The sequence below is a fragment of the Musca domestica genome, unplaced genomic scaffold (assembly GCF_030504385.1).
Source record: "Musca domestica strain aabys unplaced genomic scaffold, Musca_domestica.polishedcontigs.V.1.1 10, whole genome shotgun sequence".
Classification (NCBI taxonomy): domain Eukaryota; kingdom Metazoa; phylum Arthropoda; class Insecta; order Diptera; family Muscidae; genus Musca; species Musca domestica.
In genome coordinates this window covers 13,152,811-13,224,899 of record NW_026712115.1, presented here as the reverse complement: position 1 = coordinate 13,224,899, position 72,089 = coordinate 13,152,811, and the positions used below count along the sequence as shown (strand labels likewise).

The following is a 72,089-nucleotide window of genomic DNA, read 5'->3' as shown; positions in this document are numbered from 1 at the left end:
TATGTTTATAGCTTCTCCTGAATTTCCTCACGTGTTTCAGAGACAAAAAATAGCTTCCGACATCTTGGCCAAGCACTTTCAACTTCCAAGGGAGTTCTAGGTGTCAACTACCAAAGGAGCAGCGTTTTAACTGTTCGGTTGCGATGGAATTATAACGATATTCTTATCACTGTTTCGTTACCAAATGTTGTAAATCCCTATAAAATATCTAAAATTGAGGGTACAGTTACTCGGGGAATATACCAAACCATTGGGCAGTAGTTCACAATTCTAATAACATAGAACTTACATACAAAATGTGACAACACTGCCATTCACACGGTTTGCATTCTCTTCGAATTTTATGCCTAAATGATTATTTCAATGAGATACGAGGGCGGTTCGGAATCTTCTCAGGCTATCAACGAAAGAGAATAGTTAGATTTTTAAAAATATTTAAACCTTACAACACTATGTGTTGGGTGTATTATAAGTTTGATTGGGCCAAAAATTATGTAGCACCTCGAAATATTGGTTTCCCACATAGGAAAGTATATATGGATCTTTCTAGCTCGCCGAGCTGAGTCGATCTAGTCTAGAAGGACTTACCGTCCGTCTGTCCATGTTAATTTGTAATTACTCTACAGGTCGCAATTATGGCCCGATCTTCACGAAATTTAGAATGGAGGTGGGGCTAGGGGTTGAAATGGACCAAACACTGAAAAAATTCTTGATTTTGTAGTTGCTCTACAGGTCGCAATTATAGCGGAAGTTAGCATGGGGATAGAGCTTAGGGCTGGGCAGAAGTCTTCCAATTTTGATGGTCATCGGGTAATATTTTGTGGGTGAAATAGGCCACAATATCTGTGTTAAATAAAAGGCAAATTTTCTATTAAACCGCGAATATTTTTAATCCCGGCGAAATCACAAATAGGCGAACAGGTCAATTTTGACCGTTACGTAGATGCCGATAGTAAATATATCGGATATATATAGCGAAATATATTCAATGTGTATATACAAAGAAAGGGGATGTTAGTTAGAATGCTTATATCTCAAGAATGGCTGGACCGATTTTGACAAATTTTGTCAATTCAGAATGCCCGCAGAAAAATATGACAATAATGATGTTAATATAGATTTTGTAGTATTTTGTGACATTTTTTTATTTTTTCATATATTTTATCGCATGCGATTTTTTCAATTTGACTTATAATTTTTTTTTTAAATATTTTTTCACCTTACAACACAGGTTGTGATTATTATATAAGGATTGCAAATATCGTCCGATCCTCACGAAAATTTTCACAAGCGTATGGTTAGGCTCAGAAGGGCTATTCCTATTGTTTTCAAATATGTCCGCAATATATTAGGACATAAAGGTCACAAGTAGAAACCAGAGGACACGAAATCTCGCATAAAGTTAGAGTTCAGGACAGCGGGTACAATGGACCACTAATTTTGTGTGAAAAAAATACCAGCATTACTTACAGGCGATATCCGAAATACAAAAAAGGCGATTTCGTTAACAAATAGAGCCAAATATCGTAGACAAGCAAAACATATAGATGAGTCTAAATTTGGAGATACAGAGGTGCCTCTTGCTTTTGGAGATGATTGCAAAATGTTTAGGGGTTCAAGCTAACCAAAAACAGAAATGATTTTCTGATCACACAATTGAAGCCAATCGACACGCCTGAGAAGAGAGTTAAGGACAGAGAAGAATTCTAGCATTTTGGATGATTATGGATTATATTTAGCTGTAAAATGGACTACAACAACTAACAGCGCGACGGAGTGCATAAATATTGGGCAAATGTCTAGTCAAAATCCTTACTTATAATTCCAATATGGATTTGGACATAAGGGGGCTTCTAACATATTGTTGTGTTGTAGGGTATTACATAGTCGGCCCCGCACGACTATAGCCTTTGCTTACTTGTTTTATTTTTCAATATAATCTCCTGAAACATCAATACACTTAGTCCAACGCTTTTCTAGCACTTCTATCTCTTGATTAAAATAGCTTTCTTCAAGGTCTTAAAAGTAGGGCTTTACAACTGTAATTGCATCTTTATTTGATTGCCAGCAAGATTTTTTTAGATTTGGAAACAAGTAAAAGTCACCGCGAGCTAAATCAGCAGAAAAAGGTGGTTGGCCAAGCGACTCGTACTTTAATTCGTTGATTTTAGGCCTTGTTAAAATACTCTTGTGTGCTGGTGCGTTGTCGCAATGAAAAATTATATCTTTGCGTTTTACTCGAATTTGTACATTTAATTGATCCAAAAGGTTGCAATAGTACTCTGAATTTATTGTTTTACCCTTTTGCAGATAGTAAATCAATAAAAAAAACCTTTGACCTTTTTGACCAGCCGATTGGATTGTTTTTGTCTTCTTTGGGGTACATCCTCCAGCTTCAGTCTTTCTTTTGTCTCCAGAGTGGATACATGTCTCACCAAGAGTTATGAAGCGACGCTTAAAATACATTTTATTTCGCTTAAAACAATCCAAACAAGATTGAGAAATGTTCATTCTATTGCGTTTTTTTATCGACTGTTAACAAATGCGAACGGCATCTTGAGGAAAGCTTTTTCATCTGTAGTTCTTCATGCAAAATTAAATGGACTCGATCATTTGAGATGCCCACGATATAAGCAATTTCACGCACTTTTATTCGTCGATCTTTTAATACCATATCATGCACTTGCGCTACAATTTCTGTTGTTGTTGCTGTTTTTGGACGTCCACTACGTGGCATGGTAGAAAAATACAGGTAGTCGCATCGACACAGCTTCTGGGACAATGAACTGTCAACCCGATTTTGGAATTGAAAATGATGAATGAAAAATAATTGAAATTTGTAAAAATTGTTGAAAAATAGATATCAGAAAAATCTCCGATTTGCGTTGTATGAGAAAACATATAAAAAACTTCTTGTTTTTGACAGAACATTTTAAAAATTTTGACATATCAATGTACCCAAGAGTTGATGCATCTATCTATATTCTTTTAAATTAAATTAAATTAAATTAATAATTAAAGTTCGTAATAGATACTACGGCTTAAGACAGAGAAAAGGGCCATGTAGGTCTACGTCTTCGTATAACCCCCATGTAACGGTACCTCCCGATATTCGGTATTTTGATGATTTTAGCGACATTATTTACCGGAACTATTTCAAATTTGGTATTTGAAGTTCCTAACAGATACTACAGCAAAAAACAGAAAATGGGCCATGTAGGTCCACGTCTTCGTATGGCCCCAAATAACGGCACCCCCCAATATTCGGTATTTTGATGATTTTAGCGGCATTATTTACCGGAACTATTTCAAATTTGGTTCTTGGATTTCATAATTAATACTACAGCCTATGACAGAAAATTGTCTGTGCAGGTCCACGTCATCGTATAACCCCCATATAATGGTACCCCCCGATATTCGGTATTTTGATGATTTTAGCTAAATTATAAACAGATTTTTTTCAAGTTTCGCATTTGAATATTGTAATAGCATGCGACAAAAGTTGCCTATGCAGGTGCTTTTTTACTAGTTTACTGTTGCATATGAAGGATCCCTCCACATTCTCCATATCATTTTGAATTTCTTGGCCCGATAAACATTTTTATGTAAATATTTAATGACAGCACGCATTTCTAATTATTCCATTGTAAAACCAGTAAGGAAAGCGCAAAAGTCGGGCGGGGCCGACTATATGATACCCTACACCACTATGCATATTTAGTAGAGCTCTCGTAAAAAGGTTTATACAGGGCATTTCAGAGCTCTATGAGATATTTGGTACAAAATCAAAATCTATCTAATTCCATCGTGCATTTTACGAACTATAACTATCTGTGAACCGGGTTTCTCCAAATTTGACGTATTAGCTTCTAGACTGAATTCGGTCTTATGTACGAAAATTCAGGTAATTTGGGCTGATATTGACCATTTAGTGCACATTTAACCCGAAATCGGATGAAGATATATATGGGAGCTATGTCCAAATCTGAACCGATTTCGATAAAATTTAAAACAGCTATTCATGTGCTCCATCTAATACCTGGTACTAAAGGCCTGCACAAGACGAATTATATGAATTATGCTTTTTTCGACACACTGACTTTGTCTACTCAATCATGCGCTATGTATTTGAAAAGCAATGACAACCAACAACATCCCCCATTTTGATTCATGTGTGCCATTGTCTAAGGTTCGATCGTGGCATAGCTGACTCGAATATTTGCATGGTGTTCTCGAAAAATGCAGGGTGTCAACGATGACATCGAACCGTGTCATCGTCAAATTGTGTGTCATTTGTGTACGTGTGCTTAAATTGAGAGAGTGTGTGTGTGTTACTTTCGACGGTGAGGATGTGTTTTTGTGTGTGCTGTAATTTTGAAGTAACAAACACCGCGTAAACATAAAATAGAGTTCAATAACAAAATGTGCATAGACATCAACAAATGAATAGAAAAATTATATATATTATGAACAATTCCAATTTATTGGTGATTATCATAAAATGTTGGTCATAAAAAAGAGGTAAATATTGTTTGCCTATTTTCTATCTACATATAGTGTTCTTTTAAAATTAAAGTTTGTGGGCGGAGATTTGACTCTCATTCAATAACAGAATATGCACAGAATTGAACAATGGAAGTATATAGTGTTGTCATAGACAAATTAGGTATAGACTAAAAAGTTGTCTCATCTGTTATCTCTGAAAAAAGTGGTTCAATAGATGTCGTTCATGCTGTGAGAGAGGTTCAGTAGACACACTCAATTCTCTCAAAATACAATATATTAAATATTTTTATGATTCTTTATTATTTATCAATTAAAAACGAAACATCGACTTTGTTTATTTTTACATTATCAAAATATGTCGTGAAATATAAAAATATAGAACTTAAATAGCCGAAAAATGAATAAATTGTTTTCGAAGTCGAGTGACTTCACTAGCCCTGAGTGACTTAACTGGCCCAAGATCAACAATAGTGACATCTGCCGGAAGGGAAATTTTTAAAACTTTTTAGTCTATACCTTCATTTGTCTATGGTGTTGTTACGTGAATTACAGTAGCACTCATTCTCATTTACACCTCAATACCGGAGGCAAACATTTATGAAATTATAATCAAAATAAGAACATTTTTCAGGGGGTTATTGTTTTTTTTTTTAATAAGGATTAACAATAACCACGAAATGAAAATTTTGTGTAGACCAATTATTCGCCAAGAAATTCTTTATTGCAAAAAAAATATTTTTTCACATATCGGAAAAGCAGGTAGCGATTGCGCTTTGCATTCATCACGTGTGTGTCTTTTTCGTTGGCAATTGTTTCATAGTTGTTGTTGTTTTTTTGATAGAACATTTTTGCCTGACACACTATTCAACATTCTCTTTTATTGGTCATTACATGTTATGACGATGGGTTTGAGTGTGACCGACATGACGAGACATCGAGCATTTAGTTGGATGTCACGTACTGTTATGTGTTTGATCAAACAGGGCACAACATGACGAGCGTTTTTTCTCCATGGCATAAAGAGAGAAAATTGTCACATTTGCAGCCCTTTACCTGGTACCAAATATCACGGTTGTGGAGTGAATATTACGAATGTAAAGGTCTAAAACACTAAATCAGATGAAACATATATATGGTTGCTATATCTAAATCTGAACCGATTTTCACTAAATTTGATATACTTGCTTCTAGGCTGAATTTAGTCCGATGTACTAAAATTCAATCCATTTGGACTTATATCGGCCATTTGGTGCACAATTAACCCGAAATCGGATGAAGATATATATGGGAGCTATATCCAAATCTGAACCGATTTCGATAAAATTACAAACAGCTATTTCTGGGCTGTATCTTATATCTGGTACCAAATATCATTCTTGTGGAGTGCATATTACGAATGTGAGAGGCTTAAACACCAAATCGGATAAAACATATATATGGGAGCTATAGCTGTCTCTGAACCGATTTTCTCCAAATTTGTTGTATTTGCTTTAAGGCTAATCTCGGTCACATATGCCAAAATTCGGGCCATTTGGGCTGATATTGGCCATTTGGTGGTCAATTAACCCGAAATCGGATGAAGATATATATGGGAGCTATATCCAAATCTGAACCGATTTCGATAAAATTTAAAACAGCTATTTCTGTGCTCCATCTAATACCTGGTACCAAATATCACGGTTGTGGAGTGCTTGGGCCAAAAAAATATTGTTTGGAAAATTTCATCTCAATCGGATAATAAATGCGACCTGCATTTTGTTCACAAGAATACATGGACAGACGGACGGATGGACGGACGGACGGACGGACGGACAGACGGACTGACATGCATAAATCGACTCAGAAAGTGATTCTATGAAGGTTCTCAAAAGTAACTATGGGTCTATCTCGTTTCCTTCTCCATGTTAAAAACAAATGCACAAAGACATAATACCCTTACCACTATGTGGTGTAGGGTATAAAAATTGCGGACGCGTCTTCTTTGAACACCTGTTTTTATATGAAGGAGTTGCCAGATCGAAACAAAATTTAACATGTGTTCATAACAGAGATGAGAGTTTCCAAAACGCTTAACTTTTTTCTATTTATACCGCGCTTTTTGTGCTAGGCTAAGAAGTTTCCGAAATGTCCTCGTACAAACGAAATGACATTTTATAAAGCACTAATAAAGCAAAATGTGACTTATGTTAGACGTACGTAAAATTATTTTATAATTAAATAGAAGTACACGTACAAAATTATGTTAACAAATACCCAATAGGGCAAAGTAACACACTCATATATATATTAATTTGCATCCATCCATAGATATGTATGTTTTTGCTTTCCTCAACATTGCAGTATAGTTTTCACACAACGTCAGAACTGCCGACTTCCTTCAATTTCCAAAGAAAAGAAAAACAATAAATGTGAACAAAAAATAAAATAATTGTTATGTTTTCATCAAATGCAATAGCTCACCCCAGAAACATTGTTTCGCAAATTGAAGATATTATGCACTTCATGGAAAATAACATAAATCTCATAGTAATGACTTCCAATAAAGAACCACGGACGAAGGCATGACAATACCAACAGGCGTTACTTCAAAGCATTTGAAATGATTTCGCATTATTCCAGTGATCTTGAAACGCATAAAAAGTGTTAATAACTGTAGACTTGGCAGAACTCATCGCTTTGATTTATTCGACAAAAAATGAAGAGTCACAACGCAAGAAGGCAGCTGAGAAGAGAGGAAAGAGAGAATTTCTATCGAGGGATTTTCATATTAATCACAATTTTCACAGTGTTTTAAAATACACAATTTGCACTTTTAGTTGGAACTGTGAAAATCGTTTATCTATCTCTTAATGGAGTAAGGTAGTTAATACCGGGATCAGTTTTTCAATACTTTCGAAGCACTTTCTTGATGTGGACTATCAATTGTACGGCCTGCTTACATATAGACAAATCTATGAAACCATTTTATTCCTTCTGTTTTTTTTTTCAGTTCAATTCGTTTTCCACTCTCAATTTGTATTCCGAAACATTGATGACCGTACTGTAGTTGTGCTTAGTTCAACAGAAAATGTCGATTACATATTGTGGTTGCAGCAGCATGCATTGCGAAAATAAAGCGAGGAGGAGATTATAGAAAATATCAATATAAAAATGCATTCGTCGTCTGTCCCGCTTCAGCTATTTCTGTTCCACACTCCGCTACACACATTATCGCAAGTAGAACTCCAATGTCGAGGAGAGAATGTGCGTTCAGTGTGTTCATGCGTATGCATAAAAATGCATTCACCGAAAACGCATAAAATGTGATTTTTATATTTCTCGAACATAAAAGCTCTTTTTGAAGCGGCATCCCTTTTTGATATGAAACTGTGCAAAAAACAAAAATCAGCCGGCTCGAGTACCGAGATGGAATTCATCGCACACAAGGCCAATACAAATCTCAACTCAGGCAAACACATTCCGGCAACACCTTCGTATTAAATCTGTTAAAGCGTTTATGCACATTTAATAAATCTTTTATTCATGCAACACTACTTTATGCCTTCATGCCCATTTGCAGAGCGTAGTGTAAGAAGTGTTGAACTGAAAACATAATGAATTCTTGGTCTGCGGTTTTATGTTTTAATTTGGTTCGTTTCTTCTTGTGCCGCGGATAGTTGCCGAAGCAGCATTCAAAACAATGAAAAAATCCACTGATGACATACATATGGTTGTCAAGCTATGTTAGTGTAATGACACTTTTATACGAATTAGATAAAAAGGTTAGAAAGTAACGATGGATTGGCCACATGTGTGCATGTGTATAGGGGAAATATTGCCAACTATTTCATTTCTCGAATTTTGGTTAAGAAAGAACTCTTAATTTTGAAACCGCTCAAGCACCGAGTGCTAGATTTTTACACTCAAAAATTATGGCAACTTATTTCTACTTTTAAACAAATCGTTTTCAGACTCCAGTCACTTGAACAAAACTGTAAACATTTGATTGCTCACTTCAGTGTAGAAATACAATGTTAATGTCGCGGAGTGTTAAAAAAGTAAAGAATAGCCGATAGATGTATACCCTCAGCCATTGTTCGATTATTTAAATATATTTTGACTTGCGTCAGATTATTTAAATTGTTGACCCTCTATGGAGTAGATTCCGAAGCAATGGGCCAATATTGTCCATCTCGTATTGGTCCTAAATAAGAATGATATGAATATTGCGATGTGCCAGGTTTAGACTATATTTGTTACACTCTTCACTTGATATGAAATATGTGATAATTTGTAGAAAATGTTAAAATATGCGTGAGGTGAAAATATTGGTATGGGCAAAATTACAAGAAGATTGAACAGTTATATCCAATATAATGCGAAATCAAAAATTCCATATTTAAGTTGTAAAGAATCCCTGACTTGTTTCGCAAGTTATGATAGACAAAGGTATTGAAAAGTTTGGGTGAGGTACCAAAAGGTGTTCGCAGATATATGTCATTTTCAGGACAGTTCATGTGTTAGCAAAAATGTTTGTATGTGTGAATTTTGAAGAGAGTTGAATGCTTATTTCGCTTTTTTGAGTGTTTTGTTTTTCAAATCGTTAACTCTATGTGGGGGAGGTACCAGAAGAAATGGTCCGATCTTAACTATCTTTATAACAGATCTTATGTTGATGGAAATATTAAGATGTTCCAAGTTTGAATGGAATCGGATGTTAATTTCGGGTTTTATGAGCTTCATGGATATTCAAAATGTTGACCCTTTTGGGAGGAGTTAGCAGAAGGAGTAGACCGATATAAACCATCTTCACAGCAGATCTTATGTTAGTAGAAATAGTGGGATGTGTGAAATACAAAGGGGACAGGATGGTTTTTTGTTAATTCTAAAGTATGTTCCTTTGTGGGGGAGGTACTTAATGGAGTGGAACGATATTGTCTATTTTCTCATCTAACCTAGCACTGATGCAAAAACGGGTTATCCCTTCTTTTTCTGTGCAATAAAATATATATATATATATTTTTTTTTTGGAAATTTATGGGATGCTATCAAAAGGAGTGGACCGATATTGCCCATCTCCGAACTCGATCTATGTTTGATAATAATATTATGATGAACCAAGTTTGAACCAAATCGAGAGTTATCGTTCGCACCATCCAGACAGATAAACAAGGACGAGTATTAAATAGAATCGCTATGAATTTAAGATATTTTGTAAGTCTTGGTAACATGTTCCAACGGATTTTTATAACTAAGGAAACATAAACATTTTCGGTCTGGCGGAATATAATAGCTATTGTTTGCATCTTCCCGCCAATTTAGTTCGAAACGCATTACTTTCTTCGCCATACATTTTGAAAACATGTACAGGTTGAGATAGTTTTTTTTTAGTTTTTTTTTTTTCGAATCGGTTACCTTTGGCACGAATTATGGCCTTCAAACGGCTAATGAAACCATCACACACTGCCCGAATGTTGCTCTGCGGTATTTTGGCACATTCCCGGCGAAGCGCTTGCTTGAGGTGATCGGCACTTTGGTATTTTTCAGTGCCAACCTTGGAACGGATTGGTATTCGGAGATTTTGGTGGCCATTGTGCGCTGGAAATGAAGCGAGGAACCTCATTTTGTAACAGTGGCGCATGCTGAGTGCAATGATGCTGAGCCCTGTTGGAATGTCCAAGGTCTGCGGCCAAAATGTTTGGGTGTCCAAGGCTTTTATACACCCTCCAGATTATTTTCGTGATAATATTCTGAATTTATTCTGATGCCACGGTCGATTAATACGAGCGGAGAGCGATCATCGGCTGTTATGGCGGCCCACACCATACAAACTGCTGGACAACGAATGTTTTTTCATTGGAGAAAACTTATTCGGCAGTTCGCCAGCTCATGAGTCATTTTTCGGCCACTGCGACGCGAGTTTCGATCAAGTCGCTACTTTACTTTTCGAACCATTTCTGCTGATGTTGATGTTTCCTTCCGTCTACTTCCTTGACGTCGAACTACGCTACCAGTATCACGATAACGAGCGATGGTACGAGACTCAAAAGGTTTATTCACATTTAAATGCTGGAGAGCTCTAACGATAGCCACTTGTGGTTTTCCAGCCAAATATAAAGAAATCACACTATCACGCTTGAATTCCATCACGAATAACTTAGTTCTGGAAAATTCTCACCAAAATGCTTTTGTACGCTTGTAAACAATGTAATGAGCTGCCATTGGAATAATTTCAACATATGTCGGATGTGTGGCTTAGAAATGACAGCAGTCTGAAGTTGGTTGCAGTTTTTTTATCTCACCCTGTATATATTTTGCTTTAATTTCATGTGTCAATGCTAATTGATGTATATTTGTCTTGTTTATTCAACCTTTTAACTCATATCAAGGATTGCTGGATTACTCTCAAAACAATATTTGACCTCTGTGGTTCAATTCTTGTTCTATGAATATTTGAAATGAAAAATTTTATAAAGCTCCTGGATAATTGTTTAAACTTTGGCTCCCTCTTAGTCATGATTTTGCAAATTCTATTATAACGACTGACTCAACCATCAGCTGATACGTAACATCATATAAACAACGTTATTCCCATATGTTTTGATAACGTGTATCTCAAGTACTTTATGCCTTTTGGAAATTATTTTCCTAATAGTACTGAATGCCTTAGTTTATGACGCATGTGTCTGCTATATTTTGTTTTTTTTTTTTTTTTTTTCTACCCACCGCCACACTATAGATGGTAGATTAACTATGCCATTCTGTTTGTAACTCCTCTAAGTAGGTAGTAGGAATAAGAAATGCAAGGTTATAGACATTTCGGCTGTAGAATGAAGATTTGCTTAACGAAGCCACACAAAAACGTGACCTTAGTACCCATTAGGAACTTAAAATACTAAACAGTCCAGAATTCCTTTGAAAACATAAAGGATACCATCAAACTGGAATATCGAATCTCATTGAGGGTATATTAAGTTTATCATTCCGCTTGTATCACTTCGAAACATGCATTTTAGATCCCACAAAACATTTTTATTCTTGGTCAGCATAAAAATGAAAAATCATCCTTGGAAATCACAGCTTCCGAACGGATTAAAAATGGGCCACATAGATAGAGCTACCTCCAAATACTAGATATTTTTATGGTTTTATTTATGTGTTGCCTATGTAGTTTCTCGTTTTCGTGCACCTCCCATATAATGGTACCGCCCAAGGTATGGTATTTTAAAGACTTTTACTGCAATTTTCAACAGAATTCGCTTTTTAAGGGTATTATGTCTTTGTGCATTTGTTTGTAACATGGAGAAGGAAGCGAGTTACTGAGGGTCTTCATAGAATCACTTTCTGAGTCGAATTACGAATGTCAGTTCGTTTATCGGTCCGTCTGTCCATGTATTCTTGTGAGCAAAATGCCGATTTAGATGGAATTTTCCAAACAATATTTGTTTAGCCCAAGGACGAACTCTATTGAAATTGGTGGGAATCGGTTCAAAATTAGATAAAGCTCCGATTTGAGATTAATTGTGTACCAAATGGCCAATATAAGTCCAAATGATGTGAATTTCGATACATCCGAATGGTATTAATCTAGAAGCAAGTACATCAAATTTTGTTAAAATCGGTTCATTTATAGATATAGCTCCAATATATATATGTTTCATCAGATTTTCAACCCACAAGAATGATATTTGGTACCAGATATCAGACACAGCCCAGAAATACCTTTACCAAATGTTATCAAAATTGGTTCAGATTTGGATATAGCTCCCATATATATCTTTAACCTATTTCGCGTTAATTGTGCTCCAAATTACCTGAATTTTGGTACATCCAACCGAATTCAGCCTAAAAGCAAGTACTTGAAATTTTGGTGAAAATCGGTTCAGATATAGCTATAGATCCCATATATATGTGCTATCAGATTTGGTGTCTCAAATTTGGTATTTATAGTATATAGTTGGCTCGACAACTGGTATCAGAACATTGTCTTTATGGGTCTACGGTTTCCACATAACGGTACCCACCCATATGTTATGATGAACCGAGCCACATTTTTCCACGGAATTGTTTCTAATTTAATATTTTTATTCAATGTTTATCTTAAATAAATCACATTTCGCCGAAAAAAGTAATTTTTGGTTCGTTTAAACATTTAGTTGGTTGAGTTGCTGAGTCAAGTTAGTGACGTGAAAAAGAAAACCGTGCATTTAGTTGGTTGAGCTGCTGGCTCAAGTTAGTGACAACCGTACACGTCGCTCTAGAATATGTTAGAATAGAATATGTTAGAATATTTCTGGTGCAGCCCAAAGTATTGAAGGTTCCAATATAACTCTCAACTGTAATATCGAAGGAAATCACGAAAAAGAATTAAAAATCACTGAGTAATTTTCAAAATGCTGGTTTACGTAATGAGTGTAGAACATTATTTTTAATTCCATTATTTTTTGAAGATTCGATACCAGTCAGTTAAAATGTGAATCCGCTTAAAGCCAATTACGAAAAGCAATACAAATTCAATAAAAACAAGTAAAAAAGCAGATAAGCAGCAGTTTAATACCCTCCACCATTGAAAATAAACTTGTAGATTGTATAAAAATCCTTTGAAAAATACGCCTTTAATTTTAAAAGTTCCGAAAATCTGATGTTACTTTTATATGGGGCTATACGAAATCGTAGACTCATATAGCCAATTATCTGTCAGAGAAAACGGCGCCTATTACGAACTGTGAATACAATGTTTGAGATTCTGCTGAAAAAGTATGCTAAAATAATCAAAAAAACCGATTATTGTATATTCAATTTTTTGTCATAGGAGGTAGTACCCATTACGAACTCAAAATACCAAATTCCGGTGAAAACTGTGACACGATTCATCAAAATACCGAATATACACAAAAACGGGGACCTATATGTGCACTTCCCTGGAAGGATGTTTCCTATATACTGGAAACTCATACTCCCAATTTCCTAAACTAAAATTGGTAAATAAACATGTAAATAATTTTAGTTATAAGCATTCTATAAATAACATTTTCAAATACCACACATCCATTAGCACATTTTCCACTACTAATTATTATTCTTGAGATTTACCGTGATTAGAACATTAAAAGAACAAACAACATTTTTAAACATCACAACTGGAAATTGGTAAGTTGACTGCAGTGGTAATCCAACATTTTGTAGCAAAGTATTTTTTCAATTCTTACTTATATGGGCTAGACTAGCTGAAAACGGCGCGCTTCGCTGCCCCTTTTGATATTATATGCATTCAAAATTTTATATAGGAATATTTGTTTGTTTAAAAAAAAAAATAAAACAAATTCAAAAATTTAAAAAACCGTTACTATTGTAATACTCGTACTTTAATGCGCAAACAAACAAGTAGCTCGGTCTACCAACGCGAGAACATGCCAGGAACAGCTGACCATGAGAATAGCAGGGACATGCCAAATTTAGTCCGCATACACGAACGGGTTGTCCTTCGGATTTTTTAATTTCATAGCAAATGCCAAGTGTGCAGGAAACTGCAATCTTTTGAAGTTGAGTGGCATTTCTGTTGCAATTAGAGAATTCGACGTAGCAACATACTTCCCCGTAAGAATCGTTTTCTCAATTACATTGTTATATAATATCCCAATCTGAACCGATTTCAATATAATTTGACAAAATTCACTTTTACACCAAATTCCGTCACACCTTCCATATTTCATTCATGAGTCAAATATGGGAAATCGGCCGAGAATATTTATGGGAGCTATACGCAATTCTTAACCGATATCTAATTAATTTGTCAAATTTATTATTGTAAACAAATTCTGCCTATAACATAAAATAACAAATTCTGAGCTATATCCAAATCTGAACCGATTCGAATATAATTTGACAAAATATATATTTGTACTAAATTTAGTCACTCATGCCGAATTTCATTGGAACCGAATATACATATCGTGTTTGGTGCATCAAATACACGGAATTGGTCGAAAATATATATGGGAGCTATATCCAAGTCTGAAACGATTTCAATATAATTTCGAGAAATGTATGTTCGTTTTAAATTCCGTTACACATTACAAATTTCATTGAAATTTGAGATATATAGGGTGTTTGGTGCATCAAATACATGAAATCGGCCGAAAATATATATGGCAAATCTATATATATAAAAATCAATTGTTGTTCGTTGGTAATGGAATCAGTTGAAAACGGCTGGACCGATTTGCATAATTTTTTGTACAAACGTTCGTCATACCCCGAGTTAGGTTTTTAAAGAAAAAAATATTGACCACAACTCCTCTTACGCCCACTATTTCGATTTATCTAAAATCCTTATATTTCCCAAATAATGAAGATATCGGTTTAAAAATTATTACACGAGATACTGTGACTTTCCCTCCAACCCTAAGTATTTATTTGGGGGCTAAGGAACTGACCACGCCTACTTTTTAATCTATCTATACATCTATATATAGTGTGTATCTATTGTGTTAGTTACTACGCTTATAAGTAAAGAACCGCCGGTCCAATTTTAACGATTCACACAAATTCGGAGTTGTCTCTTGGCAGAAAAGGATAAAATCCAAACAAATCGCGGAAAATGTGAAATATGAACATTTTCATTTTGACTTTTAAAATGTACAATAGTAATGTTTTATATCCCATTCCTTTTTTTATTTTGACTTACTATTTTCGAATGTACATTTGTAGTGTTTTTTCTTTTCGATTTTTTTTTGTTTTTGAAAATTAGTATAGGTAGTATAAAGCGAAAACGGACAAAAATGCTATTTATAGATTTTAGGTATTCAGAAGGGGATACAAAATAAAGAATTATTTCCACCATATAAAAGAAAGTAATGTTAATTACTACGCTTAAAACACAAGAACGGCTTGACGGACTTTAACAATTCATACAATTTCAGAATAGTATCTTGCCAAAAAAAGAAATAATAATAATAATAAATCCCGTGAAAATTTGCCAATAAAAATGTGACTGGCGATCGCTAATGTATAAAAGTGGCATTTAGCTTTCAATTTCAGGACCTACATGGTGCTTCAGCTGGAAGATGTGAACATATTTTAACAAACAAAATTTACCGACAAAGCGTTATTGGACTCATTTCAAAACAAGGACCTACTTCTTTCACATGACAATAATCTGTTCAATGAGAACTCAAAATGCAAAATAATTGGGACTGCAATCAGTGAAATACGGAATATAAAGGATGCAAAATTTTAGAGCGGATTGGACATTTAGTCAGAAATGGATTTCTTCCTAAACTTTCAAGATACCTTAAATCGCTTTTGCAGGTCATCATATGGGTCATAACCCCCGCATAAGGGTACAACCCGATTTCAAGTATATATTCTTTATACTAATTTCGGCAAATTTTGGCAGTTTGAGAAGAAACCATCCTTGCAAAATATCATTAGGTTTTGGTATAACCATCATATGATTTAAGCTATTTTCTTGGCCACTTTTTTAATATTTTTGGACCTTATTTGGCATCTTTTTTCTAAGGGAGTAGAATATCTCTTCGCATACAATTTAAAATTTTCAGAGTACCGTCAATGGTAGAATTAAGAAGGTAAAGTCATGCAAACATATGTGAAGTGAAATTTGACAAGGTAAATTACAGAAAATGCAGAGATGGGTATGCTTATTTGAAATGACTTTACCTTCTTAATTTTACCATGGTGGGGTCCATTTTGGTCTTGACCACATTCATCAATTGATTTGGCTAAAAATTGTATTTAGGCTACTCTGGGACATCCTAGGCATTATCAACCCAATGTGTGGCCAGTATAGAAAATTTTGTATTCTATTAAATTTGTAACACCCAAAAAATATTGGATGGAAATGTAGATTTGGGATGTACGTGCATATGAAATAAACTCCAAAATGTGAAACTGAGACTCATTCAGTCGGAAATTGCGGCAGTAATATGAAAAAATTACGAATATAAGAAAATAGCACATGACCAAACATTTGTTTGATCATCATTGAATTATGCTAATATGAAAAAAATGACTTTATGGGGTCTCTAACACACAATTTAAGTGACAAAAAAATAGTTTCCATCTTACGGGTGTAAATGTGTAATTATCTTTAACTGCTCTAAAATAATTCTTCCCTCAATTAAGAGGTAGACAAAATTAAATACCACACAGCGCGAAATACGAAGTCCAAATTACAGCACATTTGAATGGAAAATTTTTCTAAGCTCTTTTATAATACAAAAAATTAAGCTGGCTTTTCACCTGGGGATATTATAGATGTTCTATATCATATAGGTTTTTAACAGTCAAATCAAAGCTTATAGCTGAAAAATAAGATCAGGATATTCAGGCTATCTGACACCAATGGTAGGCGAACATCTATTATAACTTTTGCCATGAATATTTATTTCTATTTAGAAACAAGTAAGCAAAGGCTACAGTCGAGCGGGGCCGACCGTTGAATACCCTACAACACTATAATAAACGATACAGTTTATATACTCGAAAGGATTCCACAAGATATTGTGACAAATAATAAAATAAAACCACCAGGTTTCGTTCTCTAATTTTCGAATAATAACAACTTAAACTAATTTGCTCATTTCCAATTTATTGGTAGATGTTGCACGTAAATGGTCGTCCTAGATCTGGAACCAATATTTCCCAAAGACCTATAATCTCTCAGAAGTGGTAAAAGATTAACATTTATTATTGGTTTTTGACTGAAACGCATCTATATGAGATACAGACATTTGACTATATTCTTCAACAAAATCAGCGTTAACGAAATAGTCAGAAGTGCACCTTTCCTGTATTTGTGAATTCTCCAAAAAGTCACTGGAATGGACATCGGCCGATAATTACGACCTGCTGACAATTTTGCAGTTTTTTGGTCCATTTCAACCCCTAAATATATGGCGATCATCCCCAAAAAGAGTAGGCTTCTATTCCGATCCTCATCTTATCCCCATGCAAAATTTCGTAAGGATCGGGCCATAAATGCGATCTCTATATGATATCCTGATATCCTAACTACTTAGTTTTGTTAGCTGTAGAAATATTACCAAATCTTTAATTTAAAATGAAAATATGCCAAAAATATGACAAAATTGAAAAAATATGAGAAAATTTTACAAAATCAATATTTTCATCTTTAGAGAGATATTTTTATGCGATTTTTTAGACGTTTCTTTCTTTCCTGCCAAGAGGCCATTCTGAATTAATGAGAACTGTCGAAATCAGTTCAGCCGTTCTCGACATATAAGAGATCTTTCAAGCATATCTTCTTTGATAGACATATATATCGCACATATTTTGCTATATATCCGATTTGTTGGATGTTAACATCAATGTAAAGATCAGAAGTAACTTTGACATGGCTTCGTGATTTGGCCAGGATTTAAAATATTCGCGGTTTAATGAAAAATTTTGAATTTTTCAACACAAAAGTTATGGTCTATTTTACCCGCTAAATATTATCCGATGACCACCCAAATTGGTAGGCTTCTTCCCCGCCCTAAACTCTAGCTACATGCGAAATTCCGCGTCGATTGGTCTATAATTGCGACCTGTATAGCTACTGCAAAATCCGAAATTTTTTCAGTATTTGGTCCATTTCAACCCCTAAACATTTGGCGATCATCTCTAAAAGAAATAGGGTTCTATTCTGACCCTATCCCCACCTCCATTCTAAATTTCGTGAAGATCGGGCCATAATTGCGACCTGTAGAGTGATTACAAATTAACATGGACAGACGGACAGACGGACGGACGGACATACATAGCTAGATCGACTCAGCTCGGCGAGCTAGGAAGATCCATATATACTTTCCTATATGGGAAACCAATATTTCGAGGTGTTACATAAATTCTGGCCCAATCAAACTTATAATACCCCCAACACATAGTGTTGTAGGGTATGAATATAATGGATTCATTACTCATTATATGCAAAAAAATATGCATTAAAAAGTAAAAGTACGGGTCGGCAACGCGGACCAGGCCAGCTAGTATAAATATATAATTTAGCAAATTTATTTTTGTTTAAAATTCCTTTACGCATTCCAAATTTGCGTATAATCGATTAATAGATATGTGCATATAACATCAAATTTTGGGAGGTTCCTCCGATTCTGATGATATATCAAAATTTTATATTGCCTATGTTACTTTCGGGCGATGTTGTAGTATACTTGGAAATTTTCAGGAAAATCTGTTCAGCGGGTTCCGAGTCCATAAATTACAAACAAAAATTTTCCTCTTCATACTCTCAGCCATATGGCTACAGAGGGTATATACAATTTGATACGGTCAAAACGTGCCTAATCGAAATAACGGTTTTAGACCCTAGGTCTCCTTGAACCAAATCCGTTTCAGAACATTTGGAGTCGATATAGCGATGTCCGTCCGTGCGTCCGTCTGTCTGGCTGGCTAGTGCGCTCGATAACTCTCGAAGGGAGTATTCGATTTGGTCCAAACTGAGTACATCGTAATCTTTTTGTCAAACTTAGATCGAGTCCGGAGATGGACAATATCGGTCTACTCCTTCTGGTACCTCCTACATAAAAGGTCGACATTTTCAAAAAATATATTTTTTGCCCAGAAAGAGAAAGGATAACCCGATTTTGCTTCAACTTTGCAAATCCTAAGCTCAGGTGTGAAAATAGATTATATCGGTCCACTCCATCAAGTACCTCCCCCACAAATGGTCAAACTTTTGAATAATTACAACTCCCATATAATGTGATGTTAGAGTCCGATTGTCTTCAAATTTCACACATCCCAATATTTATATTAACCCAAGGTCTGGTGTTAAGATGGACAATATCGATCCACTCCTTCTGGTACCCCTACAAAGGCTCAAAGAAAGCGAAATAAGCATCGAACTCTCCTCAAATTTCACAAATACAAATATTTTTGCTAATACAATATATGTTGTGAAGATGCTAAATATATCTTGTACCTCACCCAAAAAGGGCCCCAATTTTCAATACTGTTATCTGTCATAAATTGCGAAATAACTCAGCGATTCTTTACAACTTGCTCTAAATCTAAATATATGTCTTTCAACCAGAATCCTTAGATGAATATGGAATTTTTGAACTCCCATAAATTGGATATAAATGTTCGATTTTCTTGTAATATTGCTCATACCAATATTTTCATATGTATTAGATGAAGCATTAAAATGAAATGCTTCAAACGACTATCTCTGGTAGCTCACGCACGTTAACATTTTCTAAAAATTATCATAAGTTAACATTATAGTCCAAACCTGGCACGTCGCAATATTTATATCATATTTATTTCGGTCCGATACGAAATGGATGACATTGATCCGGAGGAGATGTGGTTTCAAGAGGATGGCACTACGTCCCATACGGCGAACGCAACCATCGACTTATTGAAATCAAAATTTGGCGATAAGTTGATTTCGAGAAGTGGACCCGTCAATTGGCCTCCAAGGTCGTGCGATTTGACACATCTCAATTATTTCCTGTGGGGCTACGTGAAGTCTCTGGTTTATGCTGATAAACCAGCAACAATTGACGCCTTGGAGAACAGCATTGTTCGTGTTATACGTGACATACGGCCGGCAGTGCTCGAAAAAGTGGCCAAAAATAGGACGTCCAGACTGCACTTCGTCAAGAACAGCCGCGGTGCCCATATGCCCGAAATCGTTTTCAAATGTTTATGTCACGTATTGATCTTTTGAATAAAAAACATTTTTTGATTACAATTTAATTTTTTGTGTTATTTTTTACAATTTCAAGTTCTATCGCGCTTAAAAAACACCCTTTACTTATACTCTTCAAAATTCACATATCCCAATATTTTTACTAATGTGCGATCTTGTGTGGGGATGATACACATTGTTCCACCTCTTCTGATACCTCCCCCACAAAGGATTTCAATTTTGTATACATTAGATGAAGTGGAACACTTCGTCCACTATATCTTGAACCTCACGAATATTTCAACATTTGCAAAAAATTATCACATATCTCATACAACGTGAACGAAGATGTCGATATAGTCCAAAGCTGGCACTTTGTAATATTTATATCTGACTTAGTTCAGATATGAAATGGAAAATATTGGCCTACTCCTGCGGTGGGACTGCAATGAATATGAAAAATTCAATTATATTTCTGTTGAAAATTGTGAGAGTGCAACCGAAAGTGTTTGCAAGTAGAAACTGCAAACTGTCTGGTAAACGAAAAGGTCGAAGTTGTGTGTGAAAAAACTTGACCGATATTGGAGAATCCAAAAAATATTTTCATTAAATACCATTGATGTGTTTCTTTATCAAAAACAAGTAAAAAATATTAAGTTCGGCCGAACTTTTAGTACCCTCCGATTTAGGGTAAAGGAAACATTTTTACATAAAAGTATCTGATTTCAAGCGTGTTTCACATTAAACTTCATATACCAGTAAGACCTTTTGCATAAGGCAGTTAAACTTATCAAAAAACCGTAAAGTGAGTGTATGGAGCCATACCAAAACGGGAACCTCTAGAGGCAATTTTATACTTCAAGGATTGTAAAATTGGTTAAAAAATAAAATAGTAAAAAATACCTAATATCTGTGGGTATCGTTATATGTGCGCTATAGGACTTATACATACAGTGTCTCGCCATACGAGCTAGAACCCATTATGACCCACAAATGCCAATTTTTAGACAAAATCGTGTGAAAATGTGCAAAAATCTTCTTATATGGTACTATACGAAAACGTGGCCTTATACATACAATGTTTCGCCACCGAAGCTAGCACCCATCATGGCCAACAAATTCCAATTTTTAGACAAATCCATGGAAAAATGTGGCAAAAATCAACAACCGAACCGAACACAATAAAAATAGTTCTGCTAAATTTTGATGAACAATTCAACATTTGTTCGTAAACAAATCACTGATTTGAGCTGTTTGATTGCCAATTCATTTTTCCTCACAACATTTTCGTTTCGCTCGAGCAACTAGAATAACCGACTGATTGAGTTTGATGGGATTTCCACTAATTGTGATCAAGCCTACTCAATCATACTCATTGCAGCCCTCTGGTGATAATTCTGTAGATCATATCTGTTCAACATCGAGAACTCGCTCACCACTCCAACTTCTCTTTAAATTCTTTGTTTTCTCCCTAATGATCTATTTTGCTGGGGAATAACGACAGCCAGTTCAAAATCTAAGTTTCCATATAGATTAATTAGTATGATATCGTGATTATAATAGACGGTCGGGCCACATATACTTTCTTGTTTTAAAATATTTACATTTGCCGAACTGTTTAAATTCACGACCAATTACGAAAATACTACTGTTTATTTGTGTGTGGTCGTTCATAAGAGAATTTGATGAACTAAAGGAATAGCATTTATTAAACCGAATTTTATGATCATTTGCTATTAAAAAATGTTATTATGGTCATAAAATCGATTTTGTTTTAAATTCTAGCAATTTGATTTCTCTGAACAATAACAATGCAAATTGTAAAAGCTATTTGAAGAAGGGAGTCGGTGTTTAATTGGATATTTTAAGAGGCACAACAAGCAATGGACGCACTGTTGCTTATGCCACACACACGACAACATATTGTATTAGCTCCATTAGCATTGGGGTGGTTCGAAGTTTTCAAAGCAATTTTTACCGATGCATTTATTGCCGCACCACTCCGACAGACAAACAGACATCGCCACTTCGATTCGAAGAGACACACTTTACGAATGATATAGTGCCTATAGCCGCAAAGTGCACTAATATACCAAATTGAATCCTGAACATGTAAAAAAGCAGCTAAGTTCGGCCGGGCCGAAGTTTTAAAAACCCTCCACCATTTCGAAGGGACTTGAAAAATTTAAAAAAAAAATCCGAAAACTACCACTTAAATGAAAACCGTTATACGGGGACTATACGAAGACATGGACCTGCATACGAAATCTTTTGTCATAGGCTGTAGTGTCCATTACGAACTTCAAATACGAAATTCGTTACAATTACGGTGAATAATGTCGCAAAAATCAATAAAATATGGAGTATCGGGAGGTACCGCCATATGGAGGCTATACGAAGACGTGGACCTACATTTAAACTATTATGAATATTTCGAGGAGATAACGGTATCTCCCGATATTCGGTATTTTTATGATTTTTGCCATATTTTTTCACGGATTTGTCTGAAATTGGTATTTGTAGGTCATAACGGGTCCTAGGTATAGCCCCCATATAACGGTACCTCCCGATATTCGGTATTTTGATTATTTTTGATACATTTCTTCACGGATTTGTCTAAAAATTGGTATTTGTTGGTCATAATGGATTCAAACTCCGGTGGCGAAACATTGCATGTATAGGTTCACGATTTGGTATAACCCCCATATAACAGTACCTCCCAATATTCGGTATTTTGATGATTTTCGTCACATTTTTTTGAGGATTTGTCTAAAAATTAGTATTTGTGGGTCCTAATGGGTTCTAGCTCCTTTGGCGAAATACTGTAAGTATAGGTCCACTTTTTTGTGTAGCCCCATATAGCGGCATTTCCCGATATTCGGTATTTTGATGATTTTTGGCACATTTTCCGATGAATGTGTCTAAAAATTGGTATTTGTGGGTCATAATGGGTTCTAATGTTTCATTTACCCTAAGGTGGAGGGTGTTAAAAGTTCGGCCCGGCCGAACTTAATGTTTTTTTACTTGTTTTTTTTTTTTAAATTTGGGGATGAAACAAAATTTGAATCATACTAAAACCTTTTTTATAAAAAATCTTGACTTTCCATTTATTTTTCGCTGTTTTCTGTACAATAAATACTTATGAAGCAGAAGCAAATAAACTAAACAACTTGTTTTATATCTTTTTAGTAATTTTGAAGTAGTTGGACACCAGCTTCACAGCTGTGTTTTTCAAATTTTATCAATCTGCCCTACGTTGTATATGCTTGGAAACATGTTTTAGAGCCTTGATCATATTTGGTAATTTTTTTGCAAATCGGTTAGGATTTACATAATGCACCTATATATTTTCCTTTAATTTGATGAAACAAAATGCTACATTTGTCCAATTAGGTTGAATTTAGGATCATATGTTCAAGTTCCAACTGGAATTTATGTCTTTGATGCTGAGTGCTGTCACTATCATTTATTTTCATTACATTGTTTGCTACTAGTATCGCCAATGTTTCTTTCGTCTAATTGTTCAGAGCTTCTGATATCTTTTTTCAGCTAAGAATACCAAAGTGGCGAGCGTTGTTTGCTATGATGTGTTAATATACCAATTGATAATAAATGCAATTGTACCTTTTTGTCGGAAATATTAATTTTGCATAATGTACCCGAAATTGAGTTTCGGACGAGGTCACTGAGATCACTCACATCTTGGAATTGATTCATCAATTCCTACAATTTTCAGTACACCCTATTAAACACACAAGTAAGAGTGAAAACGGCTTACGTTGTTATCTGATCTTTAAGATGTCTTTGTTAAGTTGCAGTTGTATTCATGTTTTATTGTTTTCTGTTTCGGCAATAAAATAGTTTTATCGATATTTGGTTTGCATACAAGAAGCGATAAGTGCACTATAAAATTGTTTATGAAATAAAATATTTTGCTTTTGTTTTGTATGTTTATTTTAAATAAAACCGTTAAATGAATTTGTTATGCATGGTCTTTTTAGAAATGGGAGAGCAATTTTACACGAAAATAACAAATGATAGGAAAATAATTATCTCGAAATGTATGAAGAAACAATAATTAATTCGGAAGGTTATTGCCTCATTAGAAGATAGCTTATTATAAGTTTTCCAAATATCTGTCGATTGCAGCATGTTCACACGAAAGAGAAATAATAATAATAATAAGACGTTGCTTTGAAAAAATACGTCAGTATCGAAGGAACATGAATTGAAATAAGAGAAGATAGTCTTCGAGCTTGAAGTCTATCTTCTTGAGTAATTTTTAATTTTACGCAACTTACGTACAGTGGGGTGAGATCCTCAAAAACGGAGATTAATTCAGGGAATCATTTTATAGCTCAGACATTTTCAAACCTATTAATGAGAATCTCTCAGTGCAAAATTTGTGAATTGGGTCTATTATGTATAGACCCAATATAACGGTACTACTAATTTAAGGTATTTTGAGGGTTTTAAAAAGAGTTTTTTTTACAGACGTATAATTTTGTATTTTGTTTCTCAGTGATAAAAACTACAAAAATGTCCAATATTGAACCACCTTTTAACGTAGGTCTCTGTAGATCCCAATGGAGTTGGATACCCAAAAACAGGGATAAATTCGAAAGAAGCATTTCCCTTCTCATATACATTGCTTTTTTAATGCCCCTGCCGACCGAGAGGGCCACCTCCCCATAACGTAGGGAGCACGTACACCCCATAGTCCGGATTATAGGGGGTTAGTAGACTTGGGAAACCGGCTACATTAGAGCATTAGCCGGTTTAACAATTAAAAATAATTAAAGTATCTAAACTAAACTACAGTAAAACTAAACAATACAAATACTAAATCACAGAAACTAAGACTAACACTTATTTTATAAACTAAGAACGTGGTATAGAGTTTCTTATGACATGCAAGGGTTCACACAAAGAAATCGTGTTATATAATTTATTATAATCAGCACATAAACTTCGGAGAGGATTATTTAATTCATAGATCGATTTTGCTAATGTTAGTTTAAGTGGTATGTAATAACGTGTATTTCGCGAAGGGACATTGAATTTAATTTCGCCAGTTAAAAACTCAGAATCAATTTGACCACGCAAAAGTTTGATGATAAAAATACATCTAAGCACTAATCTCCTTTTCTCTAGTGTAGGAAGATCGATAAGTTTAAGCCGATTCTCATAAGGTGGGAGAAGTTCATTTGAATTCCATCCTAAACCTCTCAGAGCAAACAAAAGAAATTGAACCTATACAGATTCTATCTTTTTCCAATATATTTTATAGAAAGGACTCCAAAGTATTCAGCCATATTCTAAAGTATGTCGAACAAGGCTGATAAATAAGCGTTTGGTCACATAAGGATCGTCGAATTCCTTTAACCAACGATTTATAAAGTAGTAAAGACTTTGCTTTATTAACACAAGACTCTATATGTAAATTAAAACGTAACTTATTGTCTAATATGACACCAAGATCAAGAAACGAGTCAACATTATCCAATTTGTAAGAACCTATGAAATCTATATATATAAAAATCAATTGTTGTTTGTTGGTAACGGAATCAGTTGAAAACGGCTGGACCGATTTGCATAATTTTTTGTACAAACGTTCGTCATACCCCGAGTTAGGTTTTTGAAGAAAATAATATTGACCACTCCTTTTACGCCCACTTTTACGATTTATCTGAAATCTTTATATTTGCCAAAATAGTGAAGATATCGGTTTGAGAATTATTACACGAGATGCTGTTGGCTTTCCATCCAACCCTAAGCACTTATTTAGGGGCTGAGGAACGCGCCTACTTTTAAATCTATCTCTCTATATGTAAAAGAAAGTTGTGTTAGTTACTACTCTTATAACATAAAGACCGCCGGTCTGATTTTAACGATTTAGGCAAATTCGGAATTGCCTCTTGGCAGAAAAGAATAAAATCCAAAAAAATCGCATTAAAATGTGAAATTTGAACATTTTAATTTTGACTTTTAAAATTTACAATAGTAATGTTTTATATTGCATATTCCATTTTGACTTACTATTTTCATATGTACATTTGTAGTGTTTTTTTTTTTTTTTTTAATTCTAATATGATGTGTAGGTTTTTTTGGGTAATATAAAGCCACAACGGATAAAACTGTTATTTATAGATTTTATGTATTTATTCGTAATACCCAAAAATACATAAAATCTATAAATAACAATTTTATCCGTTGACGCTTTTTACGAAAATTCTAGAATCGGGAAAAATCGACAATTTTTCAATGGAATCGAATTTCAAAATAAAAGTACATTCTACCGACAAACTTAGTAATCACCTTTAAAAATTTGCCGCAAAAAATCAGCGAACCAGTTGAAGATTCTTTTTCTTTTTTCTATATTGAAGTGTACATTTTTTTATTGGTTTGAATACTGAATGAATAATATAAAAATGAAATGAGAGCGCAATACGATGTTAAATGCTTTCTACTCCAGGACCTACATCGTGCATCAGCTGGAAGATGCGAACACATTTAAACAAACAAAAATGACCGAAGAAGCGTTATGGGGTTAATTTCAAAAAGTGGACCTGCTTCTTTCATATGACAATAAATTGTCAAATGAGAACACAGAATGCAAAATAAATTGGGACTGCAATCAGTCAAATACCGACTATAAAGAATGCAAAATAGAAATTCTACCTAAACATTCAAGATACCTTAAATCGCTTTGGCAGGTCATAATATGGATCATAACCCCTGATAACGGAACAACCCGATTTCAAGTATATTCTACATTTTAACCATATTTTTCGTACTAATTTTAGCTTATGTTGATAATTTAAGAAGAAACCATCTTTGCAAAAAATTATCACGTTTTGGTATCACCATCATATGATTTAAGGTATTTTCGGGGTCTTGGCCACTTTTTTCATTTTTTGGCTCTTATTTGACATCTTTGTTTCTAAGGGGGAAGAAAACCTCTTCTTATAAAATTTTTATTTTTCGGAAAAGTGCGCATCTTAGACTGGAGGCTACCTGGGGTAGAAAATCATCTTACAGATAATTATCCTCATAGGAATTTATTTAAGTATAGTCCCCACATTAGTATACCCCAAGTCCACTTTCCCAACCAATGTGTGGTCAGAAAAGAAAATTTGGTATTCTATTGAATTTGTAACCCCCAAGAGAATATTGGTTGGGAACGTAGATTTGGTATGTACGTCTATATGAAATAAACTCCGAAATGTCAATCTGGGACTCATTCAGTCGGAAATTGTGCAGAAACATAACAAAATACGAAATTATAAAGTAACTTTATTGGATCTCCACCGCTCAATTTAAATGACAAACAATTAATGCCCATCTTACGGTAATCGGAGCAAAAGAGTAATTCTTTTGGCTATTCTGACAACATTCTGCCTTCAAGTATGAGGTGGACAAGACTGAATACCACGCAGTACGGGATTTTAAACGTTGGAAATACAAATTTCAAATTATAGCTAAAGCATTCAATTTTTACAATATCAAAAATTGAGCTGAATTTTCACATGGGGCTATTATAGATGTTCTTTATCATATAGGTATTTAACACTCAAATTAAAGGCTATAGCTGAAAAATAAGATCAGGCTATTCAAAATATCTAAAACCGACGGTAATTATAATTTTTGCCATGAATATTAATTTATATTTAGTCATGGAGTCATTACTCATAATCAAGTCATTACTTAAAATCAAAATTGGAGTAATTATAATGGAGTCATTACTTATAATCAAAATTGTGCCGCCTACATAAGTCATAAGGGCCGGCAACGCGGACCGGGGGAAGAAAACCTCTTCTTATAAAATTTTTATTTTACGGAAAATGGCGCATCTTAGTCTTGAGGCTACTTGGGGTAAAACACCCTGGGGTAGAAAATCATCTTACAGATAATTAAATACATAGGCATTCATTTAAGTATAGTCCCCATATTAGTATACCCCCAAGTCCACTTTCCCAACCAATGTGTCATCAGAAATGAAAATTTGGTATTCTATTGAATTTGTACGTCTATATGAAATAAACTCCGAAATGTCAATCTGGGAGTCCTTCAATCGGAAATTGTGGCAGAAACATGAAAAAAAAGGAAATTATAAAGTAACTTTATTGGATCTCCACCGCACAATTTAAATGACAAACAATTAATGCCCATCTTACGGTAATCGGAGCAAAAGAGTAATTTTTTGGCTATTCTGACAACATTCTGTCTTCAAGTATGAGGTGGACAAAACTAAATACCACGCAGTACGGGATTTTAAACGTTGGAAATACAAATTTCAAATTATAGCTCATTTGAATGCTTTTTACAATACCAAAAATTGAGCTGACTTTTCACATGGGGCTATTATAGATGTTCATATAGGTATTTAACACTCAAATTAAAGCCTACAACTGAAAAATAAGATCAGGCTATTCAAAATATCTGAAACCGACGGTAATTATAATTTTTGCCATTATAATTACATAAGTCAGATCTGTGATTTATTATGCTTTAAAGACTAAAAGTATGGGCCGGCAACGCGGACCGGGCCAGCTAGTAGTTTATACTATGAAATAGTATATAGCCTTAGTTTGTGTCTAAATCAGTTAAAAAAATTGAGTTAAGCCAGAAAAAATATATTTTTTGTTTGGAAAACCTCCTTAAAGATTATGTTAGCGAAATTATTGACTGGCAATTTACCTTTCATATCTAAACAAGACCCAAATCATATAAATTAATTTTTATAAAAAAGAATACGTAGCTGATTTTAGACAACATAATTATTGTGTTCCTCCCTTAATTTGTTTCAAAAGTCAAAATTGAGGATGAGGCAAGTAACTTCACCAGGTTGGTACAGGAGCATAAGCGGAAAAAGTGGCTAGACCATCTGAAGTGTTGCAACATTGGAACCGATTTGAGTAAACTGTGGATAAGGAAAAAGTCACTCTCGAACAGCAGCCACATTTAACGACGTAACGGTGACTGATCCGAAGAGGTGCGCTGGCCATTTTAACCTCCAATTTGTCGAGCACCCCGAGAGTGATAGGGCGAGGCGAAGAGTACTACGTTTACGATGGGTGATGTCGCGAACGTCATACGAAATGCTAAGTCATCAATGGTAATGTCGAAGAAACTGGATACACTGGGAGTTGAGTATCTAACCAAAGTCCTTAACTTGTTGTCACGGTTTCCGTCCACTACATAGACGCCAGTCGTACGTGGAATTCCGGAACAAGAAGTCCAAGCCCCGTAGTGAAACAAATAGTTCCCGAAGGTCGGGTAATATCTCCGGAACTATTTAACCTCCAGACTGCATCGAGATTTTAACATATGCGGACGACTGTACGATCATTAATACGAGCGGCCAACACCATCATCATGGCCGGCGCCCGAGTTCTGGTGGCAAAACGAAGGTGCACATTTTAAGCTGACCTCTTTAGCAAGTAAACACGATCATTTTGTTTGTTTACAAACTTCTGGACAACGAATGTTTTCTTATCGGAGAATTTAGCTCTTTTGAGTATATTTTCTTTCTGTTGCGGTGTAAGTTCTTGCACTTTTTTGAATTTCAATGGCTTTACACCGAGCTCATTTTCTAATATTTGCCGAATGGAATATTGCGATATGTTCAGCTGACGAGCCATTTTTCGGCCACTGCAAGGCGGGTTTCGATCAAGTCGCTTATTTACTTTTCGAATACGTAATATGATTCGAAAGCATTTTCTCTTTAAAGGTAACATAATAAGTTTACATGATGAGTGAACTACTCGAATAAGGACTACTCTAGGATGGTTGGCATTGAAAATTAGATATATCGGTCCACGTTTTCATATATCTTCCATATAACCGATATTCACTGTTTTGATGATTTTTGCTACATTTTTACACGACAGAGCATTGAAAGCCTAGGTCCACGTTTTCCTTGATCTTGGCAGCGTTGGAAAATATGAATGAAAAAGACCTATCTATCGAAATAGTCAAGCAAATTCTATTGGCAGATGACGCGAAATGACAAGATCGTTGTGATATGGATGCTTCCATGACATCTGCGTTTAGTGGTGCATATATATCCGCTGTACGAAAAAGGGCCATAAACAAAAGAACGCGGGTGTGGAAAATGAAAAAACTAATACAGCGTCAGCTTTGAAATCAATTTATTTATAAGTCTGAAGATTTAGTATTTAAAATAGATTCTGGGGTGACGGATCACATGTGTACCCATGATTGCTGTTTCAATAATCTCCATAAATGTTGAGAAAGACACAAATCTTTTAGCTTACAAGAAAAGTGCAATCAAAGGATATTGGAAAGATACACCAATCACAATGAAAGATGACTTGCTGTCTGTGCCAAAGCTAACAAAAAAATGGAATATGCGTTGAATTTTCTGAAAATGTTGCTCTTTTGAAAAGGCTTGACAGCCCCCAAGAATGGAAGTTTGTACGAATTTCAAATAAAAATTGAAGATAGGTTAAATGCAAGTTTAAGGGAAAATTATGGCACTCAAGATTTGGGAAAATTATGGCACTCAAGAATGGGTCACCCTGTGACAATTGTCTGGAAGAAATGGTTCGACATAAAATGGTTGATGTTTTGGAAAATGTTAAGTCTGTGGGCATATGCGCATGCGTTCAGGGTAAGCAATGTCGTCGTCCTTTTAAAGATAGTCGTCCAAAGTCCAGTCGCATTCTCGAAAGAATTCACAATTGATGTGCGAACATGGGGTGGTCACAGGTATTTTGTAAGCATCATAGATGACTATAGATACTTCGCATTCACAGAACTACTCAAAATAAAATCAGATGCATTTGACAAATTTGTCGAATTCGAAGCAATGGCTACGGCAACGCATAATACCTCGATATCAGCAGTAACTGTAGACCAAGATAAGAATATCTTTCAAACAAATCAAAGTAAATTTTTAAAAGAAAAGGAATTCAGCTTCAACACACCGCACTTTGGTTGAAAAAGTAAGTTCTATGCTCCTAGAATCTGGCTCTCCGAAAAAATTATAAATAGAAGCCCTGCAAATCTCTTTCTGAAAAAAAGACACCTACCGAATTGTGGTACAAGTTTAAGTCTAACATTTCAAAACTGAGAGTTTTTGGATGTAAGGCATTTGTCTGGGTTGCTAAACAGAAAAGAAAAAAACTGGATTCAAAATCACAAGAAATGGTAATGATGGGTTCTACGTGTAATGGATACAGATTGTGGAATCTGAAGACCCAAAGCATAGTTATTGCAAGAGATTTTTGTTTTGTCGAAGACTGTTTTCCTTATTTGCAACAGATTCAGGAAAAAGAAAATTCTCGATTGCTTAATGGATACCGCAGCAACGAACAATAGGGTGAATGGGTGGAGAATCTCGTTCCTGCTGAACATTTCAGTAATGATGAAAGTAATTTAAATGATAATAAGTAAAAAAGCTTTAAGTTCGTCCGATCCGAACTTTGAATACCCTCCACCATTTGGAACGAATTTGTAAATTTTCGAAGAAGATAACATTCGCCAAAAATTCTGTTAACATCTTAAAAATACCGAATATAGCCGTTATATCAGCGTCTGTACGACGTGAACCTACATAGGCATTGTTTGTCATAAGCCATTACTATATTCAAATTTGAAAGGTGAATAATGTAGCTAAATCATCAAAAAACCGTATATAGGGAGGTACCGTTGTATCGGAGCTATACGAAGACCTGGACCTGCATAGATAATTTTCTGTCACAGGCTTTAGCTTCTATTACTAACTTCAAATACGACATCTTAAACAATTTCTGTGAGTATTGTATCTAAAATCGTCAAAATACCAAATATAGGGAGGTACGTATAAATGGGGCCTATACGAAGACCTGGACTGCATAGACAATTTTCTGTCACAGACTGTAGTTCCCATTACGAACTCTTAATGCGTAATTTGCGGTGAATAATGACGCTAAAATCATCAAAATACCGAATACTGGGAGGTACCGTTATATGGGGGCTATATGAAGACGTGGACCTGCACACACAATTTTCTGTCTTAGGCTGTAGTATCCATTTCGAACTTTAAATGCCAAATTTGAAACAAATCCGGTGAAGAATGTACCGAATATAGGGAGGTACCGTTGTATGGGGGCTATACGAAGTGGAGCCTAAAACATATGACGAAATCATAAGACATTCCTTTAAAGATAATTGAATGAGAGCTGTGAAGGAAGAGCTTGACTCTATTGAAGAAAATCGTGTTTGGGATTTGGTTCCACGCCCTGTCAACCATAAAGTATTGAAGTCCAAATGGGTATTTCGAATCAAGGAGGATGCAAATGGTAATCCCGTCCGATACAAAGCCCGACTAGTAGCGAAAGGCTACCTTCAGAGAGCCGGAAATGACTAAGAAGAGACCTAGTGAAACTTATCGGATAATATTTGAGGTGATCGTTAAGATACATTTACATTTGTACCAGCTTGATGTAGAAGCTGAATTTCTTTACGGGGATTTAAAAGAAGATATTTACATGGAAGTTCCTGACGGATTAAACGCTCCTAAAACCAAATATGCAAATTACGAAAGTCGCTTTATGGACTTAAACAAAGCCCAAGATGCTGGAACGAATAATTTAACGATTTCTCGCTTCAGCTTGGTTCCCAGAAATTCAGTTTTGTAGATACATTAGTCTGCATTAAAAAGAATTGTTCACTACATTAAAGGAACTAAAAATAGTTTCAATGGGGCTTCAGATAAAACAGACCGCAAATGTGTAAGCGGGTTTATTTTAAAAGTTTTCGGTTGCGCTGTATCATGGAGCAGTAAGAAACAGACTATAGTTGCAACCTCACCAAGCGAAACGGAATACATAACCCTAAGTTATGCTGTTTCGAAAGCTCTTTGGATTAGAGGAATTCTTAAAGATTTGAACGTTCTAAATGAGATAAACCTGTTTTAATTTATGAGAATAACAGAGGATGTATCGGCATAGCGCAAAATTCTTACAGCAAAAGATGAAAACATATTGATGTGAAGTATCACTTTATTCGAAATTATATAGCCAAAGGAATCATAAAGCTTCAACATATATCAACGGAGTCGCAAGAAGCAGACATGTTTACAAAATCATCGGATACAAGCAAGTTCATAAAGTTTCGAGATAAACTACAATTGAAACGTAGTTATTGAGAGGGAGTGTTGTGACACTCTCAATATTTCAATTTTTTAAGTAATTCAGTAATTTTAACATTATTAACTCACATACGTTTGCATTTTTTGTTGAATACTTATTTTTATAGAAAATATTTTTGATTCTCCTTCGTGTACATACCATTTTTCAAGATTGTTCTCTAATTAATGAAACTTTTATAAAAAATAAATAACCACCGCGTTTTATCTCTGCAATAATATTGCTCCTGCATACGCAATTTTTTCATAGGTTGGTTACTACAACAATTAGGACCTTTAAATATGAAATTTAAAACAATTCCGTTGAATAATGTCTCTAATATTATTAAAATACGAAAAAAAGGAGGTACCGTTATATGTAGAGTATACAAAGACGTGGATCTGCATAAACAATTTTCTGTCATAGGTTGAAATATCCACTACGAACTTTAAATACGAAATTTGAAACAATTCCGGTGGATAACGTCACTAAAATCATCAAAATACTGAATATCGGGAGGTACCGATATATAGGGGCTATACTAAGACGTGGACCTCCATAAGTAATTGTCACAGGTTGTAGTACTTTTTAAGATCTTCCAATACGAATTCCGGTCTACAATGTCTCTAAAATCATCAAAACACCGAACATTGAGACATACCATTGTATGGGGGCTATACGAAAACGTGAACCGAGATGACACATTTACGAAATGGCAAAATACATATGTGTGTAAAATTTAAACCTTCTATCTAAATTCATTCGAAAGGCTACAAAGAAATGTCGCTGAAATCATGAAAATACCGAAAATCGAGAGGTACCGTTATATGGGGGCTATGCGAAGACATGGACCTGCATACAACATTTTTTGTCATAGGCTGTAGTACCCGAATATCGGGAGGTATCGTTACATGGGGGCTATACGAAAACGTAGACCGATATGGCCAATTTACGAACTTAACCTGCCTATTGGTAAACTATGCATGTATGCAAAAATTTTCCCTTCTATCTCAATTCGTTTGAAAGGTACCGTTATTACAACAGACAGGCGGACAGACAGACAGACGGACATCGCTAGATCGTCTTAGAATTTTACGCTGATCCAGAATATATATACTTTGTAGGGTCTATTTTAAATAATTCAAGGAGTTACATGCGAAATGACAAAGTTAATATACCCTCCATAGAATGGTGGAAGGTATAAAAAGAGACAATGAAAAGACAGGAGATGTTCCTTGCTCTATTACAAGATTACAATGACTTTATTGCTTAAAATTTTTACAGGAATGAAGACAAACAAGTAAAAAGGCTGTAAGTTCGGCCGGGCCGAACTTTGAATACCCTCCACCATTTGAAACGAATTTGGCAAGTCTCAAAAACAATCAAATCCGTGTAAAATTTTGTTAAAATCTTAAAAAAACCTAATGTTGCTATTATATTAGGATCTATACGACGACATGAACCTTCGTAGGTAATATTTTTTATAAGCCATTACAATATTTAAATACGAAACTTAAAAAAAATCGGTTATAATGTCGATAAAATGATAATACCGAATATTGGCAGGTACCGTTATATGGGGGCTACACGAAGACATGGACCTGCACAGATAATTTTCTGTCTTAGGCTGTAGTATTCATTACGAACTTCAAATGCCATATTTGAAACAATTCCGGCGAATAATGTCGCTAAAATCATAAAAATACTGAATATCGGGAGGTACAGTTATATGGGGGCTATATGATAACTTGGACCTACATGGTCCATTTACGAACTTAACCTGCCTACTGGCCAAATATACATGTGTGCAAAATTTTAGCCTTCTATCTCAATTTGTTCGAAAGATAGCGTGATTACAACAGACAGACAGACAGACAGACACACACACAGACAGACAGACGGACATGGCTAAATCGTCTTAGAATTTTACGCTGATCAAGAATATATATATACTTTGTTGGGTCTGACATGAGTATTTCGAGGAGTTACAAACGGAATGACAAAATTAATATACCCTCCATAGTATGGTGGAGGGTATAAAAAGGAACCAAAAACAAAACAAGTAAAAAAGCAGTAAGTTCGGCCGGGCCAATACCCTCCACCTTTTGGAACGAATTAGGAAATTTTCAAATAAAATCTTTAAAATACCGAATATCGGAAGGTGCCGATATATGGGGGATATGCGATATCGTGGACCTATATATAAAAATCTCCTTCAGGCGGTTATGTACTCCTTCAGGCCGTTAAGTACTCACAAAAAACTCCTTGTGTAGAATTTCAGACAATTCCATTGAAAAATTTGGCTAAAATCATCAAAATACCGAAAATCGGGGTGGAATCGGAATGGTGGAGGGTATAAAATTTATGTATATAAAAATATATGTTTGTGCCCTTCATTGGTTGATTCGTTCGTTTGTCTTCTAAGCGACAGTTAGATTACAACAACAACAATGAAAATATGAATGCTTACATCGATCGATGCTTTTGCTCTGCTTAAGATAAACAAAGCACAGAAAGCATCGATAGATGCCGAGGTACACAAAACAACAAGTATGCACAAATAAATAACGCAAAAACAATGGAAAACCAGTAAAGAAAGTCCTAAAGTCGGGCGGGGCCGATTTCATGATACCCTACACCACTTTGCTAATTTAGTTGAGCTCCACATAACAATTAAAAGTTTTTATGGTAGAATTCAATCATACACCTATGATTATAATTATAATTTAAAATTCAAAGGACTAAATATGCAGAAGCATTTGTATCTTTTAAATTCGAACTTGTATTGCCCATTTGGTGCAAAATTAATTTGAAATCAGATAAAGATATATATGGGAGCTACATCCAAATCTGAACCGATCTCGATAAAATTTGGCAAACATATTTCTGAGCTGTATTTAATATATTTCCCTGAATATCGTTATTACGGAGTGCATATTACGGTTGTAGATAACAAATACAACAAATCGGATGGACAATATATATGGGAGCTATAGCTATATCTGAACCGATCTTCACCAAATTTGGCATACTACCTTCTAGACTCAATTCGGTCGTATGTGCCAAATTCCATCCCATTACATTAGACGTTTGGTGCACAATAAAATACTATTCGGGCTGATATTACAAGTTTGGTGCACAATAAAGGGCAAATCGGAGGAAGATATATATGAGAGCTATATTTAAATTTTTACCGATTATCTCCAATTTCAATAGGGTTCGTTCTTGGGCCAAACAAATGTTGTTTGGAAAATTTCATCTCAATCGGATAATAAATGAGACCTGCATTTTGTTCACAAGAATACATGGACAGACGGACGGACGGACTGATATGCATAAATCAACTCAGAAAGTGGTTCTATGCAGATCATCAAAAGGAGCTATGGGTCTATCTCGTTTCCTTTTGCCTGTTAGAAACAAATGCAAATAGACGCACATAGACATAATACCCTGACCACTTTGTGGTGTAGGGTATAATTAATGAGAACAATTAAATAACACAAAATAAAAAAAATGATTTAACACAAAATAAAAAAAATGATTTATACAAATATATATATATATATATATATATATATATATATATATATATATATATATATATATATATATATATATATATATATATATATATATATATATATACTAGCTGGCCCGGTCCGTTTTGCCGGCCCGTAGTTTTAGTCTTTAATGCAAATTTTGCATAGCATAATATTTCACAAATCTAGCTCATAAAGGTGAACAAATTTTAATATAAATATTGATTCGACTAAATAGAAATAAATAGCTATGAAAGGAGGGCAAAATAATTTCTGAATAGTCAAAGTTAATTACGCTTTTACACCCATTACCATAGCACCTCAAATTGCGCATTAGAGTCCCCAAAAAGTCTATGTTCTTGTTCATAGTAAAATTCAATGACGATTAAAAAATACCCGCGTTGTTATCCGCCAATCGGTAAACATCACTATAGATCGGCGGGCCTGGGGACTATATGGGGACTGTACCAAAATATTTACGTATGTTGACTTTTTCTGTAAGATTGTTCTCTACTCACAAAGTAGCCTAAATACAGCAAATAATGGCCAAAATAGTTGAAAAACGTGGCCAAGACCACGGTCACAGCTGAAATCAGGGATACATTCGTATAAGGGTTATACCAAAACGTGGCCCAACCAATATTCTCTTGGGGGTTACAAATTCAATAGAAAACAAATTTTTTTTCTGGCCACCAAATAGATGTGAAAGGATGGTTTCTTCTCAAACTACCAAAATCTATATATATAAAAATCAATTGTTGTTTGTTGGTAACGGAATCAGTTGAAAACGGCTGGACCGATTTGCATAATTTTTTGTACAAATGTTCGTCATACCCCGAGTTAGGTTTTTGAAGAAAAAAATATTGACCACGTCTCCTTTTACGCCCACTATTACGATTTATCTGAAATCTTTATATTTGCCAAAATAGTGAAGATATCGGTTTGAGAATTATTACACGAGATGCTGTTGGCTTTCCATCCAACCCTAAGTACTTATTTAGGGGCTGAGGAACGCGCCTACTTTTAAATCTATCTCTCTATATGTAAAAGAAAGTTGTGTTAGTTACTACTCTTATAACATAAAGACCGCAGGTCTGATTTTAACGATTTAGACAAATTCGGAATTGCCTCTTGGCAGAAAAGAATAAAATCCAAAAAAATCGCGTAAAAATGTGAAATTTGAACATTTTCATTTAGACTTTTAAAATGTACAATAGTAATGTTTTATATTGCATATTCCATTTTGACTTACTATTTTCGAATGTACATTTGTAGTGTTTTTTTTTTTTTTTTTTGAATTCTAGTATGATGTGTAGGTTTTTTTTTGGGTAATATAAAGCCACAACGGGTAAAACTGTTATTTATAGACTTTATGTATTTATTCGTAATACCCAATAAATACATAAAATCTATAAATAACAATTTTATCCGTTGTCGCTTTATATGAACATTCTAGAATCGGGGAAAATCGACAATTTTTCAATGGAATCGAATTTCAAAATACCGACAAACTTCGTAATCACCTTTAAAAATTTGCCGCAAAAAAATCAGCGAACCAGTTGAAGATTCTTTCTCTTTTTTCTATATTGAAGTGTACATTTTTTTATTGGCTTGAATTCTGAAGGAATAATATTAAAAAGAAATGAGGACGCAATCCGATGTTAAATGCTTTCTACTCCAGGACCTATATCGTGCTTCAGCTGGAAGATGCGAACACATTTAAACAAACAAAAATGACCGAAGAAGCGTTATGGGGTTAATTTCAAAAAGTGGACCTGCTTCTTTCATATGACAATAAATTGTCAAATGAGAACACAAAATGCAAAATACATTGGGACTGCAATCAGTCAAATACCGACTATAAAGAATGCAAAATAGAAATTCTACCTAATCATTCAAGATACCTTAAATCGCTTTGGCAGGTCATAATATGGATCATAACCCCTGATAACGGAACAACCCGATTTCAAGTATATTCTACATTTTAACCATATTTTTCGTTCTAATTTTAGCTTATGTTGATAATTTAAGAAGTTGTGGGTAGTATAAAACCACAACGGATAAAACTGTTATTTATAGATTTAATCCGTTGTCGCTTTATATGACAATTCTAAAATCGGGAAATGAGGGCGCAATACGATGTTAAATGCTTTCTACTCCAGGACCTACATCGTGCTTCAGCTGGAAGATGCGAACACATTTAAACAAACAAAAATGACCAAAGAAGCGTTATGGGGTTAATTTCAAAAAGTGGACCTGCTTCTTTCATATGACAATAAATTGTCAAATGAGAACACAAAATGCAAAATAAATTGGGACTGCAATCAGTCAAATACTGACTATAAAGAATGCAAAATAGAAATTCTACCTAAACATTCAAGATACCTTTAATCGCTTTGGCAGGTCATGATATGGTTCATAACCCCTGATAACGGAACAACCCGATTTCAAGTATATTCTACATTTTAACCATATTTTTCGTTCTAATTTTAGCTTATGTTGATAATTTAAGAAGAAACCATCTTTGCAAAAAATTATCACGTTTTGGTATCACCATCATATGATTTAAGGTATTTTCGGGGTCTTGGCCACTTTTTTCATTTTTTGGCTCTTATTTGACATCTTTGTTTCTAAGGGGGAAGAAAACCTCTTCTTATAAAATTTTTATTTTTCGGAAAATGGCGCATCTTAGTCTTGAGGCTACTTGGGGTAAAACACCCTGGGGTAGAAAATCATCTTACAGATAATTATCCACATAGGCATTTATTTAAATATAGTCCCCACATTAGTATACCCCCAAGTCCACTTTCCCAACCAATGTGTCATCAGAAATGAAAATTTGGTATTCTATTGAATTTGTACGTCTATATGAAATAAACTCCGAAATGTCAATCTGGGAGTCTTTCAGTCGGAAATTGTGGCAGAAACATGAAAAAAAAAAGGAAATTATAAAGTAACTTTATTGGATCTCCACCGCACAATTTAAATGATAAACAATTAATGCCCATCTTACGGTAATCGGAGCAAAAGAGTAATTTTTTGGCTATTCTGACAACATTCTGTCTTCAAGTATGAGGTGGACAAAACTAAATACCACGCAGTACGGGATTTTAAACGTTGCAAATACAAATTTCAAATTATAGCTCATTTGAATGCTTTTTACAATACCAAAAATTGAGCTGACTTTTCACTTGGGGCTATTATAGATGTTCATATAGGTATTTAACACTCAAATTAAAGCCTACAACTGAAAAATAAGATCAGGCTATTCAAAATATCTGAAACCGACGGTAATTATAATTTTTGCCATTAAAATTACATAAGTCAGATCTGTGATTTATTATGCTTTAAAGACTAAAAGTATGGACCGGCAACGCGGACCGGGCCAGCTAGTCTATATATATAAAAATCAATTGTTGTTTGTTGGTAACGGAATCAGTTCAAAACGGCTGGACCGATTTGCATAATTTTTGTAAAAACTTTCGTCATACCCCGAGTTAGGTTTTAAAAGAAAAAAATATAGACCACGCCCACTTTTGCGCCCACTATTTTGATTTATCTAAAATCCTTATATTTCCCAATATAGAGGAGATATCGGTTTGAAAATTATTGCACGAGATACTGTTGACTTTCCATCCCCCTCTAAGTATTTATTCGACACTGAGGAACTGTCGTTGTCAGTACTTTTTAATCTATATCTATCTATATTTATAAAAGAAAGTTGTGTTAGTTACTACGCTTATAACTTAAGAACCGCTGGACTGATTTTAACGATTCATACAAATTCGGAATTGTCTCCTCTCCGAAAAGGAGAATATCCAAAAAAAATCGCGTAAAAATTTGATATATTAACATTTTCATTTTGACTTTTGAAATGTACAATAGAAATGTTCTATTGACAAACTATATGGATCTTTAAACATTTGCTGTAAAAAATCAGCGAACAAGTTGAAGATTTTTTCAAATTGTTATTCTTCTTTTGTCATTTTTTTTTTTTCAAATTGTATTATCTAATTGAATTCAGTAAATTTTTGTGAACAAAATAAAGAATAATTTTTCACTATATACAAATTTTCACCAAAAAATGAAATAAGTAGGAAATACGATGTTAACTGACATCTACCTTTCAACTCCAGGGCCGACATCGTGGTTCAGCTGGAAGATGCGAACGCATTTGATGTTAACCGACATCCACCTTTCAACTCCAGGGCCGACATCGTGGTTCAGTTGGAAGATGCGAACGCATTTGAACAAACAAAAATTACGGAAAAAGCCTAATGGGACTCATTTCAAAGCGTGGAACTACTTTCCTGTCACAATAATCCGTCCAATGTACATTCAGAAAAATACCAAATATAAAGGGTGGAAAATAGTAGAGCGAATGGGACTCTTAGTAAGAAAAGGATTTCTATCTTTCCAGAAATTCTTCCCAAACATTCAAGATACCTTAAATCGCTTTTGCAGGTCATGATATCGATCATAACTCACGGATAAGGGTACAACCCGATTTCATATTTATATAACCATCGTATGATTTAAGCTATTTATGGTGTCTTGGTCATTTTTTTAATATTTCTTTGTTTCTAAGGAGGTAGAGAACCTCTTCGCATAAAGTTTGAAATTTTCAGAGTAGGCCCCATTTTGGTCTTGACCACATTCATTAATTCATTTGGCTAAAAATTCCCTACCCTGGGGTAGGGAACCATCATACAGATAATTGCCACATAGGAATTTATTTAAGTAAAGTCCCCACATCGGAGTATCCCCAAGTCCACTTTCACATCTAATTGGTGGTCAGAAAAGAAAATTTTGTTTTCTATTGAATTTGGAACCCCCAAGAGAATATTGGTTGGGCCACGTTTTGGTATAACCCTTATATAAATGTATCCCTGATTTCAGCTGTGACCGTGGTCTTGGCCACGTTTTTCAACTGATTTGGCCATTATTTTCTGTATTTAGGCTACTTTGTGAGTAGAGAACCATCTTACAGAAAAAGTCAACATACGTAAATATTTTGGTACAGTCCCCATATAGTCCCCAGGCCCGCCGATCTATAGTGATGTTTACCGATTGGCGGACAACAACGCTGGTATTGTTTAATCGTCATTGAATTTTACTATGAACAAGAACATAGACTTCTTGGGGACTCTAATGCGCAATTGATTTTGTAATCAATATTTTCATCTTTAGAGAGATATTTTTATGCGATTTTTGGACGTTTTTTCTTTCCTGCCAAGAGGCCATTCTGAATTAATGAGAACTGTCGAAATCAGTTCAGCCGTTCTCGACATATAAGACATCTTTCAAGCATATCTTCTTTGATAGACATATATATCGCACATATTTTGCTATATATCCGATTTGATGGATGTTAACAACAATGTAAAGATCATATATATATATATATATATATATATATATATATATATATATATATATATTACTCATAATCAAGTCATTGGAGTAATTATAATGGCGTCATTACTTATAATCAAAATTGTGCCGCCTACATAAGTCAGATCTGTGATTTATTATGCTTTAAAGACTAAAAGTACGGGCCGGCAACGCGGACCGGGCCAGCTAGTATATATATATATATATATATATATATATATATATATATATATATATATATATAATTACTCCAATGACTTGATTATGAGTAATGACTCCATGACTAAATATAAATTAATATTCATGGCAAAAATTATAATTACCGTCGGTTTTAGATATTTTAAAAGCCTGATCTTATTTTTCAGCTATAGGCTTTAATTTGAGTGTTAAATACCTATATGATAAAGAACATCTATAATAGCCCCATGTGAAAATTCAGCTCAATTTTTGATATTGTAAAAAGCATTCAAATGTGCTATAATTTGAAATTTGTATTTCCAACGTTTAAAATCCCGTACTGCGTGGTATTCAGTTTTGTCCACCTCATACTTGAAGGCAGAATGTAGTCAGAATAGCCAAAAAAATTACTCTTTTGCTCCGATTACCGTAAGATGGACATTAATTGTTTGTCATTTAAATTTTGCGGTGGAGATCCAATAAAGTTCCTTTATAATTTCGTATTTTTTTTCATTTCAATTTCCGACTGAATGAGTCCCAGATTGACATTTCGGAGTTTATTTCATATAGACGTACATCCCAAATCTACGTTCCCAACCAATATTCTCTTGGGGGTTACAAATTCAATAGAATACCAAATTTTCTTTTCTGACTGATTGGTTGGGAAAGTGGACTTGGGGGTATACTAATGTGGGGACTATACTTAAATAAATTCATATGAGGATAATTATCTGTAAGATGATTTTCCACTCCAGGGTTTTTTACCCCAGGTAACCTCAAGACTAAGATGCGCGCTTTTCCGAAAAATAAAAATTTATAAGAAGAGGTTTTCTTCCCCCTTAGAAACAAAGATGTCAAATAAGAGTCAAAAAATGAAAAAAGTGGCCAAGACCCCGAAAATACCTTAAATCATATGATGGTGATACCAAAACGTGATAATTTTTTGCAAAGATGGTTTCTTCTTAAATTATCAACATAAGCTAAAATTAGTACGAAAAATATGATTAAAATGTAGAATATACTTGAAATCGGGTTGTTCCGTTATCAGAGGTTATGATCCATATCATGACCTGGCAAAGCGATTAAAGGTATCTTGAATGCTTAGGTAGAATTTCTATTTTGCGTTCTTTATAGTCGGCGTTTGACTGATTGCAGTCCCAATGTATTTTGCATTTTGTGTTCTCATTTGACAATTTATTGAAAGAAGTAGGTCCACTTTTTGAAATTAGCCCCATAACGCTTCTTTAGTCATTTTTGTTTGTTTAAATGTGTTCGCATCTACCAGCTGAAGCACGATATAGGTCCTGGAGTAAAAAGCATTTAACATCGTATTGCGCCCTCATTTCATTTTTAATACTATTCATTCAGAATTCAAACCAATAAAAAAATGTACACTTCAATATAGAAAAAAGAAAAAGAATCTTCAACTGGTTCGCTGATTTTTTTGCAGCAAATTTTTAAAGGTCCTTAAGAAATTTGTCGGTAGAATGTACTATTATTATGAAATTAGATTCCATTGAAAAATTGTCGATTTTTCTCGATTTTAGAATTTTCATATAAAGCGACAACGAATAAAATTGTTATTAATAGATTTTATGTATTTATTCGGTATTACGAATAAATACATAAAATCTATAAATAACAGTTTTATCCGTTGTGGCTTTATACTACCCAAAAAAACCTACACATCATTTTAGAATTAAAAAAAGAACACTACAAATGTACATTTGAAAATAGTAAGTCAAAATGGAATATGCAATATAAAACATTACTATTGTAAATTTTAAAAGTCAAAATGAAAATGTTCAAATTTCACATTTTAATGCGATTTTTTTGGATTTTATTCTTTGCTGCCAAGAAGCAATTCCGAATTTGCCTAAAATCAGACCGGCGGTCTTTATGTTATAAGAGTAGTAACTAACACAACTTTCTTTTACATATAAAGAGATAGATTTAAAAGTAGGCGCGTTCCTCAGCCCCTAAATAAGTACTTAGGGTTGGATGGAAAGCCAACAGCATCTCGTGTAATAATTCTGAAACCGATATCTTCACTATTTTGGCAAATATAAAGATTTTAGATAAATCGAAATAGTGGGCGTAAAAGGAGGTGTGGTCAATATTTTTTTTCTTTAAAAACCTAACTCGGGGTATGACAAACGTTTGTACAAAAAATTATGCAAATCGGTCCAGCCGTTTTCAACTGATTCCGTTACCAACAAACAACAATTGATTTTTATATATATAGACTTGCTGGCCCGGTCCGCGTTGCCGGCCCGTAGTTTTTGTCTATTATGCATATTTGTCAAGGCATAATTATTTAAAGATATGAATGTTATAAATGTTCACGTACTGGTCGATTAGTTTTTAATTTTTAGTCAAATGAGCAGTAATTTGGAATTTACTGTACTTTGTACACCTCATAATTGAGGGCTAATTGATTTAAGAATAGCCAAAGTTAATTAATTGTTTAAACCCATTAGCACCTCAGATTGTGCATTAGAGTCCTCATAAGTCCCCCTAACCATGTCGGTCTGTTTGTCCGCCAAAAGGTGGACTTGAGGGGGTACTATTACATGGAGAAAAATCTAAAATTTGTAGATATGTTGAAATTTTTGTGTAAGATTTTCACCCCCAAATACACACCCCCAAATCCTTTGAAATATGGTAAAATGCGAAACATCGACCTACATTGAAAACTTTCTTCACCCCTTATAATCCAGGATGACAAATAGAGGCCAAATCGAAAATATAGCAGAACAACATAGCATGTCAAACTGAAAAAAAATCACGTGATTTAAATAAGTAAAAATAGTTTTATCCACCTCATAATTGAGGGCAGACTGATTTCAGAATAGTCAAATATAATTACTATTTTACACCCATTACCCTAAGATGGGAACTAATTTTATTTGTCATTTAAATTGTAAATTGGAGACCCCATAAAGTCCATATTTTTCATCATTGTATAATTCAATGACGATTCAACAAATATTCGGTCCTGTGCTACTTTCACATATTTGTAATTTGTTCATGTTTTCACAATTTATTTCATATAGATGTATGTATATCCCAAATCTACGTTCCCAACCAATATTCTCTTGAGGGTTACAAATTCAATAGAATACAAATTTTTCTTTTCTGACCACACATTAGATGTGAAAGTGGACTTGGGGATACTCCAATGTGGGGACTTTACATGAATAAATTTCTATGTGGCAATTATCTGTACGATGGTTCCTTACCCCAGGGTAGCATAAATACAATTTTTTAGTGGTCAAGACCAATATGGGCCCTACTCCGAAGATTTTATGCGAAGAGGTTCTCTACCCCCCTTAGAAACAAAGATGCCAAATAAGGGCCAAAAATAGAAGAAAGTGGCGAAGACTCCAAAAATGGCTTAAATCATACGATGGTTATTTATGATCGATATCATGACCTGCAAAAGCGATTTAAGGTATCTTAAATGTTCAGGAAGAATTTTTGGAAGGATAGAAATCTTTTTCTTTCCCGTTCGCTCTACTATTTTGCACCCTTTATATTTGGTATTTTACTGATTGTACTCCCAAAATTTTTTGCATTTTGAGCTCTCATTGGACGGATTATTGCCACATGAAAGAAGCAGGGCCACTCTTTGAAATAAGCCCCATTAGTCTTTTTCGGTCATTTTTGTTTGTTTAAATGTCTGCGCATCTTCCAGCTGAAGCACGATGTAGGCCCTGGAGTTGAAAGGTAGATGTCAGTTACCATCGTATTTCTCACTTATTTCATTTTTTGGTGAAAAATTATTCTTTATTTTGTTCACAAAAAATCCACTGAATTCAATATGATTTTACAAATTGAAAAAAAATTTACAAAAGAAGAATAACAAATAGAAAAAATCTTCAACTTGTTCGTTGATTTTTTACAGCAACTGTTTAAAGATCCTTACAAAGTTTGTCAATAGAATGTACTTTTATTTTAAAATTCAATTTTATTGGAAAATTTTTTCGATATTTTCCCGTTTTGAGAATTGTTGCAATGAGATTTCTTTTTTCGTGATTTTTTTAACGATTTTGAAAAAGTAATTATCTTTTAACTTTGGTGCGACCGCATCACATTATTTCGGTATCATCTATTCCGTTTCGCCACCACATAATTCGGTACTACACTTCCATGTAACCCGCCATCAATTTCAGTTCTCAAGAAATCAAGTCAATTAAATAAATTGGTATTAATATTCGAATTCAAAAATAAAAAATAAAAAACACTACAAATGTACATTAGAAAAAAGTAAGTCAAAATGGAAAAAACATGCAAAATAAAACATTACTATTGTACATTTCAAAAGTCAAAATGAAAATGTTAACATATCACATTATTACGCGATTTTTTTGGATATTATCCTTTTCGGATAAGAGACAATTCCGAATTTGTATGAATCATTAAAATCAGTTCAGCGGTTCTTAAGTTATAAGCGTAGTAACTAACACAACTTTCATTTATATATAGAAGATAGATTAAAAAGTATGTGTGGTCAGTTCCTCAACCCCCAAACAAATACTTAGGATTGAAGTGAAGGTCAACAGTATCTCGTGTAATAATTTTTAAACCAATATCTTGTTTATTTGGGAAATATAAGGATTTTAGATAAATCGAAATAGTGGGCGTAAGAGTAGGCGTGGTCAATATTTTTTTCTTTAAAAACCCAACCGGCCGCGTTGCCGGCCCGTACTTTTAGTCTTTAAAGCGTAATAAATCACATATCTGACTTATGCAGGCGGCACAATTTTGATTATAAGTAATGACGCCATTATAATTACTCCAATTTTGATTATAAGTAATGACTTGATTATGAGTAATGACTCCATGACTATATATAAATTAATATCAATGGCAAAAATTATAATTACCGTCGGTTTTAAATATTTTGAATAGCCTGATCTTATTTTTCCGCTATAGGCTTTAATTTGGGTGTTAAATACCTATATAATAAAGAACATCTTTAATAGCCCCATGTGAAAATTCAGCTCAATTTTTGATATTGTAAAAAGCATTCAAATGAGCTATAATTTGAAATTTGTATTTCTAACATTTAAAATCCCGTACTGCGTGGTATTCAGTTTTGTCCACCTCATACTTGAAGGCAGAATGTTGTCAGAATAGCCAAAAAAATTACTCTTTTGCTCCGATTACCGTAAGATGGGCACTAATTGTTTGTCACTTAAATTGTGCGGCCCAGATCCAATAAAGTTACTTTATAATTTCGTATTTTTTTCATGTTTCTACCACAATTTTCGACTGAATGAGTCCCAGATTGCAATTCAGAGTTTATTTCATATAGACGTGCATCCCAAATCTCCGTTCCCAACCAATATTCTCTTGGGTCACAAATTCAATAGAATACAAAATTTTCTTTTCTAACCACACATTGGTTGGGAAAGTGGACTTGGGGGTATACTAATGTGGGGACTATACTTAAATAAATTCCTATGAGAATAATTATCTGTAAGAAGATTTTCTACCCCAGGTTTTTTTACCCCAGGTAGCCTCAAGACTAAGATGTGCACTTTTCCGAAAAACAAAAATTTGATAAGAAGAGGTTTTCTTCCCTCTTAGAAACAAAGATGTCAAATAAGGGCCAAAAAAATGAAAAAAGTGGCCAACACCCCGAAAATACCTTAAATGGTGATACCAAAACGTGATAATTTTTTTTGCAAAGATGGTTTCTTCTTGAATTATCAACATAAGCTAAAATTAGTACGAAAAATATGGTTAAAATGTAGAATATACTTGAAATCGGGTTGTTCCGTTATCAGGGGATATGATCCATATCATGACCTGCCAAAGCGATTAAAGGTATCTTGAATGTTTAGGTAGACTTTCTATTTTGCGTTCTTTATAGTCGGTATTTGACTGATTGCAGTCCCAATGTATTTTGCATTTTGTGTTCTCATTTGACAATTTATTGTCATATGAAAGAAGCAGGTCCACTTTTTGAAATTAACCCCATAACGCTTCTTCGGTCATTTTTGTTTGTTTAAATGTGTTCGCATCTTCCAGCTGAAGCACGATATAGGTCCTGGAGTAGAAAGCATTTAACATCGTATTGCGCCCTCATTTCTTTTTAATATTATTCCTTCAGAATTCAAGCCAATAAAAAAATGTACACTTCAATATAGAAAAAAGAGAAAGAATCTTCAACTGGTTCGCTGATTTTTTTGCGGCAAATTTTTAAAGGTGATTACGAAGTTTGTCGGTATTTTGAAATTCGATTCCATTGAAAAATTGTCGATTTTCCCCGATTCTAGAATGTTCATATAAAGCGACAACGGATAAAATTGTTATTTACAGATTTTATGTATTTATTGGGTATTACGAATAAATATATAAAGTCTATAAATAACAGTTTTACCCGTTGTGGCTTTATATTACCCAAAAAAACCTACACATCATATTAGAATTCAAAAAAGGAAAAAAACGCTACAAATGTACATTCGAAAATAGTAAGTCAAAATGGAAAAAAATATGCAATATAAAACATTACTATTGTACATTTTAAAAGTCAAAATGAAAATGTTCAAATTTCACATTTTTACGCGATTTTTTTGGATTTTATTCGCTTCTACCAAGAGGCAATTCCGAATTTGCCTAAATCGTTAAAATCAGACCGGCGGTCTTTATGTTATAAGAGTAGTAACTAACACAACTTTATTTTACATATAGAGAGATAGATTTAAAAGTAGGCGCGTTCCTCAGCCCCTAAATAGGTACATAGCGTTGGATGGAAAGCCAACAGCATCTCGTGTAATAATTCTCAAACCGATATCTTCACTATTTTGGCAAATATAAAGATTTCAGATAAATCGTAATAGTGGGCGTAAAAGGAGGCGTGGTCAAAATTTTTTTCTTTAAAAACCTAACTCGGGGTATAACGAACGTTTGTACAAAAAATTATGCAAATCGGTCCAGCCGTTTTCAACTGATTCCGTTACCAACAAACAACAATTGATTTTTATATATATAGATAGAAGATAAGTAAAATTAAATAAAATAATATGAAAATTTAAAAGCTTGTAAAGTTAGATTTGAACGAACATATTTCAATTAACCCTTTTTAAAAAAAAAAAAAAATTATGCATTTAATTAAGACTGCTCCATTCATACAAGCATGTCTAAATCGACATCCTCCTTTTTCGACACTTTATATTCAATTATCATTACAATTTTTAACACCTACAGATACCTGCAGTTGGATTCTGTTCTCTATTGTTAACATCTCAACCAAAATTTACGTACGTAAGCCATATCAGCCAATGTATAGCCTCAGTGCTGATTGCGGTAACAAGGTGCTGAGTGCCAATCGACGATGATGGCATGGAATAGTAGTGGTAGCCCACTTCTTGTTAATCGTATGCCAATCCAGGCGATCTGCTGCTGCCTGTCTCATGCGAAATTGAAAAAGAATTATTATTTTATATTTATGTTGCTTTGCCTATGGCTATATTTTTATTAATTGAATATTAAAACCATTGCAATTGAAATGAAAGGTCGGAAGACTGTTCAGGAATTTTTGGTTGAAACTGCTATGCAGACCATTGACTCACTCAAAAATTGCTTTCGCATCATAAAGTTAACTATTATGATATGCCATTTGGGATAGGTGCACTTGAAGCTTATGAATTACATATTAATAAAAAGTAGTAAACTATGGGCAAAACTGTAAATTTAGACAAAAAATATAATTTCAAATAAACACTACGAAACTGTGGAGAATGGTCAACAGGCTGACGATGCGAATATAACATTCTAGACATTCTAGTTTTTCTAAAGCAAACTATAACCTTTTCTACATGTAGCTCCCTAAATTTGTAAAAATTATCTTCACGGATCTTGATAATATATAATAGGGAAGAAAACATGCAGGGTGAGATGAAAAAACTGCAACCAACTTCAAACTGTTGTCATTTCTAAGCCACTCGTCCGACAGCTGTTAAAATTTTTCCAGTGACAGCTGTTTACAAGCGTACAAAAGCATTTTGGTGAGAATTTCCAGAAAAAAAGTTATTCGTGATGAAATTCAAGCGTATAGTCTGATTTCTTTATATATATATTAGTCTGATTTCTTTTGTGTTTCGTACCACCGCTCGTTACCGAGATACTGGCAGAGGAAGAAAACAGCTACATCAGCAGAAATGGTACGAAAAGTAAAGAAATGGATCGTGAGCTGAACATCCCGAAATATTCCATTCGGAAAATATTGAAAAATGAGCTCGGGGTAAAGCCATTGAAATTCCAAAAAGTGCTTACAAGAAAAAGAACAAAAAGAACTTACATCGCAACAGAAAGGAAATAGTCTCAACAGAGTTGCTTCGCTTGGCCGAAAGTGGTGAACTGTCGAATTTGGTTTTCTCCGATGAGAAAACATTCGTTATCCAGCAGTTTGTAAACAAACAAAATAATCATGTTTACTTGCCAAAGAGGTCGGCTGAAAATGTGCACTTTCGGTTGGTCACCAGAACTCAAGCGCCGGCCATGGTGATGGTGTAGGCCGCCATAACAGCCGATGGTCGCTCTCCGCTCGTATTTATCGACCGTAGCGTCAGAATAAATGCCGAACATTATCGCGAAAATATTGTGGAGGGTGTATAAAAACCTTGGGCACGCAAACATTTTGCCACAGGACTCAGCACCATCGCACTCAGCACGCGCCACCCAAGAACGGTTACAAAATGAGGTTACTCGCTTCATTTCCAGCCCACAATGGCCACCAAAATCTCCGGATACCAATCTGTAGTATTTTGGAAAGCAAGCAAAATCTCCGGATACCAATCTGTAGTATTTTGGAAAGCAAGGTTGGCACTAAAAAAAATACCAAAGTGTCATTCACCTCAAGCAAGCGCTTCGCTTGGAATGAGGCAAAATACCACAGAGCAACATTCGGGCAATTTTTGACGGTTTCATTGGCCGTTTGAAGGCCAGAATTCGTGCCAAAGGTGATCAATTCGAACAAACTTAAAATTATTCTAAAATTTGATGCTATTTTCGACATTTTTTGCTTTCATTCAATAAAATTTAAAAAAAAATGTAAAAATTATGGCGTTTGACTTTATTGCAGTCTTTTCATCTCACCCTGTATGTCAACGAATTTTAAAATAGTATTGCTGTGGAGTCAACTCAGCTGGGAGTTTCTATTAGAATGGTGTTAGAATGCTACAATTTAGTATCATAGGTTCGTTTTGCATCAAAGTCACAGCTACAACCACCATTATAAATCAGACTAAACGAAGTTAGGAAGGATCAGTCAGTATTGCAGATGTAAACTCTCAGCCAATTTTCATATATTTAAAAAGCGTTATATTCAAACACTTGATCCTTTATAGGGCAGTTACCGAAAGAGTGTACCGATAAATTTCATACTTATCTCTGGTTGAGAGAAATATAAGTTTGAGAACAACCGCTAAGTATTGAAAGTATTTGTGGGGGAGATACCAGAAGGGGTGACCGTGTATCCCATCTTCACTGCAGTTGAAATATTATATTAGTTGAAATATTAGAATGTGTGGAGATTCGGATGCTTATTTCGCATTAAGCCTTTTGTTTATTCAAACGCCTTTGTAAGGGAAGTGCCAGAAGAAGTGGACCGATATACCTCATCTTCACATCAAATCTTGTGTTGTGTGAAATTTGATGAGAATCGTATGTTTATTTCGCATTTTATGGTGTCTATTTTTATAGTGCCTAAAACCATTATTTCGGCGGGACACGTTTTAGCTGTATTAAATGATATATCCTCTCTGTACCCATATGGCTGAGGGTATGAAAGAACATTGCAAATTTACCATTGAATATAACAGCGTTACCTGAAATCCGATGTATTCGGTCGACGTTTTCTCCAGACAAGTAAAACACATGTATTTATATCAATGTTACTCAATTACGTCGAGCGTAGTAAACTTAAAAGTTGAACAATTTCAACATTGATAATTGAATCTATATATATAAAAGAAAATTGTGTTAGTTACTACGCTTATAACTTAAGAACCGCTGGATTGATTTTAACGATTCATACAAATTCGGAATTGTCTCCTCTCCGAAAAGGATAATATCGCGTAAAAATGTGATATATTAACATTTTCATTTTGACTTTTGAAATGTATAATAGTAATGTTTTATTTTGCATGATTTTTTTCCATTCTGACTTACTTTTTCCTAATGTACATTTGCAGTGTTTTTTATATTTTATTTTTGAATTCAAATATTAATACCAATTTATTTAATTGACTTGATTTCTCGAGAAATGAAATTGATGGCGAGTTACATGGAAGTGTAGTACTGAATTATGTGGTGGCGAAACGGAATAGATGATGTCGAAATAATTTAATGGAATCTAATTTTAAAATAGAATTACATTCTATTGACAAACTGTATAAGGATCTTTAAACATTTGCTGTAAAAAATCCACGAACAAGTTGAAGATTTTTTCAATGAGTTATTATTCATTGTAATTTTTTTTTAATTTGTATTATCTATTTGAATTCAGTAATTTTTTTTTGAACAAAATAAAGAATAATTTTTCATTATATACAAATTTTCACCCAAAAATGAAATAAGTGGGAAATACGATGTTAACTGGTATCTACCTTTCAACTCCAGGGCCGACATCGTAATTCAGCTGGAAAATGCGAACACATTTGAACAAACAAAATTACGGAAAAAGCCTAATGGGGCTCATTTCAAACCGTGGAACTACTTCTTTCCTGTCACAATAATCCGAATAATGTACATTCAGAAAAATACCAAATATAAAGGGTGGAAAATAGTAGAGCGAATGGGACTCTTAGTAAGAAAAGGATTTCTATCCTTCCAGAAATTCTTACCAAACATTCAAGATACCTTAAATCGCTTTTGCAGGTCATGATATCGATCATAACTCACGGATAAGGGTACAATCCGATTTCATATTTATATAACCATCGTATGATTTAAGCTATTTTTGGTGTCTTGGTCACTTTTTTAATATTTTGGCCATTATTTGGCATCTTTGTTTCTAAGGAGGTAGAGAACCTCTTCGCATAAAGTTTGAAATTTTCAGAGTAGGGCCCATTTTGGTCTTGACCACATTCATTAATTGATTTGGCTAAAAATTGTATTTATGCTACCCTAGGGTAGGGAACCATCATACAGATAATTGCCACATAGGAATTTATTTAAGTACAGTCCCCACATTGGAGTATCCCCAAGTCCACTTTCACATCTAATGTGTGGTCAGAAAAGACAATTTTGTTTTCTATTGAATTTGTATCCCCCAAGAGAATATTGGTTGGGCCACGTTTTGGTATAACCCTTATATAAATGTATCCCTGATTTCAGCTGTGACCGTGGTCTTGGCCACGTTTTTCAACTGATTTGGCCATTATTTGCTGTATTTAGGCTACTTTGTGAATAGAGAACCATCTTACAGAAAAATGTCAACATACGTTAATATTTTGGTACAGTCCCCATATAGTCCCCAGGCCCGCCGATCTATAGTGATTTTTACCGATTGGCAGACAACAACGCTGGTATTGTTTAACCGTCATTGAATTTTACTATGAACAAGAACATAGACTTCTTGGGGACTCTAATGCGCAATTTGAGGTGCTATGCTATGTTATGTGCTTTGACTATTCAGAAATGATTTTGCCCTCCTTCCATAGTTATTTATAGTTATAGTTATTTATATTAAAATTTGTTCACCTTTATGAGCCAGATTTGTGAAATATTATGCTATGCAAAATTTGCATTGAAGACTTAAACTACGGGCCGGCAACGCGGACCGGGCCAGCTAGTAATTTATAAATAGAAATCATGGTAGAATTAAGAAAGTAAAGTCATGCAGTCTCTCATTGTCAAAATTCATATTTACTAATCCATTGTAGGGTAAGTGTACCAGTTTAATCGCTCACCATTCTGAGTGGAACTTTTCAATTATTACAATGTTAATTTATTCAGATTCGAAATTTTGTATAGTTTTTGCAATAATAAATAAAGTTTTAATATTTTTTTTATTAAATTTCATAAATTTGTAGTTTTATTAAAACAATGCTTTTTGCCAGTAGTCGGCACCACCTGCCAATTGTCGGTATGGCATGTTCCAACAGTCGGCATACCAATTTTTTTGTAAGAATAATTAATAATAAACATAATAATAAATTAATTCATTAAAATATAATATTTTTGTTTAGTTAAAGTGATTCGACGTCTTTATTGTACTTTTCTTAAGAATATGGATTGTTTTTATTAGAATAAATCATCTTTTCTTAGCGAAATTGTACACAAAGATAGCTGACAATATATTTGAAGTAAACAAAATACATTTAGTTATAAAAGTTTCATTTATTTGAGCTTAAAAATAAAAAGTGCCGATTACTGGGACATGCTGAACTTAGGAACACTTACCCTATAAAAAGAAAACAGAGATGGGAACCTGTTTCTATGCACTGAAATTTGAAATGACTCTACCTTTTTATACCCTCCACCATACGTAGTATGGAGGGTATATTAAGTTCGTTATTCTGTTTGTAACTCATCGAAATAATCATTTTAGACCCAACAAAGTATATATATTCTTGATCAGCGTAAATTTCTAAGACGATTTAGCCCTGTCCGTCCGTCTGTCCGTCTGTTGTAATCACGCTACAGTCTAAACGAATTAAGATGGGAAGCTAAAATTTTGCACAGATCTCTCTTTTGTCTGCAGGCAGGTCAAGTTCGAAGATGGGCTATATCGGTCCTCGATATCGTATAGCCCCCATATAACGGTACCCTCGATATTCGGTATTTTGATGATTTTAGCCACATTTTTCAACGTAAATTGTACACAAGGGGTTTTTTGTGAGCACTTGACCCCCCGACAGAGAATTCTTTATATAGGTTAATGATATCGTATAGCCCCCATATAACGGTACCCTCGATATTCGGTATTTTGATGAATTTAGCCACATTTTTCAACGGAAATTGTACACAAGGGGTTTTTTGTGAGCACTTGACCCCCCGACAAAGAATTCTTTATATAGGTTAATGATATCGTATAGCACCTATATAACGGTACCGGTATTCGGTATTTTGATGATTTTAGCCACATTTTCAAATCGTATTGTCTGAAAATCCACACAAGGAGTTTTTTGTGAGCACTTTACCCCCTGAAAGGGAATTGTCTATATAGGTCCGCAATATCGTATATCCCCCATAAAATAAAAACATTAATAAAACAAAATTTAACCAATTTTCCACGGAAATCAATAATAGAACAGTTTTGATTATTTTTTTGATATATATACTTGGTTCGCATTGCTACCTCATAGCTTTACCGTTTAATGAATATTTTTTAATTAACTACAAGTGTTCCTCATATTCGGTTTTGATTGTCTAAGATTTTTTAAGTTTTCCCTGTTTTGTGGGTTATTCTTTAGTCTTTTGAACCCATTTCTTTAAGAGGCTCATTATTCATGATATATTTATACAATTTTGAATGAACACCTGTATCATGAAAGAGGTTGCATTATTTAAGATAGATCTTTGCAACTGAATATACATTATTCCCTATATTCAGAAGGCACATCGATCACCATTTAGGTTTTGCCTCATATAAATCCGCCAGCTAACTCTCGACATTTTGCATGTTTTTTTTAACAATATCCGACCGCTCATTCATTTATATTTAGTTGAATTTCCAAGAGAATCAGCAATTCAGGATCACAGGCGATATTAATTCATTATGTAATATGGATCCCATATAGCAGCACAAGTGTCCCGATTTGTGACCCAACGGGCTGCAATTCATCATTTTGCGTTCCATTCGCAAGGTAATTTGCTATATGGAAATGAAGATTCACGAATTGATAAAGGTTTCATACAGCTGTGTTTGGTCGATCTAGGATTGAAGTCACAACTACCAGCGTATTGTGCACTATTTTTATATCAGTACTAAAAAAATAACAATAATACTACAAAATTTACGATTCACTTTTTAAGTAGAATTGAAAAAATTGCATGCGATATAAAAAATGACAAAAAAATAAAAACAAAATATGACAAAATGTAATTGCATATTTATATGCTCTTTTTCGGTTTTATACTTTTCATTCCGAATTGGTGCGAATTATAACTATCAGTTTAGGTGTTCTTTACTCACAAGCATATTAAAAAGTAGGTGTGCCCAGTTACTTGTCCCCCAAATAAATACTAAGGTTAGGTGAGATTGAAAAGAGGGGCCAAGCAATCGTCACATGTCCTGGTTGACATACACTTAAGTCAGTATAGGCCTGTTTTGCGCTTTAGACTAAAAGGTTGTTGAAAGAAATCGGTAGTTTACAGCCTATTATATTTGAAATTCAGTTGTCTTAACTAAATTCCTTAACTGTTTCATTTCATTTACCATGATTTAATTAAGGTAGAGTCGTTAGCAAAAAATTGGGATCTGATATTTGCAAACGCTGGACATTGGTAGAGAAAATGCTCCAATGTTTCGCCAACTTTCCCACATGTCCTGTATATGCTGTTGTCTGCACATACAATCTTATACAGATGAGCTTGAAGGCTCAGATGCCCCGTTAGGATGCCAGTTACCCCACTAATCTCTTCTTTCCTAGTAATAAAAGGTTCCTCGTTTTTATCTCATTGGGGTCGCTGCAAAGAATTTTTGTGGTTTTCCCTACGCTTTCATTGTTCCTCATTACCTCTAACTCCAGCATGACCTAGTACCCATGTTATGCATACTGAGCCGTGTTGAGAATAGTTGTTGATTGAATTTATATATTCTAAAAAAGTTTTTGAATTAACTGTTTATGATGTTATGGCTTTTATACCCATCGTACTTACGATAGCCATCGTCTTAGCATTAAGCCAGTTCAGACACTCTGCAATCGCCAGGACCTCCGCTTGAATGATCGTATTATGATCGGTTGTTATTCAATAACAACCGTTTCCAGTCGGCATTTGCGATAGTGATCCATCGATCCACGAGTCTCTAGTAGGAATTAATGTTTCATAGGCAGTAGCAACAATTGTTTCAGGTATCCAGTCCTATACAAAGTTTTCCATTGGTTCTCCCATTGTCACCTGTAAATTTTTTGATTTGTCGGTCACTCTGAACCTTAAGGCCGCGGCGGCCGTGCGTACTGTATCTGAATATCTATTGGGTGTACATATAGAATTGTATCCAAAGTCGTAGTTGGTGTTGTCTTCACTGCACCGCAATTTTTTTCCCTTGCTGTCCACCAGACTACTGATGCGTATGTTAGAACAGGTCTAATTACGCTTTTGAATAGCCAGTGTGTCATCTTTGGATTGAAACCCCATTTGGCCCAATATCTATAAGCTTTGTTTGCTCTTTCTTGGATGTAGTCTTTCCAATTAAGTTTCCTTGATTGTCTTGTTCAGGAAGACAGGTTCATCGATGTGCCCAGTCTTTTTCGATTTTACCCTTTTCTGCCAATATATAATTCCGAGTTGGTACGAATTGTAGCTATCAGTCCAGGTGTGCTTTACTTATAAGCGTATTAAAAAGTAGGTGAGGTCAGTCACTCCGCCCCCAAATAAATACTTAGGTTTGGAGGTAGAGTAATAATTTTCAACCCGATATTTTCATTATTTTTGTAAATGTAAGCATTTAGATAAATCGAAGAAGAGGGCGTAAAAGTGGGTGTGGTCAAATGTCATTTGTAAAAAAATTCTCCAAATCGGTTAAACTTTATAGAGATCGGTTCGGATATATATCACATATACCACCACCAGAAGTGAAACACCAGCTCAAAGAGGACAAAAATCAGTTCCTCCTTCAAATTTAGTGGATATCAGAATAGAATATACCTCCCACATATTGGTTCCATTCGATTTCAAATTATAAGATAAATTATAGTTTAAATTTAAACCCTTTCTATTTTTTATACCCTCCACCACAGTATGAAGGTTATATTAAGTTTGTCATTGGGTTTGTAATACCTCGAGATATACATTTTAGACCCTTGATCAGCATAAAATTCTATGTCGATTTAGCGATGTCCGTCCGTCTGTGGAAATCACTCTAGCTTCCGAACGAATTGAAGTAGATTGATAAAATTTTACTCAAATGTATATTATGTCTGGACTTTTGGTATTGAAAATGGGCCATGTAGGTTCACGTTTTGGTATAGCCCCCATATCACGGTACCTCCCGATATTCGTTATTTTGATGATTTTTGCGACAACATTCATTGGAATTGGTAGCAAATTTGGTATTTGTAGTTTGAAATGGATGCTACAGCCTAGGATAGAAAATTGTCTGTACAGGTCCACGTCTTCATATAGCCCCCATATAACGGTACCTCCCGATATTCGGTTCTTTGTTGATTTTAGCGACATTATTCAACGGAATTCATTCAAATTTGGTATTTGAAGTTCGTAATGGATACTACAGTCTATGACAGAAAATTGTCTGTGCAGGTCCACGTCTTCGTATAGCCCCCATATAACGGTACCTCCCGATATTCTGTATTTTGATGATTTTAGCGATATTACTCACAGAAATTGTTTCAAATTTGGTATTTGGAATTCGTATTGAATACTACAGCCTAAGACAGAAAATGGTCTGTGCAGGTCCACGTCTTGGTATCGCCCCCATATAACAGTACGCGTCTTCATATAGCCCCCATATAACTGTACATCCCGATATTCGGTACTTTCAATTTTAGCGACATTATTCACCGGAATTCTTTAAAATTTGGTATTTGATGTTCGTAGTCAATACTACAGCCTATGACAGAAAATTGTCCGTGCAGGTCCACGTCTACGCATAGCCCCCATACAACGGTACCTCCCGATATTCGGTATTTTAATGATTTTAGCTTCTTATTCACCGATTTGTTTTAAGTTTCGCATTTGAATATTGTAATGTTTCGATTGAGATTCAAATTAAGATGTTTTTGAAATGATAGACCTATCCTTCTTATTCCCATCGTTATAAGTAAATGTTCTTTTGAAAAAAAAAATAACACAAAAAAAATTATTTTTTACCATACGGCGCTATGTGTTCTATTAATTATGGAATTTTTTAGATATCATAAACGAAAAATTAGTTATTGTACTTAAATATTAACATTCTTGCAGTTCTAGAACAGAGTATTTTGATGATTTTTTAATGATCAGAGAACATAAATTTATCAAATATAGCAAAAACTGCAAATCTTCTTCTTCTATCTTCTTCTTCTATATATATAAAAATCAGTTGGAAACGGCTGGGCCGATTTGCATAATTTTTTGTACAAACGTTCGTCATACCCCGAGTTAGGTTTTTGAAGAAAAAAATATTGACCACGCCTCCTTTTACGCCCACTATTACGATTTATCTGAAATCTTTATATTTGCCAAAATAGTGAAGATATCGGTTTGAGAATTATTACACGAGATGCTGTTGGCTTTCCATCCAACCCTAAGTACTTATTTAGGGGCTGAGGAACGCGTCTTCTTTTAAATCTATCTTTCTATATGTAAAAGAAAGTTGTGTTAGTTACTACTCTTATAACATAAAGACCGCCGGTCTGATTTTAGGCAAATTCGGAATTGCTTCTTGGCAGCAAAGAATAAAATCCAAAAAAATCGCATTAAAATGTGAAATTTGAACATTTTCATTTTGACTTTTAAAATTTACAATAGTAATGTTTTATATTGCATATTCCATTTTGACTTACTATTTTCAAATGTACATTTGTAGTGTTCTTTTTTTAATTCTAAAATGATGTGTAGGTTTTTTTGGGTAGTATAAAGCCACAACGGATAAAACTGTTATTTATAGATTTTATGTATTTATTCGTAATACCCAATAAATACATAAAATCTATAAATAACAATTTTATCCGTTGTCGCTTTATATGAAAATTCTAAAATCGGGAAAAATCGACAATTTTTCAATGGAATCGAATTTCAAAATAATAGTACATTCTACCGACAAACTTCGTAAGGACCTTTAAAAATTTGCCGCAAAAAATTCAGCGAACCAGTTGAAGATTATTTTTATACCCTCCACCATACTATGGAGGGTATATTAATTTTGTCATTCCGTTTGTAACTCCTCGAAATACTCATGTCAGACCCAACAAAGTATATATATTCTTGCTCAGCGTAAAATTCTAAGACGATTTAGCCATGTCCGTCTGTCTGTCTGTGTGTCTGTCTGTCTGTCCGTCTGTCTGTCTGTTGTAATCACGCTATCTTTCGAACAAATTGAGATAGAAGGCTAAAATTTTGCACACAAGTATATTTTGCCAGTAGGCAGGTTAAGTTCGTAAATGGGCCATGTAGGTCCAAGTTATCATATAGCCCCCATATAATGGTACCTCCCGATATTCGGTATTTTGATGATTTTAGCGACATTATTCACCGGAATTGTTTCAAATTTGGCATTTGAAGTTCCTAAGGGATACTACAGCGTAAGACAGAAAATTATCTGTGCAGGTCTACGTCTTCGTGTAGCCCCCATATAACGGTACCCCCCGATATTCGGTATTTTGATGATTTTAGCGACATTATTTAGCGGAATTGTTCCAAATTTGGTATTTGAAGTTCGTAATAGATACTGCAGCATAAAACAGAAAATGGGCCATGTAGGTCCACGTCTTCATATAGCCCCCATATACCGTACCCCCCAAAATTCGGCATTTTGATGATTTTAGCGACACTATTTACCGGGATTGTTTCAAATTTCGCATGTGAAGTTCGTAATGGATATTTCAGCCCATGCTAGAAAATTGTCTGTGCAGGTCCACGTCTACGTATAGCCCCCATATAACGGTACCCCCCATATTCCGAATTTTGATGATTTTAGCTACATTATTAACAGATTTTTCTTCAAGTTTCGCATGTAAATATTGTAATAACTTATGAAAAAAGTTGCCTATGCAGGTCCACGTCGTCGTATAAGCATTCGATATTTTTAAGGTTTTAACAGAATTCTTAACGGATATTATTATTGTTTTTTTTTTTTTTTTTTGGAAATTGCCAAAATTGCCGAACTTACAGCTTTTTTACTTGTTTCTATATTGAAGTGTACATTTTTTATTGGTTTGAATTCTGAATGAATAATATTAAAAATGAAATGAGGGCGCAATACGATGTTAAATGCTTTCTACTCCAGGACCTACATCGTGCTTCAGCTGGAAGATGCGAACACATTTAAACAAACAAAACTGACCAAAGAAGCGTTATGGGGTTAATTTTAAAAAGTGGAACTTCTTCTTTCATATGACAATAAATTGTCAAATGAGAACACAAAATGCAAAATAAATTGGGACTGCAATCAGTCAAATACCGACTATAAAGAATGCAAAATAGAAATTCTACCTAAACATTCAAGATACCTTTAATCGCTTTGGCAGGTCATGATATGGATCATAACCCCTGATAACGGAACAATTTAAGAAGAAACCATCTTTGCAAAAAATTATCACGTTTTGGTATCACCATCATATGATTTAAGGTATTTTCGGGGTCTTGTCCACTTTTTTCATTTTTTGGCCCTTATTTGACGTCTTTGTTTCTAAAGGGGAAGAAAACCTCTTCTTATAAATTTTTATTTTTCGGAAAAGTGCGCATCTTAATCTTGAGGCTACCTGGGGTAGAAAATCATCTTACAGATAATTATCCTCATAGGAATTTATTTAAGTATATTTCCCACATTAGTATACCCCCAAGTCCACTTTCCCAACCAATGTGTGGTCAGAAACGAAAATTTGGTATTCTATTGAATTTGTAACCCCCCAGAGAATATTGGATGGGAACGTAGATTTGGGATGTACGTCTATATGAAATAAACTCCGAAATGTCTGGGACTCATTCAGTCGGAAATTGTGGCAGAAACATGAAAAAAAATTACGAAATTATAAAGTAACTTTATTGGATCTCCACTGCACAATTTAAATGACAAACAATTAATGCCCATCTTACGGTAATCCGAGCAAAAGAGTAATTTTTTTGGCTATTCTGACAACATTCTGCCTTCAAGTATGAGGTGGACAAGACTGAATACCACGCAGTACGGGATTTTAAACGTTGGAAATAAAAATTTCAAATTATAGCTAAAGCATTCAATTTTTACAATATCAAAAATTGAGCTGAATTTTCACATGGGGCTATTATAGATGTTCTTTATCATATAGGTATTTAACACTCAAATTAAAGGATATTGCTGAAAAATAAGATCAGGCTATTCAAAAGATCTAAAACCGACGATAATTATAATTTTTGCCATGAATATTAATTTATATTTAGTCATGGAGTCATTACTCATAATCAAGTCATTACTTATAATCAAAATTGGAGTAATTATAATGGCGTCATTACTTATAATCAAAATTGTGCCGCCTACATAAGTCAGATCTGTGATTTATTATGCTTTAAAGATTAAAAGTACGGGCCGGCAACGCGGACCGGGCTAGCTAGTTAGTTATAAAAACTGAAGGACAATATTTTAATTTTCCGTTTATCGATGTAATAACAACAAACGTAAGAAAACGAGTATATGAGAAATCAACCCAAACGTACTATTTTGTACATTAATGCCCTAATGACCCACCATGAGGAACATTTATCAACCTGTCATCCTGTCCGTCTGTCCAGGTTAAATTGTAATCACTTGAGGACTTCATTAGTTAGCACCAAGGAGAAATCTTATATGATTTGGCAAAAATTCATAAAAGAAAGCAAAGTGGAAATTTAATTGGAATGCACATACAGTAAGTTTTGGCCACTATAAAGGATTGCTTGTCAAACCCTGGGGCCATTTGACATAAGCAATTACTTAATAGTTTTAAATTTATTTATTTTCTTTTGTTTCTATTGCAGTATAAGGTATCGGATTTCTAAGTGAAATAGCAGTGGTCCTTAGTACTGTAGACAATGTGCGGATAAAAATAAGTACGGAAAATCAAAAGTCGGGCGACACCGACTATATGATACCATACACCACCATGCATATTTAGTAGAGCTACCGTAACAAAAGAATTTATGTTTGGAGTTAATATGAAGTAGATTTTACGAACAAAGCTTTAGAGCAGATATAATTTACTTTCAGGGTGACTTGCATTATAAAATATATATCTTAACCCAGCTCCACCAAATGGAAACGTACGTCCCAAAATTCCCTCCATTTGGGCTGATATTAGCTATTAGAAATGCAAATCTGAACCGATCTCGATATTATTTGTGAGCTCTATATGATATCTGGTACTAAATATCATTGTTGTGGAGTGCGTATTACGAATGTGAGAGATTTAAAAACCCAATCGGTTGAAACATATATATGGGAGCTATAGCCATATCTGAACAAACTTTCCCAAAGTACTCGTTTTTAGACTGGATTCGCTCGTATGTGCCTAAATTCACTCCATTTGGACTGATATTAGCCATTTGGTGCACAAATAACCTGAAATCGGATTAAGATATATATGGGAGCTATTATATAATCTAAACCGATTTCTATAAATTTTAGTATAGGTATTTCTGACCTATATTCGATATAGTTCTCCCAATATCGTTGTAAAGGAGTGCATCTTACGGCTGTTGAGGAGAAATTTAACAAATCGGATGAAAAATATATATAGGAGCTATAGTTATATCTGAACCGATTTTCAACAATTTTAACGCGCTTGTTTCTAGACTTAATTTAGTTATATGAGCCAAATTCCATCATATTTTGGCTAATATAACACATTTGGTGCAAAATAAAAGGCGAAATGGGCGAAGATGTATATGGGAGCTATATCTAAATTTCAATCGATTATCTCCAATTTCAATAGGGTTCGTCCTTGGACCAAACAAATGTTATATGCACAATTTCATCTTGATTAATGCGACCTGTACCTTGCTTACAAAAATACATGGACAGACGGACGGACATGCATAAATCGACTCAGAATCTGATTCTATGCCGATCATCAAAAGAAACTATGGGTCTAAATCGCTTTCTTCTCATTGTTCAAACAGCACAACGATATAATACCCTGACCACAGTGTGGTCTATGGTATAAAGATGTAGTGGCGAATGAGCGTCTACTATGTTATTCAATATGTGTAAGCAAATGTTCCTCAGATGTAGAACATTGTTATCTAGTTCTGTCCTGACTTAAGGTGTGTGTACATAAGCCATGTAAAGCCATGCTGCCTATGTAGCCACAAACGACTTTATTAACGTACTCCATCAACATATTGCGTATATGTCTTCCAATGACAAACTGTATTTTACTCGCTGTCTTTTCCCTCTTTCCTATTCTTAATTAGGATCGACACAATCGACAATATCCTGAAAAACGACATATTTGGTCGCTCCGTAATCAAAATAATATACAATGTTTTGAATGAACATATATTTCGTTTATTTGCTTGTCAAGTTGTACTATTAGCTGTAACCATGGCAGTAACAAAAGCCAACAAAGACGCAGCTAAAATGGTTCAAGTTTCATCAAACCAAAGTACACTGTGCAACTATGACAACTAACCCATTGCTACAAACATTATTTTAAAATATTCAACGTCATCCAATAGAAAAACTCTTATAAGTATTAGCACTAAATAAGAATTAAAATAAACATATTCTTAAAATGTTTTGGGGTCTAAGCGAAGCATTAGATTTAATTGATGAATATCTTCGCATTATAAAAATTAAAAATGGTCATGGAGAAACTACTAACGAAGGCGAAGGGGGTATTTTTAGTAAAGAAAATAGCAACGAGGGACCTATAAATATTCTACTCTTTGGCTCCAACGATCCACGGCATGTAATCAAAACAATGGCGAAACTCTATTCACATCGGTCGAAAGGCTTCAATCCGCGTGTACATTTTTACATTGTGGATGGATGTATGGAAATAACGGCGCGAAACATGGCATTACTCGGAATAGCTTTGGAAAATCCCAACTTAATAAATCTACGAAGTAAAGTACAATTATTTATGGACGTGTATGGAAATTCAATGTTACGGTCTTTCTCAAATCAATACCTGGTGGCAAAAACGAAGTCGCTTTTAAAAATGATAACAGACAACGAATACCTTCATAAATTAGCACCATTCTTGAGCATCGAAGGATTGAAATATCGCGAGCGTGACGGTCTGCAAACTGCACTGCATTTCTGGTTGCCGAAATCTGAACATATTTTCAATATAAAACAATATTGGTGTGATCGAGTCCGAAAATTGTTGGGATCGCGTTACGACTATCGTATTGGACAATTCGATTGGGATCTTAATATTGTCTTAAAAGAAAGAGGTGCATCTCAAGTCTGCTCGCAGGTACATATGTAGAAAACAAATTTCCACACAAATATTGTTCAAAAAATTTATCGGCAAAAAAATTTAAAAAAAAGTAACCAGCAAGAAGTGTCATATTTTTATTAAACAAATTTTAAAACGTGGCCATCCTATTTACTACATTCTATTTCTAAGCCTTAGGTCCCAAAATATGTTTTATAATTTATATATTTTAGCTCTCCCACCCTGACAAAACGAAAATTAATTAATTTGGACTGTTTCTAAATTTGATTGTAAAAAACTGATTTAACTTCCAGTAACAATATTTACCAAACATACAATTTGTGCTAATATTCCATTTGCAACATCACGAAATATCCCTCGGAGACCCCAAGATTCCTGAAAAGAATGAAAATATAAGGCGATTTTGTGATGTCCATCTGTCTGTCTGTTGAAATCACGATAGAGTACACATTATTAAATCTAGAGCCTTGACATTTGACACAAAGGCTGATTGGTATTTAAAATGGGCTATATTGGTCCACGGTTGGTATAGCCACCATATAACCGTACCTCCCGATATTCGACATTTCGAAGGTTTCTGTCACAGTTTTCAATCACATCAAATGAAACTTGACATTTGCGGGTCTTAAAGGGTCTGTTCTCTCCTTGCGAAAAATGTTCGATTAAGGCCTACTAACTGGGATAGCCCTCATACAACGGCCCGTCCGAACTTAAATCTCTTTTTACTTGTTTTGTACTCCAATTATCATAATTGGGAAGAGTCTTTATAGATGATTCGACTGGGACAAAGGGAGATAAAGCGAATGAAGCACAATTATTGTAAGCCATAATAACATTGGAAAATGAAAACGACCCAGAGGTACAAGTCTGCATACATTTATATTCTTTAACAGATTACCAGATAATTTTATTATTTTTTAACATACCCACAATTTTGTAACGTATTTGCCAAAAATCTTATTCCAAATCCATTGTTTAAATTAAAAGTAGTTAGACAGTTTTTATACCCATGAACAGCTACTACTACAAAGCTACTGCAAACATCAAGGTACATTGGAAAATTATTGCCATAACGGTCTCAAAATAGCATATTATTTTTATTATTATTACAATTCCAGACAAATATAACTGTACATTATTAATACAATTTATAAAAAAAATTAAATTTATCTATATATATTTTTAGGAATATAAACATTGGCGCGAAACTGGCATTGCATTTACCTTTCCAGAATTTGAATACAATATGCCCAATAAAACCCTATCAGCTGGGCTGATACCCAATGGCGAAAAATATTTACATCGCGGTTATGTTGGTGACATACAAACTGGTCCGTTCGTGACTTTTGGCCTAACAACGTCTGATGAACGTATGCTGAAACGGGTACAGGGAGAAAATGACTACCGCTCAACTGACATAACTGAGCGTAATATTTTGGAGTTATTTCACGAATTAACTTTTCAAACACCATACGAACACGATCTCTCACATTCGCGTAAATACGGATGTGCTCGTCTTCAAATGGGCAAAATTCTTACTAATGCATGTAACGATACAATGTTATCTCTATCGGATTATGACAAGCCGTGGATAAGAACAAGCGGAGTTCAAATTAATTTCCTGTCGACTGATGATATTTTAGCAATGCAAGATAGCAATTCTCGTTGGTCCGATTTCTTTGACGTTGTATTTGTAGCGCACAACTATTTTTCGTTTCTGAAAGAATCGTTCATTAATATCATGCATCGGCCTTCTACACTGATTATGGAAACGAAGCTGATGTCTACTGAAAAGAAGGATTTTGTAAACAGTTTTGATGAAAAAATATTCAGTTTTGCGAAGAAGGTAAATTTGCAATGTGTTATAAACTACGAAACCCTTAATACTACGCGTACTCTGTTGAAATTTAAAAAATTGTACTAATTTCACCTTTTATTCACGACACCCTTTGATGCTTCATAGATAATACTCAATAATCTGGAGCTAATGTTCATAGATGAATATTTAATTTCAAGAAAGGAATTTAATATTGATATATAAAAAAATAATATTGGTAGTGGTGTAAACAAAAGCAAACTAATAAAAACAGCTGGTATCCACACAATATCTTGTATTTTTTAGCAACAATAATTTTATAACAATTTATACTTGTACTATGATCGTTGATTCTGTTTTCTTTTAGAACCCCAGGTTGACAAATTGAATTCCATGTTCTTTTTGTGTGAACGCACATTCGGTCTTTCTTCTGATTCGTCTTCCTTCATGACTCTATCAAGATGAACAGTAAATTGATTCGCCCGTTTAGTTAAAAACCTTTTCGTTCGATCCGATTCCATCTGTGTGTCTAACAACTTTCGTCGAGGGACATGACGCAATGCTGTCATCCAGTCCCCAGTCTGCTTTAAATCCAGTAATATTTTGATCATTTGATTAAGAGTAAGTGATTTGCCGGAACCAGCGCCCCACTGCAAATAATTATCTAAAGGTAGCCGAGCCATACGTAAACCTAACCGCTTGGCTTTCGCCAGTGACAGTGGCTCATTGTTGACCTACGTTAAAAGAAAATACTCTAAATAAAAATAATATTTTACAGGAATCCAAATTTGTATATACTAACCGTATCCACCATAGCCCCCACTACATACACATCATCATGATTATATTCAACTAAGTCCGTCCGACAATGTGGCGTCAAATAAACTATATTCTCTTTGGGAAAGATTTCAGTAAAACATTTTTGATGCACATTCATGGGAAAATCGATATTGAGCATTGTAGGAATATATCGTTGAAGCTTCTGCATACAAGGCGTGTTCAAATTTACATTGCAATAATGCAGATCAAATGGATCGTCATGCGAACGGTTGTCAGCGAAGCACAGCATCAACTGTTTTGCGGCATTTTCCGCCTCCCTCTTGGTCATATATTCATCATACGAGCAATCTAAAACGAGCTTCGGAGAGAATTGCATTGCCCTAATGAGTCTATGCATGGAAGAGAAATTATGTACATACTATTCAACTAAAGCGGTTAAGAAATTATGTACCTGTGATTCATCCAATGGTTGATAGTAGAGTCATAAATTCGTAAAAACATAGAAACATGTCCCAGGCCATAAATTATGTGCTCATTGTTCTCTCGTTCCTCACGCAGTTTGTCTAGACGTTCTTGTGTTGCTACAGCCCTTTCTTCTTTTTTGCGTTGTTTGGCCTGTTTCTTCATCTCTACTTGCCACAGGAACCCATAATATTTCATTCTGGCAGATTTAGAAGGAAGTGTTAGCACTGTTTCCCAGTGTTCATCGTTGAAGAAATCTAGCGATGGCACTCTCCGGCCCTCTTGATTAGCGATGTCTACCTCCAATTGAAGTACCTTTAAACGGCGCTCCTTTTCGTTCAGACTTAACAAAGCAGGACTCTCAACGTGATCGTTTTCTGTGGCCGTTGTTGTCTTTTGTGCGAACGGATTTTTGAATTCTTTACTCGTGACCACACTTTTTTCTATTCCACTTTCCCAGTTAGAACACTGGCGGAAGATATATGCAGACGTCCTTACATATGGTCGTATCGCAGACCCTTTCCCGTATACTCTTGTTAAAATTTTTAACATTTTAATATATTATGTGATCCAAGGTGGGTTTTGTTGAGTTCTTAAATAACAAAAAACATTCGGCTGCGTTCCGGATTGAACAAGTTTAAAAAGATATTCAATCAAATGAACTATCGAAGCCGCATCGATATCTTTTGTTTATATAGTTCCTCTTGTTCATTTGGTTCCGTCATTTCATCTAGTTTGGAGAGCAGGTTGAACCATGGTACAATGAAATCAAGGTAGGGCATCGAAACCTACCATGGTAGAAGAATATAGGTAGATGCATCAACGCTTGGGAACATTGATATGTCAAAATGTTTAAAATGTTTTGTCAAAAATAAGTAAGTTTGTATATGTTTTCTTATACCACGCACATCGGAGGTTGTTGTGATATGTATTTTTAAACAATTTTTACAAATTTCAATAATTTTTCATTCAAAATGTTTAATTCCAAAATCGGTTTGACAGTACATTGTCCCAGCAGTTGTGTCGACGCGACTACCTCTATTCTTCTGCCAACGGTTTTAATCTTTTTTATTTGCCTCTCTTGAGAAAATTAATTGCTCTGTTGCAGACCCTGCAAGAATCTACTAGTTTGGCAACTTTTTTCGATATTATAAATAGATAATCGTTCATCGCAGTAAAAACTTTTACAATTGTGCAGTTCTGGACAGACCACACCTCGGACCTCGGTGTGCAGCCAACTAGAAGTTGCCGTCTCTACGTTCAGAGTCATTAACCCGTCTTCCTAAAGCAGCACTAAAACAAGTGTATGCATTGGAAGCAATGTAGTTGTTGTGGACAAAAAATCCATCACTACAAAAACAAAACTTTGCTGTGAAAAAGATCTGCCAATAGAACTGAGTCGAACCTGGAGAGTTTCTAGTGTATAATTCGCATATGCTAATTTGCAATAAGTCCGAAATATATACTACTTTCCAGAGAACGGCCCTTGTAAGCCATCATCCACACCAAATATGCGTGATGAGCCGCTTAACCAACGGCGAAACGCGTCGCATAGTGGTGAGTATGTGATAGTGTCTATCTGGCTTTCCTTTTCACTGCAAATTTCAGATCATTAAGCTCGTCTCGAAAGAGAAAACAAACACATAAATCATAAAACATATGATCTTCGCCTTAACAAGGCAAAACTCAAAATTTTTTCATGTTTGTGTTCTTTTCAATTATATTCAATTAAATTGTTGTAATTAAAAGGTGTGTCTGGTAACCTTCAAATTTGTTACAACTGTTACAATTTGTTACTGGAAGTCGTCCTGCAGGAATTGTCCAGCAACATCTTTCTGAGAGAGTATGGTAGTTTCATTCTCTTTTGCAAGGAAAATGCGAAAAGTAAACAGACAGTATTCCTGCAGAAACTTGCAACTAATCAGCTGATTTGTCAAAACAAAGGGAACAACTCTTGTTTAGTAAAAACTCTTCGATTTTTTCGAAATATAGGTATCGTTAGAAAGCTTATGAAAATACCTATCCAAAAAGTCACATGATGGGGTAAGTGGTCATGGTTCGGACTTTATAGCCAAATTATCATTTTTTGGACCCGGATTTTTTATAAAACCCCCAAAAAGTCCAAAAAGGGCCCATTATGGGGGTCAACAAAACGATACCTATATTGCCTATATCGGGTAATTGGATCCGGGTCTAGTCGGGGTCTTGAACCCGGACTTAGGGGTCAAAAACCTGGGGTTCTGGGTCAGTCTCTCAAGAAAAAAAATAGTTTCCCGGAATCAGGGTCAAAATTTCTACCACTGGAAAATTTTTCGGAAAAATTGAAGAGTTTTTATTAAACTAGAGTTAAGCCAAAGTTTTTCACATTTTGTAAAGTTGTTCTCCAAAAACAATTAGTCTTGCTAATTCAAAAAAAAAATTAAATTGAAAGCGCAGAAAGAAATAAACAAACAATAGAAGACATCTGATTGAATGTCGATGAATGAGAAGAAGAAGAGTTGCAAGTGATGGCAGGAAGAAATTTGTCCAGCAAGAATTTGCAAACTATCACTGAAAGAATTGTCAAAATTTCTCTCTCCATTAGCAACACATTTAACACACCAAATCTATCTTTCTTTTATTGCTCATATTTTTATTTTATTGCTAATTTCCTTTTTTTATAAAACTTGTAAAGGTAGTGTTGCTTCCTTTGTTTTAATTCTTTTAATGGGGGAAAATTGGTTTGTTTTGACAGATCAGCTGATTATTTGCAAGCTTCTGCAGGAATACCGTCTGTTTAATTTTCGTATTTTCCTTGCTAAAGAGAATAAAACTACCTTACTCTCTCAGAAAGAAGTTGCTGGACAATTCCAGGAAAAGTAAATAGACACACCTAAAATGTGTATTACAACGCATGCATGGACAAAAATCACGCTTTTTGTAGAGAAACTGAATCAACTCATCGGCTGGCTTCTTCGGTAATAAAATTCTTCTATGTATTCTCACCTATAAGCGGCTTGACATGGCATGGCATATTTTGTGAGATATCACAAAAGGATTTAAGGGTCACACTGTAGTCGTTTCCCCTTTTAATTTGACATTAATGTCACATGCCACCGGCTCGCATATATTATGAACATAAAATATATCACTTCAAAAACTTCCCTTGAAAAAAAGTGCCATGGTACAATTATCTCAAGGTAGTCCTGATTCAAATGACCCTATCCATTCTGTATTTTCCCTTAATATAACTGAATCTCTGATTTGACTATATACAATGGATACATGAATTTGACAATGAGAGGATGCGAAAGGAAAAAAAATGTAAAGAAAAAAATTGTAAACATATGATTTTGACTGGCTTAAGTCATCAGCTGGCTTCGTCGT

General features: G+C 34.5%; 2 protein-coding genes across 2 annotated transcripts; one reads left to right on the top strand and one right to left on the bottom strand.

The window, feature by feature from the left end:
* Positions 1-64,873: 64,873 nt before the first annotated feature.
* LOC101892879 (dynein axonemal assembly factor 3 homolog) lies at positions 64,874-67,770 on the top strand. The gene is made up of 2 exons (XM_005191618.4): positions 64,874-65,683; positions 66,852-67,770. The coding sequence occupies exons 1-2, from the start codon at positions 64,994-64,996 to the stop codon at positions 67,587-67,589; spliced, it is 1,428 nt and encodes a 475-aa protein (XP_005191675.1). The 5' UTR covers positions 64,874-64,993; the 3' UTR covers positions 67,590-67,770.
* On the bottom strand, positions 67,762-69,375 carry LOC101892194 (mitochondrial ribonuclease P protein 1 homolog). Its single transcript, XM_005191614.4, has 3 exons — positions 68,713-69,375; positions 68,284-68,650; positions 67,762-68,215 (listed from the first exon to the last, which is right to left on the bottom strand). Exons 1-3 carry the CDS (start codon positions 69,273-69,275, stop codon positions 67,820-67,822), a joined length of 1,326 nt encoding a protein of 441 aa, XP_005191671.1. The 5' UTR covers positions 69,276-69,375; the 3' UTR covers positions 67,762-67,819.
* Positions 69,376-72,089: the final 2,714 nt, after the last annotated feature.

What these genes read in the sequence shown, in the direction of transcription:
- LOC101892879 (XM_005191618.4), top strand. Translation starts at nt 64,994, where the DNA reads ATGTTTTGGGGTCTAAGCGAAGCATTAGATTTAATTGATGAATATCTT. An exon ending in CATCTCAAGTCTGCTCGCAG is followed by an intron (nt 65,684 to 66,851) that starts GTACATATGTAG and finishes ATATATTTTTAG; the next exon opens with GAATATAAACATTGGCGCGA.
- LOC101892194 (XM_005191614.4), bottom strand. Translation starts at nt 69,275, where the DNA reads ATGTTAAAAATTTTAACAAGAGTATACGGGAAAGGGTCTGCGATACGA. An exon ending in AACCATTGGATGAATCACAG is followed by an intron (nt 68,651 to 68,712) that starts GTACATAATTTC and finishes TTCCATGCATAG; the next exon opens with ACTCATTAGGGCAATGCAAT. An exon ending in TGGGGGCTATGGTGGATACG is followed by an intron (nt 68,216 to 68,283) that starts GTTAGTATATAC and finishes CTTTTAACGTAG; the next exon opens with GTCAACAATGAGCCACTGTC.